The sequence below is a fragment of the Prunus mume genome, linkage group LG7 (assembly GCF_029339155.1).
Source record: "Prunus mume cultivar Tortuosa linkage group LG7, ASM2933915v1, whole genome shotgun sequence".
Lineage (NCBI taxonomy): Eukaryota > Viridiplantae > Streptophyta > Magnoliopsida > Rosales > Rosaceae > Prunus > Prunus mume.
Window position 1 is genome coordinate 11,260,884 of NC_142704.1, and position 54,590 is coordinate 11,315,473.

At 36.3% G+C, this 54,590-nt stretch overlaps 3 protein-coding genes and 1 pseudogene across 4 annotated transcripts; 2 read left to right on the top strand and 2 right to left on the bottom strand.

Annotated features, from left to right (window-relative positions):
* Positions 1-2,443: 2,443 nt before the first annotated feature.
* On the bottom strand, positions 2,444-9,478 carry LOC103332446 (peroxisomal nicotinamide adenine dinucleotide carrier-like). The gene is made up of 11 exons (XM_008235192.3): positions 9,317-9,478; positions 9,116-9,202; positions 8,954-9,028; positions 8,415-8,545; positions 8,077-8,131; positions 6,270-6,422; positions 3,917-3,985; positions 3,732-3,839; positions 3,492-3,560; positions 3,186-3,240; positions 2,444-2,912 (listed from the first exon to the last, which is right to left on the bottom strand). Exons 1-11 carry the CDS (start codon positions 9,395-9,397, stop codon positions 2,722-2,724), a joined length of 1,074 nt encoding a protein of 357 aa, XP_008233414.1. The 5' UTR covers positions 9,398-9,478; the 3' UTR covers positions 2,444-2,721.
* A 7,503-nt stretch (positions 9,479-16,981) lies between these two features.
* On the bottom strand, positions 16,982-23,790 carry LOC103332444 (putative cellulose synthase A catalytic subunit 3 [UDP-forming]). The gene is given in 15 exon segments (XM_008235191.3): positions 16,982-18,157; positions 18,269-18,501; positions 18,504-18,618; positions 18,700-18,896; positions 19,090-19,381; positions 19,476-19,688; positions 19,834-19,959; positions 20,038-20,175; positions 20,260-20,605; positions 20,685-20,951; positions 21,213-21,393; positions 21,508-21,616; positions 21,745-21,965; positions 22,115-22,301; positions 22,511-23,790. Coding segments are annotated over 15 exon segments (3,297 nt in total). The 5' UTR covers positions 22,598-23,790; the 3' UTR covers positions 16,982-17,572.
* Positions 23,791-24,963: 1,173 nt separating this feature from the next.
* Positions 24,964-25,389, top strand: LOC103332514 (uncharacterized; annotated as a pseudogene).
* A 12,626-nt stretch (positions 25,390-38,015) lies between these two features.
* On the top strand, positions 38,016-41,651 carry LOC103332443 (hydroxyproline-rich glycoprotein family protein). 2 transcript variants are annotated; one of them, XM_008235189.2, is made up of 3 exons: positions 38,016-38,561; positions 39,468-40,647; positions 41,167-41,651. In XM_008235189.2, the coding sequence occupies exons 1-3, from the start codon at positions 38,523-38,525 to the stop codon at positions 41,385-41,387; spliced, it is 1,440 nt and encodes a 479-aa protein (XP_008233411.2). In that variant the 5' UTR covers positions 38,016-38,522; the 3' UTR covers positions 41,388-41,651. The 2 variants fall into 2 exon arrangements, with proteins under 2 accessions (XP_008233411.2, XP_008233412.2); XM_008235190.2 differs by having other exon boundaries at positions 38,071-38,561; positions 39,468-40,632.
* Positions 41,652-54,590: the final 12,939 nt, after the last annotated feature.

Here is a 54,590-nt window from a genome sequence, read left to right on the forward strand (position 1 = left end):
ATCCGATGTGATTTTTGGTCAACCTGATTTTTGCCCTTTTTCTTAGGCTCAATTCGGCTCAATTTTCCAGTTTTTCGATTAGAATACATGGGTGGGGTTGTTGATAACAATTTCATTTTCACTTCCAGCCAAGACAACGACACTCCTCCAATTCCCAAGATCCGTGGGTGCGCTGTGGTGGGACCAAAGTGTGGTAGTTTGGGTAACTCATGTGGTGGTTTGCGTGGGTTGGTTGTTTTGTGCAGTCGGGGTAGTTGTGCAGGGGGAGACGTGGCGGACCAAGGTGGTCTGAGAAATTGTTGAATGGAAGTGACAATGCCGGTAGGAATTGGGCATCCATAGTAGTTGTTTGCTCGGTACCTTGAGTTGAGGGGGCTTGGGAGGAGAGACAACGAGAGATTTTTTTGTTTTGAATTGATTTAATTGTAAGAATTTTTTAATTTGAAAAAATAAAGAATTGTTATAAAACTAGAGGGAAATTGTAGAGAGAAGAAAAGAAGGGCAATAGAATTTTGCCCTATCAACTTGTTTGTTTTATATTGGTAAGACCTCTTATTTATAGACTTACAATGATATAAATACATTTACAACTCATAAATTACAAGCTCAAACACAAGCTATTCTTATAGTAGGTGTTATGGATGTTATGATGATCATCAACATTCCTTATGTTTATAAAAAAAATTGTTTATTAATTGTGTTGTCCACTTGGAGTCCACGTCTGTAAAAAAAAAAAATGAGGCCTATATTTGCCACATCAGCATTTAACATATATACTAACAAATTGACTAACATGGGTAATTTGTAAGGTTTTTAGGAGTTTGAGTATGGAGTTGTAAATGCCTTACAAAATGCTTATGAACTTCAAAATGACCCCATGATTTGGAGGGTTTTATGTAGCTAATCATTCTTTTAAATAATATACCAAATAAAATATAATTGTAATTAATTTATAAATATAAAATAGTGTTAATTTATTCTAGTTGTTGAACAATATATAGAATTGTATAAACACTTTGTTATTAACCTCTTAAAGCCTGAATAATGAAGTTGCATAAATACTTAAATAGACACATAATAAAGTTCTAAGAAAATCTTAACGAAAACATATTGAAGTTTCATAAAAACTTGAATAATGAAATTGTAGAGTGCATAATTTGAATACTGAAGTTGCATATCTCCCCCATAGGTTTATGAACATTACAATAAATAAGGCTCTAGATCCATATCTCCCCGTAGGTTGATGAACATTACGATAATTAAGTACAAGATTAGAAAGGAAATGGTAAGAAACAAGTATAATACTGTCTCTCTCAGAAAATAGATTCACAAAGATGCATGCATAAAATGTGCCAAGTTCATGTAAGAGGGAAAGATGCCTTTGTTTAAAACTATAAGCAAGCAAGTAGAGATTTGGTCATTCCTCGGTATGGTGACATCAGAGGATGGATGATGTTGATAAGGTACCATACAATCAATGGCAGAGACAAGAATTCTATCAAGAAGGGTCAACTTTAAATAGCTTTATAATTACATTAAACTTAGTTTTTATAAGAAAATATATTTAAGAATTCATTGTAATGATTAAATTTCAATATCACAAATTTAATAGAGTGCTGTTAAACGAACCCTAAAATTAATTGAGTACACCCTACTATCAAACTATTTATTGAATTACTAATTTACCCTAATATAAAATGACCAAAAATGATATATTGAATTGTGAAACAAATAAAATCTTAACAAGTACACCTTACTCACTATATTCAATCCTTATCAGACATAGAAAAGTCTTCATATTGTTTGGTGCTCACGTATAACGCAGCGAGTACTAGTTTAGGATTGGTATTACGGAATTAAAGATTTTGATGAAACCCAAAATCTTAAAGGAGGGCATAGATTCATGTAAAAAGAGATATCTGATTTAGGATTGATATTAGAGTGTTGTACTAGGCTATTTTTGGTAGTTAAATAGGGTGTACTTAGTTAATTTTACATTTTGATTAAAATATTAGGGTTAACTTAGATTATAGGGTGTATTCAGTTAATTTTAGGGTTCGTTTAGCAACACTCATTTAATATCTTAGTAAGTATAACCCAAATTCTAGCAACCTAAAAATAATGAAAGAGTATCAAAAGTTGATTTTAGATAGAATGAGAAAATCAAATAAAATCCATAGCACACGCATATAAATGACATATGAAGACATGCAAACAAATATAGATCATATTCATGTTTATTGTAGACAACGTACATTTGCGAGAAGGGTCAACAATAAATATAGCTATAAAACAACTTGGATAACATAGATAAATATAAGGTTTTCAAAATGTTGAGAAGGGTCAAGTGACCCTTGTGGGCCTTAATTGGCTCTGCCAATGCGTAAAATGCAACCCTTGTACCTTGATATAACCAGGACCTACAGTGTAAGAACTTAGAAAATAGTATGAAATCTCAAATCGAGATGGAAAGATGGTTCATGAAATCAGATATCACTAACATCAGAATGCCCACAATTACTTCCCATTGTTCTATTATGATCAGATGAAATAAGCATCACATTCTGAACCTTTGACCCATGGGGTTTCCCAGAATGGGTATGGCAATATGCATACACGTGTGTGTGTGTGTGTGTGTGTGTTGAAAAGTAATGAATTGCACATCAGTTTAAAAATAATGCAGATTTTGATCAAGGACACTTTCATCTTACACTGAAGTAATTATTTTGCTGAACTAAGCAGAACTTTATTGCACTTATCCGCCAGCAACGTATAAATCTTGAGGAGTTCCTCCTTAACCATAAAAAGTACAGAAGCCGCAAAAACACTCTGTGCTATCTTTGTGCTCATCCCTTTGTAAAACCCAGGCAATCCTTCATACTGGATCATCTTCCTTATAGCATCAACAGTACCTGCGGTACCAAGAACCCATATATAGTTCTGTACTGAAAAATTGATTGATATTTGACATGCAAAATAGAGAAAGCACAAGTGAAACTCTCATCCGTTCAGTTATCCATTCAATAGGATGATCATACTTTTATCTCATATACGCTGGATATGCAGATCAGAAATTCATCACAGAAAGGAAAAGTGACATGAGAAAGATATAATCGTAATCTTCAAAATAATGAATCAATTCAAAACAAAGATTGATATGTCTGATCTATCAATAAAATGCGAACCTGAGTATCTTAGTGAAATATTCCCGCCAATCTCCTGCTTTGCTTGCAGCCTTGACTGCATAGGCTCAAGGTGACATAGATTATTGGACATTTAAAGCAGACTAGGATGGATAAATCTCACATATGGTCAAACGCAGATTAATGCGCATCTATTGAGTGAGATAAAGAAGTAGAAACAATGTTCATGGACTAGTCACAAAATAACCATATGAACTTCACTCACATGAAGTGGGATTTAGCAGTACTGTTGAACTAAGTTTTCCCATAACGTCTTTAGGATTATAAAGTGTACAGAGTATACTTCACCTTGACAACTAACAACGGATAGGTTGAGATAGTTGCGCCTAGTTTTGCCAAGGCCCCTAACAAGAAGACCTGTCCAAAAAATAATGTAGAGAGAGAGAGAGAGAAGATAGTGTAAGGCCAATATTCTGGATATTCCTAAGAATGGCACCTTCATATGGACTAGAAATGCCAGGTTATTAGCACCTTTTAGAGAAAATGAAAAGCCATGCTTTCAAAACTCAGTCCAAGTAGATCTCATACCTCCAAAGCAGTTATGTTTTTTGATCCCTGCTTTCTGTCAGCACGTTTTGCCCTAAGATGCTTCAAGGAGCTCTCATAAATCATGAACTGTATTGCTGGGTTGCAAACCTACCAACCGAATCACTCATTAGTTTGAAAGTGACTCTTAGTGCAGCTAGAATTTATTCAACTATTGAAAACCTAACCATTATAAGCGTTGGGACAATCCCTTTCCAAAATCCAGTAATCTTGGCTTCAGAATAAACCTCGTTTACCTAACCAAAAGATATGCATACACAGCATATAGGAGAAGCAACAAGAAAGACAATCAGGTTAACCATTTTGTTTTCTAGTACACATTATCAATGTCAACTGTCACCATTGCCTCGAGTTACAGCCATGTCAAGCATAAGGCAGCAGAAGAGTTTCTCACCAGGCTCCATCCCCTCACCCATGTTTCACAGAAGTGTTATGTGGCACTGAAAACCCACTACTTATGAAGGAATATGGCATGTTTCAATGTCAAAGCTCTAGTTCCATTTCATTCAAAATATAGCATAATGCACGTTCAATGTCATGCACATTGGAACAAATAGTACGCAAACAAATGTATAGAACCACTGAAAACATAATGTAACATGAAGGCATGTATTTTTGAAACTTCATACTTGATAACAATCATTTCTTAAAGAACTTTGGCAATTTTTCTAACAATGGGTGAACTATGAACATTGCAACACCTAGACTTAGCTTCTTAGGCAGTGCTTGGTCATAAGAATGACTAGGATTTTATAATTACATTCTTAGGCCTTGATTTTATTTTAGCTACCATGTGTAAGTGTTCAGAAAAGGAGAGAAAGAGATCCATAATCACGACCTTAAAGGAATTAAACACTATACAATCCTAAACAGAATAGGAAACTAAATAACACCTAATGTAGGATAGTAGCAAGAGAAAGGACGAAGAGAGAGATCTGATTTCACTCCGACCTTTGGCATCAAGAGCGGGAACTTGTATTTCTTTTTGATGCAAGAGAATAAACATAAGTGTTCAAGAATGGTCCGATATTCAAAATACCTCTTTGTTTGGAAAGGAAGAATTCAGTTTCAAGCATCTCATGGAGTCTTCGTTGATAACGGTTTAGACTCGAGGACGAGTCTTTTCCAACCAGGGGAGTTTAATGCAGGAGCATTTACAAAGCTCTCTAAGATTACTTAGGCCTGTTAGTCAATTGGGATAGGGTTCTAGTTCCTTTACATTAATAGTTATTTCATAGGTGTTTTCCTATTCTTACTAGGATTTGTTCTATTTCCTGTTTTGGTTTTTAATTTCCTTTGTCATCTAGGTTTTCTTTATTCTAAAATAAATAGGCTATTAAGAGACTCTTGTATGCAGTTTTGTTGATGAATATAATTCCAGACTATAACCTATAGAGTTTCTTTTGGGATATTTGCCCTAGAATTATCTGCGTTCCAACTTCAATTCTATTGTTTTATCCTTCTATTCTCTATTTTTGGGATGTTTGAGTTGCCGAACAGCAACTTATAGCTACCTGCATCACTTTCACTATTAACTTAATTTTAAAGCTACGAAGTAACTTGTTTTATTGACTCATTGGTACATGAATCCCTGAAATAACCAAATTAATACACTTAGAAATGCTAAAGGACACGACACCTAATACATGGACCATGTAACATAGAGAAATTTTTATTTTTTATTCTTAGAAATCGCATAGAGAGAATGAATATAACACTCTAAAACAACGAACCTAAAATAGATGTCTAGATTGCAATTATTACCCAAAAAAGTACAAAGACTCTTAAGTAACAATATGGTTCAATGTACTTGGATGGACTTATTTGTTATACTTTGTCTGTTATACATTGAACTGGTCTCCTGCATCAACACCCCTTAAAAAAATTGGGAAAGTAAATATTTTAAAATCAGAATCCTAACAACAATATACTTTTATTCACCAACCCTCCTCTTGAGCTGGTGCGTAGATGATAATCATGCCCAGCTTGAAAAAATACTTAAGGACATAACTAAGAATTAGAAACATAAAAACAATTTGAAGAATACTCTAATTGCTTACTAACTTTTATGTTCATTATTAGTTTAATGAGTTTTTATGTAATGTAAATGAGAATCACCGATAAAGTGGATTAGGGAGGCAACTTCCTTGATCAATATGCACCCATAGGTTGTTATTTGGTTGGTTAGCCCTAAAAGCATTGTTGTGTACTCAATCAGAGGGCTTGGCCAGACTAAGCTAAGTTATTGACTTTTGTTTGAAGTTTATGGCATTTTTTCCCACTCTTTTATTAAGTTGTATGTTTGAGAACTTCAATTTCACATACTTGATAATTACACATAACCTTTAACGTTTACATATTTCTTAGAAGAAATAACACCTTTAACCTTTACAGTTTGGGGCGTAACATAAATACTCGAGCATCAAAAAGCAAAGGATATTGACTGAATACTAACCAAAAATCACATGTCATTTGTTATTGAAAAATATATTCCGGACAAAAGAAGTTGAATTTACCAACCGCTTGCCAAGTTCCATAGGGATGAGGTTTTATTGAATCAAGTTCAGCCAATTTAACTTGCAATTCTGAACCTGTCAAACAGTTTTCAGAAGCTTCCTTTAAGAGTGCTTCCTTTCTTTCCTCCATAATTTTTCTCTCAGCTTGCGTATGTGTCTTCAAAAAAAAAAAAAAGTCATGTCATTCTTTCAAAGATGATATGCAAAACAAAGTTATATGCTAACATTGGAAATAAAATCCCATTATAATTATTAATGCATTCAAATATTGTGAAGGTATTCCAATCTAATTAGAATTTGATGTAAATTGGCATACATTGTCCTCGTATGCTCTGAAGGTAATGTTGATATATTTGTGATGGAAAATTCCATGAAACAGTTTAATTGTGCAAAAGGTAGTTCAGAATTTACACACATGCATAGGAGAAACAAAAACAGTGAAAAGAGGGTGGGTCTTTTAGTCTAAACATCCAGGGAAACCTGCATTATCATGACAAATAACATGAGCTACTCACAAAATATCTCACTTTTCCCTTCTTTTATTTGAGTTTTGCAGCAAAACATATGCAGATGCCAGTAGGTATAAGTCATGTAAATCTAACAGAGGTAGGACACATAGATATTGTTTTGCACTAGAAGTTTCTTTATTCATAAACCAGCACACACTACCACAAAGAAGGCCCTTCCCAGATGAACTACATCAACCTGTAAATGCATTGGATTTTTATCCGAATCTGATTCCAATCCAATACAATTAATAGTATATGGATTTGCATTTTCAATCCGATTTATGATCCAAATTCGATAAACCATAACTTTACAACTTAAATACAAATTAGAGCAAATCTGATCCCAATTGACAGTCTATAATTGATTTTTATATGTTATATAGATTTGTGTATATATAATTTGAACTTTTAATTTTTTTTAATTTTTTTTAATTTACGTAAAAATTTTACAAGTCAAATTAAATAATTCCTCAACTTCTTGGATAACCATTAAAGCATGCAATTGGTGAAAAAAAAAGTGTTGTAATGGTTAGCTAGTAATAAATATGTCAACAGAATCCGAGATTGTCAGATTGAGTATTCGATAGCAAACCAGATATGGATTTGATTAACAATAATCCGTCAAATTTTTTTTGTTATTGGAGTTTACCAGATATAGGCTAGTCCCGCCCATATCTGATCCCTTTACAGGCCTAATACATTACAAAATGCAGATGCTATGCAAACAGATTTCTTTCTATAATCTTTGATATGTAATCTGACATTAAAGATACATACGTCACTTCGCATATAAAATTCTTTTAGGAAATCATTGTGATATATAATAATAAATTAGCAATATTTTATTTTAGTTTCCAATTTTACGTTATTTTCTTGTTCTTATCACTTTTGTACTTCTAGTAGGGTTAGGATTACTTTCCTGTTTGTAGCAAGATTAAGTTATTATAGAGATGTGCTTTGTAATTCAGTAGAAGCAGACTTGAATGATTGATTAAACAGATTTTCTCCTCGAGTATCTTTTTCTGTGTCTTCTCTTCTAGTATTGATTTCTAATCCTCTATCTTATTCTTCTGGATTCTCCTAGGTCTATCTAGTTCTTTCTGTCTCCTAGTTCTACAATTCCTCTGTCTTCTGAATTCTTGTTACTTGTTCTATACTACATTGACTTCTTCAAGTACAATTGAGTGGGATTTTTGCATACATAAATGCAAATACCAACATGTGTCTAACAAAAATCAGTTAAAACTGCAAACAAGGTGGATAAAAAACATAAGCATACATGTATTGAAAATGCAAACAAACCTGCATACGAGTCACAAGAACCCATATAGGATTTGTCAGCAACACGTTCAGGGAACTGCAAGGTAAAATATTTGAAAGAAACTTATCAAACCACCAAGTGGAAATAAGTCACCTACCTATATCCTTCAAAACTAAATTCCAGTTCAACAATCAAATATTTGATAGCCAAGCCAGCTAGGCATAATGATAAATAAAAAATTGAAAACATTGGCTCAATTACGCTCTTACCCAGACTTCCAAACTTCTTCAGGAATGGACGTTATGAAAGAAGGAAAACAAATAGTTTTTTTCTATTTTAATGGCACAAGAGAGGAATTTTTGTTTTGTTTTTGTTTTACCCAGCTAAAGCTGCCACAAGAAGCCAAGAAAACATCCCAACAGTACCATCCCCATGTCCTTTTGCTTTCCGGGCAACTGCAATGGCCTCAGCCTTGTTTTTGAAAACCTGATAAAAATAGTAATAGATGCCCTGCCAGAATGATGTAAAGAACTATCACTAACATTCATTATCCTCTATAGTGTGGCATATTTCTGATTCTATTAGAACCCGTTTGGAATCAAGGATTTGAGTAAACAAATTTTGATAATGGCAATATTGATGGAACGAGTGTTGAAACTTTTTGACTGTTGTAATAGTTTTTTTTCTTTTTTTTTTTTTTTTTCCCAGTTAATGTAGTTTTCATTGAAATCCTTAACTGAAATTCCTGCATTAAAAACTTTACCAAAAAAACGAAAAGACATTCCTGCTTTAAAAAATGTTACCCAAATAAGGAAATTTCAAATTCTTACATTTGAAATCCAAATCCAAATAGCCCTTACTTTATCCAAATCATTTCGAGGAAAAAAAAAAGATATAATGAAAAGAAAGAAGAATAACCTGTGAAGCGGCAGTCCCAAGCAGAGAAGGCTTAAGGCCGCTGTATAGTCCTCCCCAACCGTCGCTTCGTATAACCTAAATATCATTACAAAAAATAGAAATAAAAACAAGGTTGACAAATAAAATTAAAATAAAATGTAATTACAGTGATTTATGATGAACCTGGAGGATTTGAACAAGAGTCCCAAGGCGTTTGGAGTTAGCTAAGGATTTCTTGGCAACTCTCTCGGTTTGTTGGCGCGTATTGACCTGCAATTGACCAAAAAGAGACTAGAGCGTACGAACCAACTGTGGTTTCGTTTTAAAATTGCTCGTAATTAAGAGTGAGAGAGAGAGAAAGATATGGAGGAGGAGGAGAAGTACTGTTTGGAGGGGATAAGTGATAATCTGGGCAATCATGCCACCTCCAGCTCCTGCCAGCCCATTCGCCACGGCGTTCGACATTCTTTCTTTCTACTTTCCACTCTCAACTGTTTTTTATTTTAATTTTTTAATTTTTTTTTTTTTGCAACTGCCAATTCCCACTAGGCCACTCCACCTAATTATCTCTAATTTTTTTGAGGCGGTTTTATTCATATTTTTCTTATCCTACCCCCACTTCTTTTCTTTTTTCTTTTACAACTATGATATGTTTTCCAAACAAATCGGCCCACAAATTTGAATTAAGTAAGCAAATCTTATCACCACTTGGTTTAGGGTTTAGAAAAATTATAAAATAGTACTTCATCACTATATTAGCCGGTGATACTTCTATTAAAAATATGTCATGTGGCATATTTTTAAACAACTCACACTTTATTTTACAGCTGGAATTGAAACCTAATTTTTACCATGTAAAATAAAATTATGAAAAAAAAAACAAAAAACAAGAGACTAGCAATCGCCCAGCCCAACCCAATCACTTACTCCTGTGCTGCTTGCCTTGGTCGCCTCTCTCTCTCTCTCTCTCTCTCTCTCTCTCTCTCTCTCTCTCTCTCTCTCCCTCCCCTCCACTGCTAAATCATAGCCAGATTTCTTTCTCAACCTTTCAGTGTTATTTTCTCGTTGATGAATGTCTTACTGGTTTGTTGACTTCTAAATTACATATTGTCATCAGATGCGAAGAAGGTTGTAATAAGAGCATGGGTGGAACTACCTTAATGAATAAGGTATGCTGTAGCCTAGGGTGAGTTTTGGGAATAAAAAAATCAAACCTATATTTGACTTGTTTTAAACATTGCCCAATATGTATTAAACTATTACTAGTCCAAACAAGTCCGATTCATTATGAGTTTAGTTGCAAGCCATCAATAAAAATACACATTAAAATAGTTACCCTTTCAATTATGTTGTCAAATATATTTTTCATTTTATAATATGTGATGTTTGGTTTCATTAATATGTATTTTTTTATATTAAACCTTATTGGAAATTAGCATTTAGCCATGCACTCGATGTCCTAGGTCTGATTCCCCTCTCCACACATATCGCTCGTATAAAAAGAAAAAAAAATGTATTTTAAATTAGTCAATGAAATTATGAACTAGCGTGATTTATATGATTTAATGTATACTTTTATTTCTAGAAAGACTATAGAAATTGGAAGTGAAAAATAGATTTATAAGATTTTAAGGTAATAACTTTAATTAGCCTATCTATTGAAAAATTTCTGATTCCGCCCTTGAATGAGAGATGGGTGTATCACAAAAAAGCTACAAATTGACCAATAGGAAATTTATTGGGCTATGGGGATTTGGCTTACTTGTGACCAATGACGGCTCATGGCAAGCAAAGAAAGAAGAAGACAGAGGGGAGGCATTGGGGGTAGGCGTTGGGTTGTGTTAGGTTGGTGGGACATTTTTTTGTCTTTTTTTTTTCTAATTTTATTTCAGTGGATATATGAATAAAGTCTAGTTATAATGATAGGACCCGCTCCGAATTCCTAGGAATCCGTGACGAATCCTGTGGTTTTTCTGACATCCACCGATGTCGGGCCCACTTACTAACTTTATCTTCTTCTCCAAAAACAAAGGAAAAGAGGATCGAGACTTTCTGCCAAAATTTCGGCAGAGTCTACCTTGAAAAACAGACATTTGCCAAATTATTTTCACATGTAAAAATAAAATCGTAGTTTAAAAAAATTCCCAAACTTCAACATGCACAGTCTACCATCCAAGCACAGTCATAAATAGTTGTAAAGACTCAATCCACAATCATTCATCAATCTAAAACGAGTTTCAGCCCTGTCACAACCACAAACACATTTTAACCACATCCCTTCAGTAAAAACTGGAATATACTCAGGCATTTAATCTCGCCTAAGTTTCAATCGGGCTTTAGGCCACCAACAATTTCAAAACCAAAGTCAACAAATCTAATAAATAGGATTTGATCCCAATGACCAAATTAGAGTTCCAAAAATATAGTTTATCTCGCGGCTGCACCTGGGTGAGACTCCAGACTACCTACATACCCTTACTGAGGGATCAAGCCACACATTGTTCTTAAATCAATAATCACGAACCAGATAATATACAATTATTTTCAGTAATACCAACAAGTTAATTCTAGAATCATCTTTTCCCTTTTTAAATAAAATCACAATATCTCAACCCATGAACACAAACCCATTTTTCTTTACTCACTCCGTTCTTAAGACTCATAACTCAACAACCCTTTTCCCTATAACAATTCACATATGCTAAGCATAACTCCTTTAAACATTAATCTTTTTTCCCAATATAGTATAATAATCATTTTCCCTTTCCCTGTTACTTTACAACATGCCGGAGAGTCTAACACTACGTGTAGTAAAGTAACAATAACCAAATTGTTCGATCCTTTAACACACGCCGAAAAATCCAACGCCACGTGTGGTAAAGTAATCAATATCCAAGTGAGCACACAGCCGGAAAATCCAACACCACGTGTGGCCCAACCAAACCATGTTCTACATGCATGCAAACTACTTTACCACATGCCGAAAAATTCAACGCCACTTGTGATAAAGTAATAACAACCAAGTAAGCCCATATGCCGGGAAATCCAACACCACATGTGGGTATAATAAACAAGAAAGGTACGTATGATAGTGAGATTCACAACCCATATATATATATATATAATATACCCTCCCTTAATTCAATTTTTTCCCAAATTCTCAATATTTCAATGTACCAATTATCTATTCATAAAAGAAAATAAACTCACAAAAGCATAAATTTCCATAAAATACTATATTCCACAATTAAAACAATAGACTTTCATAAACAACCCAATATCACCCAATCCATATACTTTAATAATAACCATAAAATACTATAAAACAATCTCATAATCCCAACATAATCAAAATAACTCAAATAACAATCAAGAATCGTTTACAAGGTTATTCTAGTACTTTTCGAAGGGTGAAACTACCTCGGAAGACTCAAATTCAACTGAGGGGTCAAACTTCCCATAATGGTCAACGAGGCCCATGGGGCCACGACTTCCGATTTTCTGATCCGAATGTTCCTACAGGTTCAACAAAATTTACAAAACACGCTCTGCAAGTTTGGTCCAAATAGAGCAATCGGATCGCTCTCAATCGCACGATCAGACGATCACCGTTTTAAGTAATCTTTGAATCATTGATTTGGAGTATCCGGGACTCCAATTCTCGATCCATGAGTTTCTACACGATCCTAGATGTACCTAAATCAACATATTTGGAAATGGAGGCGATCCAACGGTCCGAACATATCGAACTCGGATATCGCCTAATATGCGAAAATCCGATTGACTACCAAATGATAACCAAATTCGAGTATATCGTCATACTCGGGACGACATGGGAAATATTTTAAAAACAAAATGGGCCACCACCCCAGGGCCCACGTGCCGCCACACGAGCTGGCAGCTTGGGTGGCTTGAGAAATTTTCGGCAACAGAAATTTCTCAAATGATCACCTAACAATATCTATACCTACGTGATCAAGGTAACTGGGCAAGCAACTTTTATAACTAGGCCGACCTCCAATTTGGCTAGGAAGTGGCCAAAAAACACTGACAAAGTCAGACAAAATCTAGGTTTCTAATCGAACACTCACAACTCCAAATCAATCCAAACCAACTATCAAAATAGCTAGAACACAAAAAATGGATAAAAAGCATACCTCACTCGTCAGATCCCGTTGCTAGAATCGCCGAAAATGGCGACGGAAAAATCACAATTTTTTCCCTTGTTTCAGTCATTTCACGACTAAATTGGGTCTGAAAATTCAGTGGGTTATGTAAAGGAGGTGGAGAGGACACAAGTTATGGCGTCGAATTTGGTGGCGGTCATGAAATAGCCTTTGAAACCTGTGGTGTCGCACCGAGAGAGAGTCGAGAGAGAAAGAGAAGCTGGGTTTTTAAAATCGACTTTGGACCGTTGTGCCACTGCACTTTCGTTGATCGTAACTTCTTCGTTAAAATTCCGATTTGAGCCCACTACGTGTCTACGAACTTGTATCAATGAGATCTACGCAAAGGTGCCTCTCAAATCCCAAATATCCTTAAGGATCAAAAAGTGACTATCGTGACCTTACTCCAAGGGCAAAACTATAATTTCATAATTAAATAAATTAAATATAGTAAATAAATTGTTAAAATTGGGTCGGGGTGTCACATATAAAAAGAATAATTATTTACTTTCTAAAATAACACATGACATATTTTGAGTAGAAGTATCACCAGCTAACGTGGCGATACCGTACTACTCTATAATTTCTCAAGGTTTAAGGGCACCTTGTAACTCCAAACACCTTGGGACTCTTCTTCAAATCCTAAAGGTTCGTCATAAATCACTATAGTTACATTTATTTTGATTTTATTTGCCAACCTTGTTTTTATTTTTTTTAACAAATTTTTTGAGGGGCTATGCACAGCTACAATGGGAATAGCATAAACACAACTATTTTATTTGAGGGGCACCTTGTATACTATGAATTTTAATTCGAAGATTTAAACAATCTATTTTTCAAGTCTTCATTCATAAATCTTCCTGCCAATAAAAAAATTAGACCAATTCATGGGCGGAACCACACTAAGGGCTACAGCCCAATGTGGTTTTTTAAGGAAAAAATATAAAAAGTCCAATTTTTTTTTTTAATAATAAATTTAGTTGGAGGGCAGCAATAAAAATACACATTAAAATAGGTTCACTTTCAGTTATGTTATTGAACATATTTTCATTTTGATCATATGTGTTTTTCAGTTGCATTTAATATGTATTTATTTTTTGTTTTTGATAAATAGCGATAGTATTTTATTGATAGGGTTATTGACCGAAATGGTCCTAACTATTGCTCCAATATCATTTTGGTCCATCAACTAAATTTTTCATTTCAATGGTCCTACAACTCTTCATTTGGTATCAAAACGATCATACCATCAAAGTTTGTCAATTTTATTGTTAAATTGAGGGTTAAAACTATCCATATAAACTAAAATATTAATAAAGTAAACCTTGAGTTCTCTGTTGTCCCCTTCCACCCCCTTCCCCAACCTCCCCTCTATTTTTTTTTCTCCTCCACTATAACATAATCAGCAACCAACACAACATGACTCTACCGTCTACGGTCCCATATGGCACCTCCTTAGCCACAACCTCACCTGGTGGGGTCTGCAAATGGGTTCTCAACATCCTAGGGGGGTGGCTTTTACAATACGCGTCAGAGTGGTCAAGCATTTGCAATACGCCACATTTTGCTTGCTGGTTTTGATGTGCTTTGGGGATAGCTTGGATGAAAACCATATCAAAGAAGTAGAGTGTGTTCAGCGTCCCTCTCTCTTGAGTTTTGGGCGATATCATTTCCTCAATTTTTTGCCCAAATTAAAATATTAGGGCTTGGGCTTGGGCTTGGGGCTGTGGGTTGCGGGTGGGGATGAGGTGGTCAGTCATGAGGGAGAAAAAGCATAGGGGTGTTTGGGGGGAGGTGAGAGGGGGGAGGTTGCGGATGCGAGGCACTGTTTTTGTATAAATATGGGTTTGTTTACTCTTTTAAAAAATTTGTTATTTTATTTTTATATTTATGTGATTTTAAATTTTTTAAATTAATTTAAACAATAGAGATTTTTATATATATATATATATATTAATTGTTAGGTCAATCTCATGGAAAAAAAAAAAGAGCCATGTGGCTAGTGAGATTCAATTTTTAAAAATTTTATAAGTTTTATAGCAGTTTCCTTTAATTTTTAATATATATTACTATTTTAATTCATAGAGACATTTTTACCCCTCAATTTAACAATAAAATTGACACACTTTTATAGTATGACCGTTTTGATACCAAATGAAGAGTTGAAGGACCATTGAAATGAAAAATTTAGTTGATGGACCAAAATGAACATAAACAAGTACAAAGCCACTATGGTGTTAAACCCTATTTGGTTTATGTTAAAGCTTATTGAAAATTAGTCTATGGAGCTATGAACTAACGTGGTTTATATGATTTAATGTTTACTTTTATTTCTAGAACAGACTATAGAAATTGTAAGTACCAAAAAAATAATCATTAAATTTTAAACTAATAACTTTAGCTACTATATCCGTTGAAAAATTTCTGGTTTCACCCTTAGACCAATTGAAAACCATTAAGGCATATGCCCGCCCCCACCACCCCATTTTTTGTACTTTGCTTTGCTTGTTTAATCGTTCTTTGTTTTGCTTGTTAGTTTAGTTGAGTCATAAAAAGGAAATCCATAAACATAGTCATAATTGGATTAGGTTAACTAATTAAAATCAATTTGATGTCTTCGTGGGAGATGTAAATGTAGAGAATGTAAAGGCAGAGATGTAAGGCCCAGTTTGGTGCCTAATTGAATTGGATTGGATAAGTACTAAATCTAAGGTATATATATATATTTTGGTCAATCAAAGTTCATTAAAACTCCAAAAATGGGAAGGAAACAAACAGAGAATATAAGGCCAAAATGCCAATGCAGAAACAAAGTACCACAAGCACAGGGAAGATTAAACCGAGAACCAGAACAGTCTGGTATAACAAATCTTCCCCACACAAAATCAAAACAAAATACAAAACCGAGTCACGGTCGCCACAAAGGGACCAAAGAACGCACCTACCGCACCAATATAGCCACAAAGGAGGGGATTCACATCCTCCACATAAGTCAACATAGTTGCACATAGAGACCCACGAATCTTACACCAAGAACAAAATTTCCCAAAAAAACAGAAACACATTAGCACAAGAACATTCCTCCAAGAGTCACTTCTACTTCACACCCGAGTCTACTTGTGCACCAAGAAAAAAACAACAACCAATCACAACACATGCATGGTATATACCAAACGATCAAAATCAAGGGAGAGGAGAGTATTGGTACAAGCACCAAAGCTAGAACCATAGCAAGAGCTCAATATACAATCCGATAATGACGCGACAAAGCGCTTAGAGAAGTAGTTGGTATATCCCAATAGAGAAACCAGATCTGGAAAAAGTAGAAGGCAAGAGTAGGAGGGGATGTTGTGGGAGAAGTAAATGTGGTTGAAGGGGGTGTTTGGCAAAGAAAGGAGGACACAAAATCGGCTTGAGACATATAATCTCAGCCTAGAGCACGAGGCCCAAGCAATCACCAGGAAAAGCAATCAACTCTCAAAGACAGCCACCAATTCTCAAAGACAGCTACCAACTCTCAGAGACAGCCACCAACACAGCCAAACAAGCTCAAATACAAAATAAGGCCAGCCCCACAAAAGAATCTAAGGCAGGGGAGGTTGAGAATTGGCAAAAACGAAGGAGACGAGGGGTGGGGGGTTGAGGGGAGGGAGAAGAGGGACAGACCTCCTCCTCCCCCAGTGGAAGCCTGCTGAGAAGAAAAGGGGGGCTCTAGGTTTTGCCCGGGTATATATTGAAGGAGGAAAATGAAGGTAGAGATAAATGAGTTTCCATGTTGGGGGCAATTAGGAGGAATTAGTAATAAGGTGTTGTTATCCTACTATTTTGTGGGAATTAGATAGGATAAGTTTTCTTCATGAGTAATCCATCTTCTACCTTGAACTTGACCAAAAGAAATTTCATTTCTTCCATAAACGTGCTTCAAATATAAGGAGTATCCAATCCAATACTAATTACCAAACGTGGCCTAAATGGATATCGACCCTATTATAAAGGGCAAACAATTAGCCCCAACATTTTGTATCATTCCACAAAATTGCTTTTATAGTTACAACTTGCATGCAGCACGGTGTGGTCTTGTTCTGGTTCAATAACCTACCTTATCTTTCCAGACACGATTTATGAACTGGATTCAATAAAGAATCGGAGGAACAATCTCCCACCACCACCCTATGAAGTTTACAGACAGCAGCCAGCCAGACACCATCTCGGATCAGAGTTGGACTTGATATTTAGAATTTCCCAAACCAAAACCAATAACCGAACACAAGAGAAGGGAAGGAGCTGTTCGAAAGAGATCGTGCCGTGCCGTGCCATACATGTATTTAATACAGCTTGCAGACCCGTCTCTCATTGAACACTGAACACTGATCACATTCATTCAAACGCACATAACAAAACTTTATAATTTGTTTGTATCATACGCCAGCCAGTTGCACAAGGATTGTATATGAATGGCACACAATATGTGGTGTTATTGGCAGTCCAATCCACATTCCTCCAGGACCGGGCCATCAGACTTGGCCAAGAATGGATCAACCCGAACCCATAAAAGGGAGAAGATGGAAGCCAGCAGTATTGACCACACAATAATGATTGTAGGAGTTCTGTTCTGCCTACCAAGCAGACCCTTGAGGAAAGGATAGAGGTGAACAATCACCCAGAAGGCAAAGAAGAGCTTACCAAACAGAGGCCCCCATGACTCATACCCATTGTTTATAGCATTGGAGACTCCAGCGACTACTCCTATCAAGTTTATTATGAGCAGTGTGGTTGGTGGGATGAGCAATGTCGTCCACTTAAATGCATAAAGCTCTGAGAAATCTGCGTCGTCCCCTGCTTTTGATGTCACAGTAAAGTTTGTATCAACACCAGCTAAAACCTTTAAAAGCCCTTGAAACACAGCAAACAAATGCGCTGACACCCCTCCAATCACCCAAAACTGCTCATTTCTCCACCACTCATCAATGCCAACGCCACTCCATCTCATTTCCAATATGCTTGTTGTAAAGATGCAAATGAAAAGAGACAGAAACCACAAGCTAGCAACATTGCTCAGCTGCAGTAAAAAATATAAGTTAATGTCTGAAAAATAATCTTAGATACCTATCATGTGCTAAGTAAGTCATAAAGTAGAGCAAGTCACTACACTCCATCAAATTTTATGTACCTCTGGAGTGATAAATTTGCCTGTTAGCAGACATACAGCAGGTAGAGTGCAATAAGCAAGAAGTGGAATGGATGTCCATGGATACACAGTAGCATTTATGTAAGACAGACGTTCCAACCACTTCAAACCCCCTCCATACCCGTACCAAAGAGGGCAATGCCTGCTCAAGAATATTTCGATTGATCCAAGGGCCCACCGAAGGACTTGGTGCAAACGATCAGACAGATTAATGGGGCAGACCCTTTAAATGCAGGCCTTGCAGGGATACAATATATGGATCGCCACCCATGGCAATGCATTTTAAAGCCTGTTAGGATATCCTCTGTAACTGAACCATATATCCAGCCAACCTGGATTGGAAGGAAAGTTTAATTGAGCAAGCAAAAAAATTATACCAAGATATAAGCACAGGAATGGGATCACCATCTTACCTCCTTTCCCCATTCAGTTTTATCTTCATAGCCACAGCTAATGACATGGATGGCTTCTTTAAGCAGAGATGCTGGGCTGGTGCTTTTCAGTGTCCCTCCATCCTCTAGCAAGGTGGATGCCACAAACACAGAAGACTGCCCAAACTTCTTTTCCAACTTCTCCTCAGACATCAGAGTCAAATTTTTAACTTCAACACCTGACAAGGACTTCTGAAGTCAAAAGGCAAACAAGTTTGCTGGGAAACAAGGAACAATTTGGTGTATTTACCATTTATAAAAAGACCTATCTCTACAAAGGTAGCAAACATACATCTACCTATCTCCATCACCTGCCTGGCATAAGTTAGGGCAGCTAGATTGAGACCAATTTTATGGAAGGCAAGGGTTTACCTTCAATGCCCTCTTCGATACCCTCCAGAGCACAGACAGGTGCCAGAGCCTCTGTATCTCCCTTCCTGGAATTCCTTTTCTTCATATCAGTCTTAGGTTTGTTGGCCTTCTTCTTCCTCTTTCCAGAACAAAAGCATCCACAACAGCACCATTTTGGCAAGCAGTTGCACGTCCTGGTTGGTGGCTTCTTTGTTTTTGGAGCATCATAACCATAGAGAGCCTGCCTTCTGAAGACACATCCAGTCCCGACGTAGATAGGCCCTTGGATCCCATCCAAGCCTTTCATGTTAATCTGTTATTGATGATGACTTACATGTTAAATTTGAAATAGAACACAAACAAATGGAAAAAGAAACAAAGATGTCTCACTGGATATAGAAGCATACATCGAAGAACACTGTATTTCGGTTGGCATATCGGTCATGCCTGTCGATACCATCAAATCTCTGTGGGAACTGGACATAGCACACTCTCTTTCCTACCAACGGATCCATCATGAAACACATTGACTCTCTAAGAGCTTTACTATTATTGATATAGTGATCACAATCCAAGTTCAACAAGTAAGGTGCATTCGTAAGAACAGCTGAGACTCTCACCTGTTTGACATACAAGATGACAAGAAAATGTAACTCCCAAAGGAAAAAGAAGAGAGAGACAACAAATACACAAAATTTATCAACCGCTAAGAATATGGATTTCCAAAGAACTCTCTCTCTCTCTCTCTTTTTCAATTTAACCTACCAAAGCATTCATTGCTCCAGCCTTTTTGTGGTGGTTAAACCCAGGTCTCTTTTCTCTAGAAACATATACCAGGCGTGGTAATTCTTTCCCATCTGTGTCATGTCCTCCACTTTGGCCAAGAAAAACCTAAGAAGGTGCATATAAACTGGTTTATGCCAAAATTTATATGTGTACAATACAACATCAAATTCTCATGTCACAAACCTGAATCATCCCAGGATGATCACGAACATTATTTCCAGGCCACGGAGTTCCATCTTGCATCGTCCATCCTTCTTCTGGAACCTTCTGAGCTTTAGCAACCAAAGCATTGATTCGAACTTTAAACTCTTCATATTCTCTCTGCAACAATAGTAAGCGGAATATTTACTAATATTTTCTGCAATAAGTAAGAAGGAAATATCAACTGGTAGTAACCCTCCCAACCTTCATTGCTCTCCGTTCCTTCACAAATGATGGAAGCACCTTATCTTTAAGATAATCTATCTTTTGTGCAAAATACCATTCAGGTGCCCGTGGTTCTATGCTAAACTTCTTACAGAAAGGGACCCACTTTTTAGCAAACTCAGATGTTTCAGACAGTGCCTCAAATGTCAGCATAGCAGCACCATCATCTGAAACATAACATGAGACCTTGTCAACAGGGTAGTCCACTGCAAGAATGGAAAGAACAGTGTTTGCAGTCACCAAAGGAGGCTCCTTCAACGGATCAACTGTACTGACATAAATATCAACTGGGCAAAGTTGTGAAGGCTGGCCTTCCTTCTCATACCTGAAAAATGGAGAATTAGCATGAACTGTAAATGCGCTCAAATGCAGACCAAAAGGAAAGTTGTATTCAGATTACTTGCCTCAGGGACAATCTGTCCAGATAAGTTTCCCTGTCAATGGGAAGCCACTTTGGGAACTGATCAAGAATCCATGAAACAGCAAACCAAATCTCACAAATTACTGAGATGAGCCACAATGCATATGCATCATTCACAGGATGCATGACCCGATAATGAAAGAAGAATCCAAGAGCAACAAGTCGAATCATGATGATCATTCGGTAAGGATTGATTTGGCTCGATGGAATTGGCAATTTTCTTGACAAGGGCTGTCTAGCCTCATCCATTCTGACCCATGAGTGACACAAATAATTTCCAGTGATCAGCAATCCTTGCATATTTCAAGCATTATGGTATAGGAAATGGGAATATTAATAACTAACTTTAGAGGAGAGAAATTGGGCTAATTTTAAATTTAAATCATATTAGCTCTCACTCTGTATTTGAATATGCATTCATTAGGGGCGTATGTAGAGAAAATTCCCTACAATGACTAAACACAATTCACAACCTCAGAAAAAGGGAGCAAAACGGCAGAGGAGCACTTACAGTGGTAGATCAGGGCCATTCCCATCCCCATCATAGTCCCAATCTTTGCCACCATTTTCATGTTTCATCATCTGTAATTTCTCTTGCTTTTGCTTCCAACTCTCCATCCTTTCCTTCCAAGCAACACTACCATAGCCATAAGCAGCGAGGTCTTTGGAAGGATCCATGGATCTGGCTTGTACTGCAAAAAGGATAGATGCCAAAAATTCAAGTTAACATAAAGAGGGCAGGTAGCTAAGAAGAATTGGATTTGGAGTATGTGAAGGAAGGCAAGACTGCTGAGTGAGATGGTTACCTGGAAAGGCAGGATCTGAGAAAGGAAGAGGGTGGATCCTTTTGCCTCTGGCAGTAGTTCCCATGAAAGAAGGGACCAAAGCATGTTGTTCAGGAGGGATATCATCAACCTGCGCCAACAACTCACAAGCATGATTAAAGCAACAAGCAAAGCATGGAAGAAGGAAAGTATGGAAACGATGAGTTAGGAAAGCAATCTTGTTCAATTGAGTGAGAATTGAATTGAATGTGAAAGTACCATTTGACCATTTGTAAGGAGGGGAAGTTGGGGCATGGGATGAAGGACTTGAGGGAAATCAGAGTCAGAGGCACGGCCATAGCTCATGTAGCCGTGAAGCATTGCGTCTGCAGCAAGCGCCTGCTGCATACCATGTCTGCTCCTTGTTGCATCAAAACTGAATTCGTGCTCCAAGTCATCCACACCATCTTCTTCTTCATCACCCTGCACCCTGGCACACCCTGGCACCCATAAAAACTCCAATATTATTAACTGATTGATTGCTATGAAATATTCAATTATATATTCAGTAGTAGTATTAAAATTTACAACAACTATGAGATAGTAGCAGTAGTAGTAGTAAATTAGTATAATTAGTTAGAGTGGTTACCCTTAAGACGTTTGAAGCGGGTCTTGCACTGAGGACAGACTTGGCTTCCCTCACAGCGCTCGTACTCATAGCAAGTGCGGCAAATGGGAAAGGCACACTCATTACAGGCCACGAACAGCTCCCCATCTGCAGTCAGGCCTACATCATCTCCACAAATCTGGCAAATCTGCCCCTGCAACGCTTTTGGCTACAAAACCAACACATCAACAGTTACACTAGATTCATTCATTCATTCATTCATTCCCAATTGATACACAGTCTATATTAATCAACTAATTAACAACACAAAGAGTAGCAGCCGCAGCAGCCACAAATTACCAACCAAAATGTAAACATAGATAATTAAGAAAGCAATGAAGAGTTGGAAGCAAGAGTTAGCAAATTAAAGAGCATTACAGCAGATTCCCCATCACGTTCAAGGGGGATGACGACAAGCTCATTCCGGTTGTGAGAGCCGGCGACTAAACCAGCACTCGCCTCCATTTCAGAATTCAGATAGCTAGAGATCGATCTCCCGTCTTATCCTTGTTTATTGTAGCTGCTAGCTACTCCCACATCTGCAACTATGCCCACCGACAGCGTTGCTACAATTTCTTTAGCTATCTCTCTCTCACACTCAGTTTGGAAATATCAAGGAAGATTTGCTGCTGCTGCTGCTGCTGCTCCTCTTCCTCCTCCTCTTCTGGCTTTTCCCTCTCTTATCATTCTTCGCTTCTCACTCATCTCGCTCAATTCGTTTAACTTCCCTTGCTCGGTAATTTTTGTTTTGGTTACCAAAACATATTAATATACGCCGATCAGCTCACAGATGATCAAGTACAAGCCATCTGTTTCCTTTTTAACTCAACTCACTCACACACATCAGAATTCAGATAAAAAAAACTAATAAATTAACTTAAACCTAATTACCACCTAACCCCAACTCAGAACAAGTCAAGTCAGAACTCAGTCACTCACTCTAGTTCTTCTAGTAGTGAAAACTTATTCCTGAGTTAACAACATTCTCTCTCTCTCATCCTTAATTTTCCCTCTTATTAAAAAAAGTCTTATCAATATCTCCGCCGACACAGCTGCTGCTGCTGCGTTATTATTACTCACAACTCGTACACTATTCTCTAACGGTAACGAAAACTGCTTAGTAATATTTACTCTGGGCCAATCAGCGATTCCCTCAGGGATCTTGCTGGCTGCTGTAACTGTAAATAATTGGACAGAAGAAGAAAACTGACGGCGGATAAGAAAAACAAGACAGAAAAAGATCACCATTAAAGACGAAAATACGCGAGCTGGATTGAGGATCTACGGATCTCCGGACTTCTGAATATGTAAAGATTGGAACCATCGATCTAACCAATGGCTGTTCCTAATTCTGATTAAAAAAATATCAACCACAACTCAACAACCTTCTTCATTGTTGTTTCTCTTTTATCTATTTCTTTATTAATTTACTTACACAAAGAAAAAAAAAATAGTAAAACCAGAGCAATAAACAAGAAACGTTGAATTATTAAAAAATGTTGACCAATAGTTTATCAATTCTTGTGAAAGTAATTAATAGTTATATAAAATAATGAAGAAAAAAAATTGAGGTGAAGATAAACAACTGGGCACATGTGGAATTAGGCTATCTGTATCTCGTCGTCCCCTGTCTCCTGTCCTGTCCGACCCACCACCACTCTCATATGTGTGTCTCTCTCTCTCTCTCTGCTACTGTAGATTTGGGGACTCCTTTTGACTTTGCTTTTATTTATTTTCCTTCCCTCTCCAACTCTACCTTTGACTCTCACTCTAAGTTACATATGCGATCACTGATTCACTGATCAATTTATCAAGCTTCCTAATTGTGTAACGCTCAACTATTGCTCATCTCAAACTAATTGGCCTCCATCATAATTCATAGACAAATCTTACAATATTTTATGTCTTTATCAATGTAGCTGCCCATTAACAGAACCAGCAAGTTCCTTCACTCGTTTATATGTCCTTTCCTGCCCCCTCCCACGAACCCTGATTGTTGCATCAAGTTTACAGTATCACTAACATAGACATAAATAATGTATTCATGGTTGGTAATGTTGTTCACTATGTAACAGCTCTCGGACTCCATCATTATTATATGAGCTTGTGTGCGATTCATGGTTGGGTAATGTTGGAGTGTTTATCAAAAACAGCAGAAATTTACCCCATACTTCCATAAATAATAGTTTTTATAAAAACTTTCAAAAATGTTTTCACCATAATTAACCAACATATCCAACCTCAAAACAACTAGCAAAGGCAGCCACGTCTTCTCCTTGTCGAAGGAAGACACTCTTCCAAGGTGCCGACACCGCCGAAGCTCCACGACTCTCTCAAACTCACTGAACCTAATCTCCATGACGCGTGTTCACAACGACATGCAAAGTCTCACATCGAAATTCTATATAAACCCCACTTTCACTTCCCTATAAATAGGAACAATACCCTAGTAAAAGGGGTAACTACTTTCTTATCTTTTCATTACTCCGCCAAAGTTACTACTCTTAGTTGACTTAAGATCGGAGAGCGCCAGACCACACCGGTGTCCAAACTTAACGATTGCTTCTCCTACTTTGTCTTTGCAGGCTAGCCCCTTACCGAAGGTCCACACCTTCTCCACTCTGAAGGCAAACCCTTTTCTCTAAGTTGACCCTCTCCGAAAAAGAGCATCAACAAAAAATAACCAAAAACTCAGTTAAATAGACTCAAATACCCTCAAAACTATATGAACCTAAGAAGGAAAACCCTATTAGATAAAAGTAGGTGAGTGACGCAGGGCAAAACTACACCCAACAAGAAAAGAAAAACAAACTAACGTCCTTTGATTTCAAAGTCTCTTCAACTAGAACCTCTGTCTGTGACGCGAAACCCATTGAATTTCGCAGCCATGGTGAGCACCAAAGTTCAGAGGATTATGACCCAACCCATTAATTTGATTTTCTGGTTCCTTCAAAAGTAAAGCTCACATTTAGATTTGGCTCTTGATTGAAGGCCGAATCATTGGTTTTGATGTGTACATGAATTTGGTTCTCTATGAAGCTGAAGAAGTGAGCATCAAGAAAAAACCAGAAAGAAATTGGGAAAGGAAACCTCATCTTAAGCAATATCGGATATTTTCAATTTTGCTATGGATTAATTTCAAAACTCTACTCTGGATTGCAATCCCTTTGTTTTTATTTGAACAAGTTTAGTTTTTTTGGAGCATTTCTTGATTTACAACATTGATGACAAATGGAGTACCTTTGTTGATTAAAAAAAAAAGGGCATGGGGTAGGGTAGTCGAGTGGAAGATCCTGGGGGAGCAGTTGGGGATGGGGCAAATGGCCAGTGAATTCTTGGGTGGGGAAGATGTTGCTGGGAGTTGGTTGTGGGTATGGATTGTGTGTGTGTGTGTGTGTGTGTGTGTGAGAGAGAGAGAGAGAGAGAGAGAGAGAGAGAGAGAGAGATTTGGGGTGGGGTGGTGGTTGTGACTTAGGGAATCGAGGCCTTGAGGTGGGAAAGTGGCTTGGCGTGGAGGTTGACAAGGTGGTGAGTTCTTGAAAGAAAGAAAGAAGGGAGAGAAAAGTGGTGGCAACTGGGGAAATTGGAAAAAATCTAGTATAGCCACGCGGCCATACTATTTATTTTTGAAAAATTTAGAGAAACCACGTATCGCCGCATGGCTATACTATTTTATTTTAAAAAACTTTACTACAGCCACGAACCTATACTATTTAAAAATAATTATAAAAAGGGACTCTCTGAGTTGCATTAGTTTATACTTTATAGATATTAATTTGGTATAGCCACGCGGATATACGAATAAAATACGTACATATATTATTCGGCAAAATTTTGTCAAATTACAACTAAAAAGTTCAGCCATTATATTATATTTTAATTTTTAATATATATTATTTTTATTCAATAATATGTGATAATTATGTGTATAATACATATTTTTGTGTGTACTATTGAAGATTTTGTTAAAAATAGGTGTATTAAAAAAAAATGAGAAAAACCTAGTATAGCCGAGCGGCTATTCTATTTCTTTAAAAAAAATTGGAAAAAACTGAGTATAGTCACCTGAATATATGATATTCTTTTTTATAAAAAACTTTAGTCGCACCTATACTATTTAATAAAAAAGAACTCCCTTGGTTGCATTAGTTTATACTTTATAGTCGCGCGGCTATATGAATAAAATACGTACATGTTTTGATCGGCAAAATTTTGTCAAATTACAATTTAAAAGTTCGGCCACTATATAATATTTAAATACAATTTATTTAAAATTTTCAATACATGTTATTTGTATTAAATAATATGTAATAATTATGTGTAAAATACGTGAATTTTGTATGTATTATTCAAGATTTTGTAAAAATAGGTGCATCAAAATAAATTGGAAAAAATGAGTATATCCGCTTGGCTGTACTATTTCTTTTTACAAAATTGGAAAAAACCGAGTATAGATGTGCGGCAATACTATTTCTTTTGAAAAATTAGAAAAACAGAGTATATCCGCTCGGCTATAGCATTTTTTTTTAAAAACTTTAGTATAGCCGCGAGCCTATACTATTTAATAAAATAATTATAAAAAAGGACTCTACTAGTTGAATTAGTTTATACTTTATAGATATTAATTTAGTATACATGTGCGACTATATGAATAAAATACAAACATGTTTTAATTGGCAAAATTTTGTCAAAGTACAACTTAAAAGTTCAGCTACTATATAATATTTTAATATAATTTATTTAAATTTTTTAATATATATTATTTGTATTCAATAATATGTGATAATTATGTGTATAATACCTGAATTTTTCGTGTATTATTGAAGATTTTGTTGAAAATAGGTGCATTAAAAAAATTGGAAAACCCGAGTATAGCCGGGAGGCTATACTATTTCTTTTCAAAAAAAAATAGAAAAAACCGAGTATAGCCGTCTTTTTTAAAAAATTGGAAAAACCGAGTATAGCCGGGCAACTATACTATTTCTTTTGAAAATAAAAAAAACCGAGAAAAAATTTTGTATAGCTGCGCCTATACTATTTAATAAAAAAAATTATTATAAAAAAGGGCTCTCCTAGTTGCATTAGTTTATACTTTATAGATATTAATTTGGTATACCCGCGTAGCTATACGAATAAAATACGTACATGTTTTATGTGGTAAAATTTTGTCAAATTACAACTTAAAAGTTCGACCACTATATAATATTTTAATATAATTTTTTAAATTTATTTAAATTTTTTTTCATATATATTATTTATATTCAATAATATATGATAATTATATGTATAACAAGTGAATTTTGTGTGTATTATTGAAGAATTTGTAACATTTTTTTTTAAAAAAAGTGTATTAAAAAATTGGAAAAAAAACCTAGTATAGTCGCTCATTTATACTATTTCTTTTTAAAAATTTGAAAAACTAGTTTAGCTGCGCGACTATATCATTTCTTTTAAAAAATTGGAAAAAATCAAGTATAATTGTGCATTCTCAAGTCTCGAACCCCAACCATAAACCTACTCTAGGGTTATGACTTGATTAGGCTTGGATATTCACATAACTTGACCTAGGGTTAGTACGACGTAACCGGACCTAACCCTAGTAGTTGAGTATGCCTTTTAGGGAAGTGTCCCCTTTTTAGGCGGCCACGACCCTCTTTTTGCCCAAACCAAGGTGCACTTTATGATAGGCAAAAGATGGAAAGGATCAGAATGAGGACGTCCTCCGCCACAAGCACTCTATCTATCGAGGGCATCATACCTAGAGTAGTTGCTAGATTATTGGCAGCGATGTCCACTTCTCCCTAGGCTCGTCACACATATTAACAAAAATATAAATTGTCCCTAGAGTATCATTGTTGCCTAGAACAATGGTCGCAACATCGACGCTCTCCCTGGCTATCTTTTCACTTTGATCACCATCACATCAAGCTGAAGAGGAACCGTGACTTACATGCTGAATTTCCAACTCCATAGAACCGAAGATTTTATTTTATGCCTTGAAACGACCAATCACATCCACTTTATTCTAGCGAGTTCTGTACGGAGATGATGCCGTATCAACCAAGTCAGTAACCTCAATACTAGGAGATCGGTCGGAGCAAGTCCCCAATTTCGTTGGATCACAAGGCAATCTGGGCCACCAATAGGCATCACCACGAGAATGGTGAACATAAGCAGCAGTACTAGAAGATTCCACGACAGTGTGCGACAGGCCTGCTAGCCAATAGGCCTACCTCGCAAGTTTATCTCCCCTTCCAGACCCAAATAAGCTGTTGTAAAGCGATTCAGTGCATCCGAGTGAGTTTTCCATTCTTTACTTCATGATTCTTCACACACTGACGAGTGGGATGCCCAATTACCCCACAAGCAAAACAATATTCTGGCAAATATTCATAATGAAATTCAATCACCTTCTCGCCCACCTCTGAGAAAGTAACCGGTGTTCTCCGAATCAAAGGGAGACTCACATCAAAACAGATTCGAAAACACAATCCTCACCATCCCGATTATCCACCTGGAATACCTCACCCAGAGTTTCACCGATAGCTTTTGCCACTTTCATTGTCATATAGAAACCAGGAACACCATGGGGCTGGACCCAAAATGTTCCATGGGTAAGCGGCATGGTATGGGGACTACCATGTTCCATGACTGACTTTAAGACGATAAGAGAACGCCTATAAGTCCACAGTTCCATATCAAGAACCCGCTTCAAATTACGTTCCAAAATAAAACAAACCCATAAATGATTTGTCTCAATTTCCTTAATCCGAACACCATCTGTACCCCACCATAGTCCAGAAAAGGTCTTAACAAAATTGGTCTCGATTAACCTCATGAAGGGAGAGAACATTGGCTTCCAAGCTATAAGTAAAACCAACAAAGTGATCAAACACATGAGAATCCGGAATCACAACCCCTCATTCTCGTGATAAGATAACGCCAGTTGTCTTCCAAAAGATAGCAAGCCCCGAACAGAGACAAAAACCCTTTGAAAACCACAGAGAAAAAACCAACTCCGATAAAACCCTAGAGAATTGGGAAAACCTTAGCCGCCGTAAACTCTCCTCGTAAGAGAACGAGAGAGCGACCCCCGAATGTGAAGGGGTTAAGATATTACTTAACTGCAAATATTCAACTAAACAAACTAATTTAGTATAAAAAGAAATAATAATAAAAAGTCCATAATAACATATATTAAATTAAAGAAGTTGGCCAAAAAACAAAAGAAAAGAAAAGAAAATCATTTATTTTTTTAAAAATAAAAAAATACAAGCAAAAACACCTCTCTTCGACGAACCTTCGTCGACAAAGATCTTTGCTAGCCAATATTTGCCATATTAGACCTCGCCCGATGAAATTTACCTATGCAAACAAAATATCATCGGGGCAAGTCTAATTCGGCAAAATGTTGATGGGATAGACCTGTACACACGAAATTTTGTTGCAAGAGATTTTTTATAAAATAAATATAAACTTAGCATCTTTAATAATTAGTTTTAATTATTATTTCTTTAATGGTTAATCAGTATTAAATATTTTAATTAACTTCAAAATTTATATTATAAATGGTTACTAATTTCTTAAATTTGTTTATTTACTAAAATATTTAAATATTAATTATTCACTAAGTAAATAATAATTAAAAATTAAGAACTCATTAAATTAATTAAAAAAATAGTATAGCCACTTAGCTATACTATTTCTTTTTTTAAAAATGGAAAAACCCAAGTATAGCCGCTCGGCTATATTATTTCTTAAAAAAAATTGGAAAAAAAAACTGTATATAGCCGAGGCGACCATACTATTTCTTTAATAAAAACTCTATAAACAGCGTATAGCCATGTGGCTATACGATTTCCTTTAAAAAATTGGAAAAAATGGTGTATATCTAGCAGCTATACTATTTCTTTTGAAAACATTAGAAAAACTGAGTATAGCAGACCGGCTATAGTATTTTTTAAGAAAACTTTAGTATAGCCACGAGCTTGTGTTATTTAATAAAAAAAATTATAAAAAAAGGACTCTCCTAGTTGCATTAATTTATACCTTATAGATATTAAATCGGTATACTCTCGTGGCTATACGAATAAAAATACGTACATGTTTTATTCGGCAAAATTTTGTCGAATTACAACTTAAAAGTTCAGCCACTATATAATATTTTAATACAATTTTTTTAAGTTTTTTAATATATACTATTTGCATTTATGTGATAATTATGTGTATAATACGTGAATTTTGTGTGTGTTATTGAAGAATTTGTAAAAACTAGGTGTATTAAAAATTTTGGAAAAACCGAGTATAACCCAGCAGCTATACTATTTATTTCAAAAAAATTGGAAAAAACCGAGTATAGCCAGTCGGCTATACTATTTCTTTTGAAAAATTAAAAAAACCGAGTATATGCTGCGGGCTATAGTATTTTTTTTATTTAAAAAAACTTTAATATAGTCATGCGCCTATACTATTTAATTTTAAAAATTATAAAAAAAGGACTCTCTTAGTTGTATTAGTTTATACTTTATAGATATTAATTTGGTACAGCTGTGCTGCTATACGAATAAAATACGTACATGTTTTATCCGGCAAAATTTTGTCAAATTACAACTTAAAAGTTCTACCACAACATAATATTTTAATACAATTTATTTAATATATATTATTTGTATTCAATAATATGTGATAATTATGTGTACAATGTGAATTTTTTGTGTATTATTGAAGATTTTGTAAAAAATAGTGTATTTAAAAAAATTCGAAAACCCAAGTATAGCCGGGCGGCTGTACAATTGCTTTTTCTTTGAAAAAAAGGTAAGAAACCCGAGTATAGTTGACCGGCTATACTATAAACTTTAGTATAGCCACATGCCTATACTATTTAATAAAAAACAAATATGACAAAGGACTCTCCTAATTGCATTAGTTTATACTTTATATATGTTAATTTGGTATAGCCATGTGGCTATAAGAATAAAATCTATACGTGTTTTATTCCGTAAAATTTTGTCGAATTACAACTTCAAAGTTCAGCCACTATATAATATTTCAGTATAATTTATTTAATTTTTTAGTATATATTATTTGTATTCAATAATATGTGATAATTACGAGTATAATACGTGAAGTTTGTGTGTATTATTGAAGATTTTGTAAAAAAATAGGTGTATTAAAAAAAATTGGAAAACCCAAGTATAGCCGTGCGGCTATACGATTTCTTTGATAAAAAATAAATTGGAAAAAATAGAGTATAGCCGCTCAACTATACTATTTCTTTTTGAAAAATGGGAAAAAACCGAGTATTGCCTCACGGCCATACTATTTCTTTTTAAAAATTGTAAAAAATTGTGTATAGCCAGGTGGCCATACAATTTCTGTAATAAAAATTCTAGTATAGCCGCGCGGCTATACCGTTTCCTTTAAAAAAAACATATATTATAAAAACCGAGTATAACTGGACGGCTATACTTTGTTTTCAAAAAATGGGAAAAAAACCGAGTATAGCCGCAGGGCTGGACTATTACTTTTGAAAAATTAGAAAAATTTAGTATCCTCGTTCTGCTTTGCTATTTCTTAAAAATAAAAATTATAAAAAAGGACTTTCCTAGTTGTATTAGTTTGTACTTTGTATATATTAATTTGGTATACCCGCAAGGAGATACAAATAAAATACATACATGTTTTATTCGATAAATTTTTTTCAAATTACAACTTAAAACTTTTGCCACTATATAATATTTTAATACAAGGTGATGGGCTAATTTACAACTTATAGATGGTCTGTCTTGGATTTGCCTTTGGCCATGTTCTGGAGGCTTCCTGAGATATTTTCTAAGTTGTTGGGCCACTTCCTAAGGTGATGAGCTAATTAGATGAGGCGTCAATTTACTGAGGTGATGGGCCACTTTTCTCTCTTTCATGTTTACCCACATATTTGCGTTCAAGAAATGGGCTCGAATTTCGAGGATCCCAAGCAACCCAAAACTTCCACTTCTTGGCTCATTCATGGGCCTTATGAATGCTCGTAACCATCCATATCACAACCCGCTCAGCAAGCCTGGGGCATTTGGGTGGCTTGGGCCCACTTAAGCTTGTAGCGTCTAGGTGCAAAATAAAGGTCCTTGGCATTGCATGTTGTTTGGCGTACTTGTGCTACAGTTTTATCTTATTGTAAAGGGTGGTCTAGTCAAAATGACATTTGACGGGATAATAAGCATGGGTACATAGAGCCGGTATATTTTACAAGGTCATTGCAACTCTTGGCATGACGGGTTACATATTTGCTTGGCGTGGCACGTGGACCATAACTCATGCGAGCGCGTACGACGAACTCTCGTGTACCCAAATCTGGTTTCTTCTAAGTAAGGTATCATGTTGGGTCGGGAATATATTTGGCCCCAGCCTTGGATTTTTTGGGTCTCAACAGCTCGCCATCTTCCGTTGTTTCAGATTGCACTCTCCCTCTCAAAGCATTGGTGATATTCTCTGAGCTTTGTCTACCTGTAAGTACAAACCCTAATCTCACATGCTTGTCCTATTTTATTTAATGATATTGCATTATGGGTTCTTAAGTACAAACCTAATTTGACATGCTTCTTAAATCAATTAATGATTTCGTTGTTTTAGTAGCTATGGGTTCTTAATATATGTTTTGGGAGCTATGAATCGGGAATGGAATCTGAAAAACCCATTTAGTGTTTGCATGCTTTTCATAATAACTCTCTGTTATGGATTTTTAATATATGTTTGGTTGGCTATGGGTTCTTGGAAAATAACTGGGAATTGGAGATTTATTTTTTGGGTTTTTGTAACCTACGACAACGGTCATTGGAGCAAACCATAGTTTATATTGTCGTTATACGTCAGTGGTCCTGTAACTACTGTCATATGAAATTTGTATTGCATTTTGACGAACAATTTTCTAGGTTTTGGTAGCCTAAAGACGGCGGTTGTTGGAGATACCGATGTCTGTATTACTATAACACGACGATCGTTTTGTAAATACCGTCTTTTGAAACTTGTATTACTTGCTTCTTCTTCTTTTTTAAATTATACTCTGCTATGTGAATACCATCGTCTGTCATTGCTTGTATTTTCACTTTATTATATATATGATTGTATAGTGTAGGAGATAGATAAGTCATGGATGCATGTGGATAGAAGATTGAAGGTATATAAGTTAGGGAAGTCCTACCTTATATCGAGTATAAGTTTTATTCTTTAAGTAACCATTTATATGTCTTGGAGAATACGGAGGAAGTCCTATCTTATATTGAGTATGAATTTTATTCTTTAAGTAGTCATTTTAAATTATTCCTTACATTTATCTTATATACAAGAGACCGTAATGCTTGAATTTTTCGTGTCATGTAGGGAACATATGATCCACATCAAGACCACTTATCCAAAATTTAAAAGAGAACAAAGTGGCTGCAAGATAAGCACAATAGCACTTCATTCAATGGCTACGCTTTAAGGTATATGTTATTGAATAACATATTGGACTTTTAGTTTTTTTTTTTTTCTATGTTAGATTGAATTAAGATATGATTAATTTGCAAGTTCAAAGTGAACTTAATGGGAAAGACAATAATGACGTATTATAAAATTTGAGGTGGCTAGAAGCTGGTCCAAGCATGGTAGTGCCATCATATAAGAGCTATCTTATTAAATATGTTAAATTTAACACAAAGGTACAAAATGATGTGTGAACTGTATAAAATAGTAGAGTTTATTTACTTACACATACTATGCAAGTTGATAGTACTAAGGATAGACAATTGGGTTTTTATGGTGTCATTCAAAAAATTTAGGACCTTGATTACCAAAAGTTTAGAATCCCAGTCTTCAAGTGTGATTGGATAGACAACATTTTGGGCCTTGTAGTTGACGAACTTGGATTTACCCTTGTAGATCTGAGTAAAATTGGACATAGGAATGACCAATTTGTTATGACTTCTCAAGTCAAACAAATATTTTTTGTTGATGACCCAATGCATCATAGTTGGTCAATAGTGTTATCAATGTCTAATAGAGAATATAATGATGTTATTGGTGATGATGTGCTAGGTGATATTAGAATTGAGTGTGAACCATTTACTAGAGGGATACCCAATGTTGACACATTTGATAACCTAGTGGGTGAGTTTGAGAGTGAAAATATTAGAGATGGGCGGGAAGATATATGGATTGATTGATTGTTGTAATGTATGACATTAGTTATGCAGTTACTTGTATGACATTAATTAATGGCTCTGTATGACATTAATTTTGTAATAAATTGTTATGTTTGGCATTATTTTTATCACTTTTTCATTATGCAGGTTTTGGGCACGACAATTCCAGTATTAAAAATACTGGGTTCAAGATGTAAAATAAAATGTCCAGTTAACAAATTGCAAAAGTAGACGTCTAAATCATACCCAATGTCGTATTTTAACAAAAGACGTGGAATGGATGATATAATTACCGTACATAAATAAAAACTGCCATTTGAAATAAAAAACATGTTGGTTAATTAAAATTGATATTACATGTCGGTTAATGAATTACCAACAATGATGGTCACATTAAGCTGTTACTTTTCAAATTTCATGTTGGAGATGTTCATAGAAGTGACATTTCAAAAGTAATAACATGACGATAAATTGCACAAACCAACGAATTTTAGGAGAACACTACGACCTTCCATAAATATTTACCGTCCTCTAAAAGAACCACAAAAGGCCTCTCAGTTCTACTACTTGTCGTGAGAGCTCTTCTGAACGTAAGTAAAATGATAACTATAGTCATCTCAGAGAATACACATGACGATATTGATGTTACAAGCTCCGTGTACCAAAGGAACCACGTCTATATTTATATTCTTCCCGTCGTGGTAAGCGTACTAACGACGACGACTAGGTAAACACTATGGCCGTAGTAGACAGATTAACCACAACGGTTTATTTTCAATAAACATTGTTCAATTTATTAACCACTTTGGTTTATTTCCATTAACCGCCGTGAAAACGTTTTGAACGACCGATATGTAATATTTGGGTCGTGGTTACTCAATGTTACAGCAGTAAAGGAAAAAACAGTGACATGTTAATGACTTCAGACATCATAGATTTCCAAAAAGAGTCATCTAAGCTTATCAGAGTCGGCATTTTTGCTGGTTTTTTATATTAATTAGACGTCGGTTGTGAAAAAATAGCGTGGTCGTATATAGTAATAACTACGTTCTTTTCATATTTATGGACGTTAATACTGCTTTTGAATATTGGTAGTGATCATGGGCGTCATGGAATATTCTTAACAAGGCGGTTTATTTTAATGGACCGTCGTGGACGACTAAATAAACAACGGTAAGTTAGCACTTTGGGTCGTGGTTAATCTGTGTTGTGGCGCTGCGTGTGTAATTTTTGACATGTAATCAACTCTAGATATCTCGGGTATTCTGGAAGCATCGTCTAAGGTTGTTGAAGTTTTCCTTTTTTGTTGTTTTTATAGTAATTAGACGTCGATTTTTGTTTGTAGATGACGTAGTATGTCTTAACAACGTCGGTGACGACGTTATAAACAATGGTAAGTTAACACTTGGGGTCCTAGTTAATCTATCTTACAGCGGTACGTATGGAGTTTTGATATGTAATCTACTTTAGACGGCTCAATGTTTCTAAAAGCGTCGTCTAAGGTTGTCGAAGTTTTCATTTTTTGCTGTTTTTATAGTAATTAGACATTGATTTTTGTTTAGAGCTCACGTAGTGTCTTAACAACGTCCGTGATTTCCCCCCTCCTCCACCCACCCCCCAAAACATACATCAAACTCTACCTCCGCCCTAATGTTTCCTATGTAGTCCTGCACTCAAAACAGTAGCCTATGATTTCATCAATCAATATAATGAAAGAATCAAAAGGTTATGGGACATATCGCCATCTATACACGTCCAACATCCTTGCTTTTCCTCATATTTCTACTTGTCACTTTGTCCCTTCAAGGACTACTAGGTGCCGAAACACGTATGAAATCCCTTCGATTCACTGTATAGTTTGCATATAAACTTGGTGAATGAAGAGAACAAAAGAGATAAATATAATAGGGAAAATACAATCCTCTGAATCACTGAAAGTAAATGAGTTCTTTTCACTTTCACTTGGAGATCATGAACCCTTTATTTTGGATTTGGGCTATCCTTTCCTATATTACTTGTAACATCACTTCAGCGTTTTCAGCTTTTCATCACTCAAAGAAATTTCGGAATCAAGGTAAACAATTCAACTATGTACGATAGCCACCGCATATTATCAACCCATCTCATCGTGGACAACTCTGAATTCTGTATCACAGCAGAGAAAAAAACAATAACTTTGGATGTTGTTCATGATCTCAGAATAATTCCGGATGTTCAACTCTGAAGTTCCCAACTTGTTGCAGTCACGGGCGGACCTACATTTTTTTAGTTGAGGTGTAATTTTGAAAGGCTAAAAACTCTTTGTGGATTGAACATCTAAGGCTTTTTATCTAGATTGACCTTAGGTCACTTCATGCATTTATATCATACATGAAAAATTGTTTTATGTAAAAATATTGACTAAGTATGAAAAATGATTTTTTGGAATAATAATTTTCTTAAGATAATTTTTGGCGGCTTTTACTCCTTACACATCAAATAAGAAAACTTGATTTTATGGGATTTTATTATAAAGTATATATTGACTTAATGAGCTATCATTTTTAGCCTAAATCGTATTTTTGCACTAAAACCGATTTTCATATTTTGATTTGGTGGGAATTTGATTTTCTAGTATTTTTATTTGAATCCAAATGGGGGGTACTACCTTATTTACATTGTAAACTTAAGTAAATGGAGTAATATAACAATAAATGAAAGTAAAAGGACAAAGACATTTAAATGTTGAAAATGGAAATAACGTAATATGTACATCACCACTAGTTGAACAAAGGGGCAATTTGAAGCACCTACAATGATTTTTCCAATGAAGAGAGGTGTAGCTACATCTCCTTGCGCCTTAATAAGTCCGCCATTGGTTCCAGTCATAATTCACAAACAAACTTGTCATGTAATGCTACTATCATCTACATCATCATAATATAGTGGGGAAAACTAATTTATATAAACAAATAGGGTGGATCTTTACACACCATATATGTTGTACATATACTGCAGATAGGCATGGGCTAACCAGATTATAACCTAGATTACAGGGGAAAATCAATCAAAGCTAGAGACTTGTATTATTGGAAATTATTTGAAAAGGTGTATATTATTCACGAAAAATTCAGATTTAAATGTGTAATTTTAAGTATATTTGTAGTAGCAGACATGGATGTGCTCTTCACCCTTCATATGAGCTCTGTAGTTTAGATTAGGTTAAAATAAAATATTGTTTGTATTAAAAAAAAAGAAAGTATATTTGTAGTAAAACGGAAGCACTTCCAAAACAGAAAATAGAGTGTTTGGCAAAAAAATTAAAGTGCTTTAAATGGGTATTAAAATCACTTTAAATAAATTTATGAAGAAATACATGAATCACTTTAATGAATAGAAAAGAAAAGAGCTTCTCGAATGGCAGCGTGTAGGGTCCCAAAATTCCCATTTTGACATTCCCATTCCCATTGCCCGAGTGTTTATATAAGCAGCAGCAGCAGCAGCAGCAGCAGCTCTAACTTTTAATGGCGTCTTTCTCTTTCCCTCATGGGTCATGCTATTCTTGTAATTCCTTCCTTGTCTTATTAAGCCTAATATTTATTACTTGTCTTTCCTTCCTCGGGCCTTTTTTTTTTTCTTTTTAGGGTCAAATCCTTCCTTCCTCAGGCCTAACTCTCAACTCCTATAAAAACGAAACGCACAGTCTTGTTTTTTTTTTTTTTTTTTAAAATTTTTAATATTTAAAAATTAAGAACATAAAAAAGAAAAAGGAAAAAGATCAGCGGTGTCAATTCTATCTTTCTCTTTCTCTTTCTCTTTCCCTATCACTTCACTTCAATCTTTGCTTTCCTTTTCGCTTTTGTCTTTCCCTGTCTTTGATCTACAATATCCTTTTCCATTTTACAATTTAAGATTAAAGGAAATTGGTTTGCTTTCCGTGGGATCGTTGATCGTTTTACATTTCTTTGAGATTTCAGCTTTATATTTAGTTGTGCTTGGTTAAGGCTCTTTGAGTCTCGACTCCTTGAGAGTGAAAATCTTAAGCGGTGATGGTGGGTGGTGGGTGGTGGTGGTGGTGACACTCAGCATCTGCTGCTGCTCTTGCTCTTGCTTTTGCTCTCGCTCTCGCTCTCGCTTTGTTCTGAAAAGGAATGTGAGAGTAGTGAGAGAGTGCGGAAGTGTGAGCTTGTTTTTTATAGTTGAAAGCAAATCAAAGAAGCTCAGAGACTGCTTTAATGGGGTCGGAGCAGAATAGATTCCCGCAGCAGGAACGGGTAATGCTCTCTCTCTCTCTCTCTCTCTCTCTCTCTCTGTGCTTTGCTCTGTGATTAAATGAATGTCCAACTGTTGTTACTGCTGCTGCTACTGCTGCTGTTGTTGTGGTAATGAATGGGTCAGTGAGAGTTTGTTTCAGTTTCAGATCTGGGGCCTTTTGTGCACCATTTTGCTGTGTTTGGCTTTTGGATTCTATTTGCTTTTTTGGGTTTCAATCAGATCTGTGCATCATTGTTTTTCTCTGGACAGATCTGCTTTTTAAAATTCAATTTAGGCTGTGCATGATTCTTGGTCACTAATCACTGTCCAGTTCAAGATCATCTCCCATTTTATCTACCTAGCGTTTTGTCATTATCTCATACACTGCGTGCTTACCATGCCATCAACACTGAGTGCTGTCGTTCAATGCCAAATTTGAGTCAATTTTCAAATAGTTGGCCCACAAATTGTTGCTTGGATCACAATCTGTCCCAATACATTAAACCCCCAAAAAAGGCCTCATAGAGACCTACTCTTTCTTGCATAGCATCTGCTATAAAATTCTCATATTTTTTGGTTGAGGTAGTAGATTCAATTCATCTTCCTTGGAGATCATTGACATTGTACAGTGGAAGGTGTGTGCTCTTTCCTAATGTATGAATGTTGCTTGATTTAGTTTAATGGATGCATAACCATCCAGTAATTGGGTAGTTCTTCACATTATTGTTTTATAAAATCCTACTTTCCAAGCATATGGACTGTATCTTGGTAATGCATGCTGATATTTGCACACCAGGGATAGAATTGCCTACTTAGTAACTTAGAATGGGCTTTTCGATTTACTGGCCTATTAGTTGTCTGTTTTTGCATTTCTCCTTTTGCGAGCAATTCTCAATCAAGCTTATGGCTTCCATCTGTATTGACAGAGAAAGAGATGGGGAGGATGTTGGGGTGCATTCTCTTGTTTTGACTCACATAAAGGTGGAAAGCGTATAGTCCCTGCGTCTCGTATTCCTGAAGGCAATGCATCAGCAACCCAGCCAAATGGACCCCAAGCGGTTGGGCTGACCAACCAAGCCACATCACTAGCTCCATCTCTTTTGGCTCCGCCTTCTTCACCAGCATCATTTACAAATTCAGCACTTCCTTCAACAGCTCAGTCACCCAGTTGTTCCTTATTATTATCTGCCAACTCACCTGGAGGTCCTTCGTCAACAATGTATGCCACTGGGCCATATGCCAATGAAACACAACTGGTCTCTCCTCCTGTTTTCTCAACCTTCACAACTGAGCCGTCCACAGCTCCTCTCACTCCCCCACCAGAATTGGCTCACCTAACAACTCCCTCTTCCCCAGATGTGCCATTTGCTCGTTTCCTCTCATCTTCAGTAGACATTAAAACCACTGACAAGACCAATTACATTGCTGCAAATGATCTTCAAGCAACATATTCGCTCTATCCTGGAAGTCCTGCTAGTAGTCTCAGATCACCAATTTCGAGGGCATCAAATGACTGTTCATCATCTTTTCCTGAACGTGATTTCCCCCGACAGTGGGATCCCTCAGTTTCTCCCCAGAATGGCACCTATCCAAGGAGTGGTTCTGCCAGGCTGTTTGGGTATGACACGACTGGAGCCTCTGCAGCATCTCAAGACTCAAATTTCTTCTGTCCTGCTACATTTGCACAATTCTATCTGGATAATCCACCATTTCCTCATGCTGGTGGAAGGTTAAGCGTTTCCAAGGATTCAGATGTTTACTCAACTGGTGGAAATGGAAGTCAGAACAGACACAATAGAAGCCCCAAGCAAGATGTGGAAGAATTAGAAGCCTATAGAGCATCCTTTGGGTTCAGTGCTGATGAAATTATCACCACAACACAATATGTGGAGATTTCTGATGTAATGGATGACTCATTTACCATGACTCCTTTTACCTCTCATAAATTGCCTACTGAAGAACATATAGAACCTACATCTGTCACGGAAGGACTTAAAGCACAGAAGACAAAGACAATCTTGCAGAGTCAGGACACTACTAAATCGGAATCAGATCTTGATGAGGGTGGAAGCTCCGACTTGCCAATATCATGTAATGGATATGAAGGTGAACTGTTATAATTTTTATCTAAATTACGCTATTGTTCATTGATTTTTGAAAATCAAGCAGGGAAGAAACTTATATATTTTTTAAAAAAAATGAAAATTATCATTTCCTAAAAAGTCAATGTTTGACTGCTGGAACAGCTTATGCAACCTTAATTAGTCATAAGCCCTCATTTGTCCATGTTTTCTTAGCAGCTAGATGAAGCAGTAGTTTCTTTAAAACTAAATTCAAGTAACATGCTTTAATAAGTCAAATTTTATGTGGTCGAAACCATTCAGCTTGTTTATCAAAAGTTTGGAGGACACTAACATTTAAGCTAGTCTTTTTTTCCTCTTTTTTTTTTCCCCCGATAATGCCTTCCGCTGTCGTGTGTGCCTTTGCAATGGAAGAAAAATGTAAAGGACACATAGAAAAGGAATCAGGGAACGTTTCATCTTACTTGAACTCTCTCTCTCCCCTTTCTTCCCCCTGCTTATTTTTTATTTTTGGATAGTAATGTTCATTTCTTGTATGACTCAGATCACAAATCATGGAGGCAGCCTGGTGATTTATCTCGATCAAGTACGCCTGGTCCTGGTATCCGTGTTCTCGCCGACGAAGAAGACATTTTTTCAAAGATAGGGTCGTCTAAATTGAGCAGAAAGTATCAGCTGGGTCTATCAAGCTCAGATGCAGAAATTGACTATAGAAGGGGAAGAAGCTTACGAGAGAGGAAAGGAGAGTTTGCATGGCATGACTAAGAATAAGCAACAAAGCGCATTGTTAGTTGTTTCGCATGTGTATTAATTTGCTGTTGTCTTTCTGGTTTGGGGTTCTGTGATAGGTGGAATGATCTAACCTATGATCTAACCTGTTCTCTCTTGGTGTGTGACCTGGTCTCTCTGATTGATGAATGTATGTGAATGCATCAATTGATATGTATTTGGTGAAATGCGGTTAGATATATTGTATTAGTGGAACATGTATTGCTATATCAGTTTAGCTATTGTTATGGCTTTTCTGTACCATAACCGTACCGTCTGGCGCGTTAAGATAGTGGGAGATAAAGACAAAGATTTGCAGGGCTATCAGCTACAGAGCTCCTTTGCCTGTAGATATGCATCAATAGACAATCCAATTCTTTATCCAATTAAAAGTGACAAGCTTTTAAAAATTTGGCTGCTAACCATTTGACCAATCTGGGTCGAGTAATTCTCGGTGGTCGATGAGGGGCATGTATGGGTTTTTATTGGGTGCATTTTATATTTTCAATTTAGCTTTTAACGTTTAAATTTATTAATATATATAAGGTAAGTATAAGGTTCGTGGTATTAAATAAGGACCTATTCCTCATTCATTTTTGAGATTGCCTTGGAAGTTTGATTTTGCTTTTCTAATGATGCCAATGGAGATTTTCTTTTTGCTTTCCGTATGGTGCCAAACATGATCCCACTTTCTTTAGTAAAGTTTGTTACTATGCAAATGATCTCTACACGTGGGTGTTGCTGCTATTGCTTCTATTATGGCTGCTTATGCCGTTGGGAGAGATTCTTTTTTATCTTATGCTTCCATCATGTTCATGATATTATGAATCTCTACTTATGCTAAATTGTTTTAGTATGAGATGTCAGCATAATATGCTTCCAGATGACCTACTAATTTATTATACAACACTTCAAAAGTCTCTTCTCCTATCTTGCTCAGCCTGAAATTATATGCTTCATCATGTCTTCTTGTTGGAATATGATAATAGATCATCATAAAATTGGGCCGGTAGAGAATGTGCAGATGCTCTGTCGGGGTAAACACTATACTTAAATCATTTTGGAGGAATACTAGTGACATCTAGTTTTACTTTTTCCAAAGATGGATATGGTAACTTATAACTTCTTTTAGTTTGGAAGGAAATGAACGGATAACACTAACCTAAATAACAATGCTATAACTTGGAGTAACTAAGATACTTTCTTGGTTATGCTCTAAATGTAAATCTTTGTATTCTACCTTATTGTGAGTCGAATAATATGGGTAGAATATTTTCAGATATATTTCATTCTTCAAAATGAGATATTTATAATAAAATACTAATTACACAATATCTGTATAAAAATGAGAGACATAGAGCCCTAATAGACTAAGAAATAAATTTCCTAGTTAAGCTAGGATCTCGCTAACTCTCCCTATCAAGTTGGAGTGCATGCCCAATTTGTCAAGTGAGTTAAGAAAGACAGTAGTAGACACAACTTTCGTAAGTACATCTACCAATTGATATTCAGATGATATAAACGGAAAAGAAACAATCTCAGCATCCACGTTCTCTTTAATAAAATGTCGATCAACCTCTACGTGCTTTGTACGATCATGTTGCACAGGGTTATAAGCAATCACAATTGCAGCTCTGTTATCACAATACAAATCCATGGGTTTCTGGGGCGCAAACCGAAGATCTCTCAACAATCTCCTTAACCATAGTAACTCGCACACACCTTGAGCCATCCCACGATACTCAACTTCGGCATTGGACCGAGACACCATTTTTTGCTTTTTACTCATCCAAGTAACAAGATTACCATTAACAAATGTGAAATACCCAAACGTAGAACGTCTATCAGTGACTGAACCAACCTAATCAACATCCGTATACCCTTCCACATTTGTATAACCATACTTGGAAAACATTAACCCCTTGTCATAAGTTACTTTTAGATTCCTCAAAATACGCATCACAACACCCATATGATCTTCACTAGGAGAATGCATAAATTGACTCACTACACTGACTCTTTATCCGTAGGGACTTGATCAGGATACAACCCCAACTTATGATTCTATTCACTAGGGGTATTAATTGGTTTACAATCCAACATTTCAGTTTCTGCATGTAAATCCAAAACATACATTGGGACAAAAAGATACCATGTTTAGATATGGCAACTTCAATTCCAAGAAAGTACTTCAAATCACACAATGATTTCAACTCAAACTCGGAAGCTAGATACTTCTGAAGATTTTGCATTTCTATTTGATCATCTCTAGTTACAATAAGATCATCAACGTAAATAATAATTAAAGCTGTCAATTTACCTTTATGATGCTTAGAAACAAAGTATGATATGAGTTACTCTACACATACCCAAATTTCTTCATAGATGTTGCAAACCTCCAAAACCATGCTCTTAGAGACTGTTTTAATTCATATAAGGATTTTCGTAGCTTACACACAACACCCTCTTTGAAGGTCATATGAATACCAGGAGGAAGATCCATGTATATTTCTTCCTTGAGGTCACCATGTAGGAATGCATTCTTTACATCAAACTGAAGAAGGGTCAGTTATGATTAGCAGCTAGGGACAAGAGCACATACACAGTATTGAGCTTTGCTACTGGAGCAAAGGTCTCCAAATAATCTACTCCATAGGTTTGCGTATAATCCTTTGCTACCAATCCAGGCTTGTAACGGTCAATGGAACCGTCAGCTTTGTGCTTCAAAGTAAATGCCCATCTACACCCAATAGCTTTCTTCCCTCTTGGTAAAGAGACTAAATCCTAAGTTTCATTCTTATTTAAAGCTTCCATTTCAACATTCATAGCATCCACCCATTTGGGGTCAGAAAGAGCATCATACAGCTTAATTGGCACACATACACTAGATAATTGACATAAATATGATGCATATGACTTAGACAAACAATGAGTTGACACATAATGGCTAATGAGATATTTAGACTTGACATGTATATCAGGAGAATATTGTACTTTAGGTATCTCACGAGTGATTCGTAGGGTAACTAATAAGTTGACACAAATAGATCATCAGAAATTACCTCACTTGATTCACTATAACGAGTAGATTGGGGCACTGGCAGGGCAAGAAGGAGAGAAGGGTGTATTGCATCGAGCTCATCCATACAAGAATCACTGTCACTATTTTGAGATATAGGCGATTGGTCGCTTGCTTAAGTGTTACAGCTAGAGCACTTGCTTCATCTCCAGGTATGGGCTACCGGTCGAGTTCCAAAGGGCGATAGGTCGTTTCTTCACAAAGACCACATGTTTAATCTTCAGATGTGGCAACCGGTCACTTGCTTCAGTGCGACCGGTCATTTCTTTCCTGAGAGCAATATTTGCAAACACATCGTTCTCCAATTCAAGTCCAAGATTCTCCAATCCAAGACTCTCCAATTCACTCCCCCTCTCCCCCTGAATTGGAGAGGAGGGAGAAACATAATAAGGTACTTCTTCATGGAAAGTCACGTTCAAAGTAACATGCACCTTCTGGATAGGTAGATGATAACACTTATAACCATTATGAGTAGAAAAGTAGCCAATAAATACACAACGCAGAGTACAAGGATCAAGTTTACTCCATTGATGAGAGTAGACATGAACGTAGGCAATACACCCAAAAACTTTAGGGAACAATTTGGAGACGAGGACAGGGCAAACATGTCCACCAAACATATCATGTGGAGTTTTGAAATCAAGAACCCTGCTAGGAGTATAATTAATCAAATAAGCAATAGACAGAACAACATGCCCCTAAAGATGATGGGGAACAGACATATCCAATATGAGTGAGCGGGCAACTTCAAGCAATTGTCGGTTCTTCCTTTCAGACACACCATTTTGTTGAGGGGTTGGTGAATAATACATTGAGCACGGAAGAAATAAGCCAAAGTATTATTCACATATTCTCCTCTATTATCAGTCTAGAATACTTTGACCCGAGCCTGAAACTGAGTAGACACCATAGTACAAAACTTTGGAAGGATGGAAACAATATCATGTTTATTTTTCAGCAAGAAAACCCAAGTGAGTCGGGTACAATCATCAATAAATATGAATTGCCAACGAAATCCATTCGAAGCAACGTGAGCCGGACCCCACATATCAGAATGCACTAAATCAAAAGGCTTTGTAGTTTTAATGTCACTCAAAGGAAACATAGTGCGGTGACTTTTGGCCAAAACACATGTCTGACACTTAAAACTGGCCTCATCACAAGAATGGAATAAAGATGGAAACAGACGCTTAAGGTAGCCAAACGACGGGTGTCCCAGCGAAGATGCCATAACCAAATTTGTTGTTTGTCTTTGACACTGCAACTTTGAACAGTATTAGCGACACGATCACGAACTGGTGCAGAAGGCAATGTCAAATAATATAACCCCCTATCCGTTTACCATGCCCAATCGTCTCGTGAGTCTTGAGATCTTGAAAAGAACAATGTGTAAGATAGAAAGTAGCAGAAGCATTAGGTGTATCAAGTAATCGACCAATAGATAACAAGTTACAATGAATATTGGGAACTAGTAACGCACAAAACAAAGACAAAGTATGAGTGAAAGAGATTGTGTAACAACCCGGTCCTTAATTAATATTTAATTATTAATTTATTCTAGTAAAAGACAATTATACCCCTAGAATATTTTATTAGGTTTAAAGTTGATTTTTTAACCGGAAAGGAATTTGGGGATTTGGGTGGTACCATTGTGTAGAGCTCGATGATACGAGTTCGTAGACATGCAGCAATGATTAACAACCTAGATAAATAATTAAGTGCATGTCCATATTTAATACACATATTCAGTGGAAAAGGAAGAATTATAGCTTTTGGTTTTTATCAAATTTTGGGTATATATATATATATAGTCCCCTTCTATTGAGGGGTTCCTCAAATAATTTTATTTGAGGGACGCCCTTTAGGGTACTCTATAATTTTTTTTTCCAATGATCCAAACCATCTATTTTTTAGGTCTTCATTCATAGATCATCCTTACAAAAAATTAGACAAATTGGAAACCGTTTCGACATCCAATTGTGTCCTACTAAATCAATGAACACGGTGCTTTAAGAAAGTACTAAAATTTCAATAACTTAATTGAATAGTCCAATGATATCGGATTCAAGTGATTTTTTTGTAGAGATGATATTTGGATGTGTATCTACAAAATAGACGGTTCGGATTAGTGAAATACAATCCGGAGTGGGCCCTACAAAGGGTGTCCCTCAAATAAGCTTATTTGAGGGATCCCTCAATAGAAGCTCTCTGTATATATATATATATATATATATATATATGGATATATATTTTAAGTTTAGTTGAGAACCAATTTATTGAAAGTTTATATACATGACGGGTTATGATTTTCAAACCCACCGCGAGGGTACCCCACAGTTGCCTTGAGACAGTTTGTTATTTTGATGATGCCCCACGAGTTTGGACGCTGAACCGTGTGGTGCCAGTTGCGGCTTGAATTGAAGTGTGTCTTCGAAACCTGCCAGCTTATGCGGATCAGGCTGACTATTGTCCTCTGAATCATGCCAGTTTGCGGTTCGGGTTGACCTTGTGTCACCGAGACTTGCCAAGGGAATTGACGGAATATCAGGAATTGACCGAAATAAAGGGGGTACACCTAGGTGGAGAGGATTTAAGATATGAGATGCTTTTAACTAAATTGAGGATTTTATATAATTACCATTATTTTCTTAAGCATCACATTTGTTTTACAAGCGATAGATGGAAATATATATAGATTCTAATCAAGTTATTGATATATATATATATATATATAAATATATATATTGATTTATGAATTTTATGTGATTTCGATACAAGGGTGTTCGGAACTTATAAATCTTTAACTTATTTTATTTCATCTTATTATATTCATTTATCTTTATCTTGCATTATTTTATATAATATTAAATACCTTAAGTTTTTCTAGCATATTTTGGGGGTGAGGATTGCGGACCAGGTTGACCAAATGTCTCCTGAGTCCAGCAAGGATTACAGGTCAGGACGTGTCACCATTGGTGTCACTAGGAATTGATGGTTATGGTTTTGCAAGCATGATTACTTGATATAAATGCTTTTATTCATTCATTTAAATATAGATATTTCCATGTGAGTAATACCAGGAAGCTTGGAACAGGAAATGAGAACTAGAGTGGTTTTGCAAAGAAAGAACTATATGTGGCTTGATCCCTCAGTAAGAGTACGTAGGCAGCCTTTAGTTACAAGATGCAGCCACGAGTTAGAAAGGTTGAGATTGTCAATGTATTATTGTTGTTTCGGTAGTTGAGATGAATTTTATTAGCAATTGATTTATTTGAAGCCTAAGGCCAGAATGATATGATGCTTAATTTTTTTTGTATATAATTCGATACATGCTGGCAGTTGTGATATATATATATATATATTTAAACATATATGCTTGTTTCACAGGTGGAATATTTTTGGGAAATGTTTAGTTTATAGGGGAGACTGTCGAATTTTCAGTAGAAGTCGCATTTGAATTTCATTTAATTTCAGTTAAAAGGGCAATTTAGTCTTTTGTGCCCAGTATTAACCAGGTGTCGAACACTCACAAGGTTCGGCTTGGATTCCAAAGTGGAATTTGGGTTGGGTCCTGTCAGATTGTGCCCTCTTCAGTAATTGGAGAGGGCAAGCCATTAGCACTAGTTATGTATGGGTCACAAGTGTTACTAGACAATTCATCAAAAAATTTAGCATCATAAGTCATATGATCAGGAGCACAAGTGTCAATTATCTAAGTATTGAAGCCGGTACCTGGAATATAGTCAAAACACACAAATTTTGAAGCAGAAGCAACAACACCAACAATGGATTTATCACCCATGATTGCAGTAGAAACTCAACAGATCACGACATAGTACACAGTGGAACACAGCAGAGACACAAATAAGAAAGATGCACGAAGACATGCGCGAACACAGTGGAGGCACGAACGTTGTAAAGGCCCGAATACTGCAGAATACACAACAAAACATAGCAGAGACACAAACACGGCAGATGCACGAAGACAAGAATGGTATGAACACTACAACACAGCACACAAACCTAGGAGGGCACACACGGCACATGTAGAAAAAAATATGGGGTTAGAACACGGGTGGGCACAACACTCAAGTCACCAGAAAGTCGGTTCTGATGCCAAGTCAAACAATATGGGTAGAATATTTTCAGATATATTTCATTCCCCAAAAGGAGGTATTTATAATACAAGGTTGTAACCCTAGTAGGGTTATACAAAGAAATAAGATAAAATCCTAATTACACAATATCTGTATAAAAAGGAAAGAAATAGAGTCCTAATAGACTAGGAAATAAATCTCCTAATTAAGCTAGGATCTCGCTAACATTATGTTGGGTAAATAATAGATAAAATAAAGGATACTTTGGGTGATGAAAATGCTTGAAGAGGTAGAGTGTTGTATTTCTCTTATCTCTAAGAGTTAGACTTGTGAGGGGTGTTTTTGGGTTATCAAAAAAAAAGGAGGGTAGTTTAGGCATGAAATTATGATTCCCTTTCCCTCTTCTCCAATCCCACCACCCCTTTTAGTAATCAAATCCCTTCAATATTAGTAATGAGATTACCGATTTTGTATGAGTCCGATTTTACTATTCATTCCGGATATAGCAAGTCCTCTAATGATGAAATAAAGGAAGTGAAAAACCACAAAAAGATCCAAATGGTAGACCAAATCTAGATAGCAGTTAGAGAAATCATCCCAAGAACTCAAGGGGACTCCCATCAACCACACACAACCTGAGCGCAATAACTCGTTTGTAATGTCACTGGCAAATTTCAGGACCCATATGCAAGCAGATTCTGCATGATACAACAGTGCCAAACCAAACAAGTTTCCTATAAGTACATCAACAGCTAAACTTGACCACATGGAATGCTTATACAGTGCAGTTTGAAATCAAGAAGATGACGAGAAAAAAAATTGCAGTTTGTTCATGGAAGAATTAAGAGGAGTTCAATACCAAAAAGAAAAAATGATTATAGAACAACAGAAATAAAAATACAAAAAATGACGAGAACTGTCCATGGGGGTCAAATGTAAGACAATGCAGTCAAGGATGAGAAGAGAGAGATCAGGTGAATGCCAATCATGGTACTAAGAAAACCTAATTTTCAGCCTACAAAAGTATAGATCAGAAAACGTCAACACTTTATTAACATGCATAAGTTTACAAAGAAAAAACTTCCTCATAAACCAAAATGGTGTGAAATCTAATAGCATCTTTAGATCTCTAAATTTTTTCCAAAATTAGAATGCTATATGAAATGGCATTTGAAAACCAAATTATGAGTTTGATAACTTCCCAGTCATCAACATAGATTTCTAGATTTCCATTTGTAAATTTCATCAATGATTATTATGCTATATGACATGGCATTTGAACCCAACTTATCAGTAACTTCCCAGTATTCAACATAGAATGCTAAATGAATGGCATTTGAAACCCAACTTATCAGTTAGACAACTCAACAGTATGCAACATACATTTCCGTATTTTCATTTGTTAATTTCATCAATGATTAGAATGCCATATGGAATGGCATTGAAACCCAAATCATCGATCAGATAACTTTCCAGTATGTTGATGCTTTTTTTGGGAGGGTCAACTTAGAGAGAAGTGAGTGTCTTCAGCATGGAAGAAAGTGAGGACCTTCGGTAAGGAAAGAACCTGCAGAAGATGACAAGGAAGAAGTAGTCGTCTTCGGACACCGGTGTGGTGCCGGGCGAAGGCTCTTCGATACTTAAGTCAGCTATGAATGGTAAATTTGGTAGAGTAACAGTAAAGGTGAGAAAGTATTACCCATTTTTACTTGGGTATTGTTCCCTATTTATAGGGAAGTGAAAATGAGAGTTTTGCACAAAGTTTCGATGTGGGACTTTGTGCAAGTTGCTGTGGTGATGACACGTGTCTCGGAGATTAGGTTTGACAATTGAGAGCTTAAGCAGTCGGGAGCTTCGACAGGTGCCTAGTCCCTTTGAGGCTGGATATGCTCGGTTGATTATGGTGTAAACACATTATTCAACATAGATTTTCATATTACCTCATGCCATTATCTTGAAGAAAGATTGGCCAATACAAGATCTGAGAACAACGGATTCTGATATTTATCCTTGAACTGCTGAATACCTTTACTGATATACATTCTGATGCGTAATTCAGAAGCAGATAGAGAAACTGAATAATGACATAGAATAACATGGACAATGAAGCAACAGACACAGCGAATAGTTGCCATGTAAAAGGCAAGAAACCTGAAAAGACACACAAAGTCCATTTCAATACTACAGCGCAAAGCAGGACATAGAAAAGAAAGGTTGTGGCGAGGACAAATGTGCGAAGAAAATACATGTAAACACTGGAAAACCGAACAACAGATGTCTTGGGACCCATGCATTGTTCGAAAAATTTGTCAATAGCAGCAGAGCTATTAATTGCCAGAATGACCGTATCCTGCATGTAAAGAATATCATAGGTGCTAAAATATGAAATATAATATGAAAATATTTGTTTGTGAGAATTTTCTGTGTATTCTTCTCCTTGTAGGAGGTCATATTTATAATACAACGGAACTTTAATGGGCAAGAAAATAATAAATTCATATTTCTATTTACAGTAGGAACTAAGGAATTAAAGTAAATCAATTACAATTACAATAGGAATTCTTGGTGTGAAAGGAAAGTAAGTCAATGGTCCACAAGTCACGCCAACACTACCCCTCATGTTGGTTCACAGATGTCACCAATGCCCAACTGATCCAGTGAATTGTGAAATGTTTTACTGGAAATCCCCTTTGTCAAAATATTTGGCAATTGATCCTCTGACTTTATAACAGGAAACTGAATCACTTTAGCTTCGAGCTTCTGTTTGATATAGTGTCGATCTACCTCAACATGTTTGGTGCAATCATGTTGAACTGGATTTTGTGTAATAGCTATTGCAGCCTTTACTGTCACACAAAAAAGATTCATAACAAATGTAGGCCTATACCCAAGTTCAATAAGCAACCTCTTCAAGAAAATGAGTTTGCAAATTCCTTTGGTTATACCTCTGAACTCACTTGTGCGTGACCTGGATAAGGCGACCACCTTCAGTTTCTTGCTCATCCAGGTAACCAAATTACCTCATACGAATGTGAAGTAACTGGATCTGAATTTCCTATTTGTTATACTTACTGCCCAATCTGCATCTGTGTAACCATCAATATTTAGATGACCATGTTTTGAGAAAATAAGTCGTTTTATGGGTGCAGACTTCAAATATCTAAGTATCCGAAGAACTGCATTCACGTGGTCTTCACTCGGAGAATGCATAAATCGACTGACGATGCTCACCGCATAAGCAATGTCAGGCCGAGTATGAGATAAGTAGATCAATCTTCCCATTAACGTTTGATATCTTTCTTCGTTAGTAGGAACTTGATCCGGGTATTGTCCAAGGTGATGATTCTAAACGATAAGGGTCCGTTTGGTAACGTTTTTGGATAACGTTTTCTGAGAATATTTTCAGAAAATGAAAATGAGAAAACGAATTTGCATTTTTAAAATTCGAGAACGCGTCTGGTACATTAATGAGAAAACATTTTCCGAGAACGGAAACAAAGAAAACGTGTCCGGTACGAACATATGAAATTGACAAAAACAGTGAATATTCGTTCATCAACAGTAAAATTGTGCAATGGTCAAATTAATTATCATTATCCAATACATGCATTAGCTAACCCAAAAATGGTCTAATATCCTCCAAGATATCGTCTTAAATCATAGATCAAATCTCTCACAGCCACACCAACATGCAATAGGAATCAGTTTTATTAAACAATTTAGGTAGGAACACTTAGCCTTTGGAAAATCATTAAAAATCCATTTTGATTCGAAATGGTGTGAAACTTCCCAGATCACACCTAGACATATAAAACTTAACACATCAAAATTTAATTGAATTCCGAGTTAAGGAAGCAAGTCAAAAACGAAATCCAAAACAGACTAGGCTGCAGAGTTTTCGGTTTTCTGCAGAATAAGGCCAACTTTGAAAATTTTCCAAAAATCCAATTTAACTCCAATTTGAATGAAATCAGTTTTGAAATACTCATCGAAATGTCTATTTTTCAACATAAAAAACCCAGTGTAAAACACAAATTCGAACTAGGTCATTTTGTCCAGAACAGAACACATACTCAGATTTCTGCATAAGCGTTCCAAGTTATATAACAAAAATAGACAATAGTGCAGAGAACAATACTATTTCAATCGAATCACAGAAAACAGAAAACTAGTTTACTACAATCACAGTAAACAGAAAACCAGAGTCTTCATATCCAAATCTAAACCCCAAATCTAAACATAAGGAAAACCCCAAATCTGAAACGAAATATTAAACCCCAAATCTAAACATAAAAAAAACCAGAGTCTTCATACTACAATCAGAAAAAGGCTGAGCAGCAAGATCTTATGAGAGAGTGTGAAATGGAATCTGAGAAGAAAAGTTTCAGATAAACCATACAGAAAAACCCAAGCCTAAAACGAAATATTTTATACAATTTTTTCTTACCAAGATCTTCCAAAAGAGTGTGTAGGAAGATTGCAAGAGTGAGAAGCAAGAAATCTGTTTTAGACTTAGACGAAGGGCGAGGTAGACAAAGCGTGATTTTGTTTGCTCTGTACTCTAGTTTTGAGTTGAGAATGGAGAAAACGTCATTTTGGCATTTTCACATTTTATGCTTTATGCGTGAATTCATTCTCCCAAATTATTTTCCGTGTTTTTGTCAACAACTGTAACAACCCGGTCCTTAATTAATATTTAATTACTAATTTATTCCATTAAAAGACCATTATACCCCAAGAATATTTTATTAGTTTAAAAGTTGACTTTTTGACCGGGAAGGAATTTGGGGATTTCAGTTGCACTGTTGCGTAGAGCGTGACGAAACGAGTCCGTAGACACGTAGTGGACTCAAATCGGAGTTGTAACGAAGGAGTTACGATCAAAAGAAGTTCAGTGGCATAACCGTAAATACTTCAAACTTCAGTTTTTAAAACCCAGTTTTCTTCCTCCTTCTCCAAGTTGGACCAGTTGGACCAGCCGACTTTAGGAGAGGGTTTCTCTCAGCTCCAACCACCAAATTGAGCAAGACCAGTGCCAAACGAACCACCTCACTCCCCTCTTTCAGTCTTAACCCATCCCAGCCATGATCCGCGGTAGGGCGGAAACCGCCACGAAACAGGCGGTTTGGACAGTTGTTTGATGGAATTTCACTGAGCTCGTTCGGACACCTCCGGCCACCAAATCTGATGAGTGAGGTATGGTTTTCTAGCTATTTTCCATGTTCTAGCTGTTGGTTGGGTAGGATTTCAGAGATTTCAAGCGTAGATCGTTTGATTTTTAAGTTAGTTTTCAGCAGACTTTCGGTCACTGTTCCGCCACTTCCGCCAGTTTTTGGGGTAGGTCCAAGAACAAAAGTGGTTCCAAATAGGGTTTTTTTTTACCTAGGATAGGAGTCTTGAGCCGAGATGTTGAGATTTTCTACGCGAAGCTATCGCTTAGGCACCACGACACGCCGGCGAGTTGGAGGCGCGTGAGTAGCAGTGGTGGGGACCACAGTCAGTTCTAGAATAATCTCCTAGTCCCCATGAGCGCGAGGATTTTGCGGATCTTAATTCGGATAACGCTTGAATCCCGAACGGATCTCGCCTATTATGTGATTTCCGGGTTCGATACGCTTGAACCGTTGGATCGCACTCAATTTCAAGTATGTTGATCTAGGTAATTTCAGGATCGGGATAATATTTGACGGATCGAAACGGAATCTCGGATACTCCAGAAATGTCAGCCCTAGAGCGAGTTTTAGTAAACAAACCAGCATGCATCAGAACAAAGGAAAGAACTACGCGTGGCTTGATCCTCAAGAAGGGTACGAGGCAGCCTACGCTTATCGTGCACAACCACGAGTTAGGGCTGTGGTTTATGTTACTATTTTCGTGGTATTTTGGTATTTTACGACCTACAGTCACTAGGTGTCAATTTTAAACAGGATTCGGCCCGGATTTCAAAGTGGAATTTGGGTCGGGTCGTTTCAACAACCCACCAAACGCATTTTTTATTTGTATTTGGGCTCAGAAAATGAAAAC

Bases quoted from the DNA above. Each gene is read 5' to 3' on its own strand.
- LOC103332446 (XM_008235192.3), bottom strand. From the start codon at position 9,397: ATGTCGAACGCCGTGGCGAATGGGCTGGCAGGAGCTGGAGGTGGCATG. The intron at 8,132-8,414 runs GTAAAACAAAAA...TTTACCTTGCAG, and splicing joins CTTGTGGCAGCTTTAGCTGG to TTCCCTGAACGTGTTGCTGA. The intron at 3,241-3,491 runs GTGAAGTATACT...GAGCCTATGCAG, and splicing joins ATCCGTTGTTAGTTGTCAAG to TCAAGGCTGCAAGCAAAGCA.
- LOC103332443 (XM_008235189.2), top strand. From the start codon at position 38,523: ATGGGGTCGGAGCAGAATAGATTCCCGCAGCAGGAACGG. The intron at 38,562-39,467 runs GTAATGCTCTCT...CTGTATTGACAG, and splicing joins GATTCCCGCAGCAGGAACGG to AGAAAGAGATGGGGAGGATG. The intron at 40,648-41,166 runs GTGAACTGTTAT...TGTATGACTCAG, and splicing joins ATCATGTAATGGATATGAAG to ATCACAAATCATGGAGGCAG.